The sequence below is a fragment of the Tachysurus fulvidraco genome, chromosome 13 (assembly GCF_022655615.1).
Source record: "Tachysurus fulvidraco isolate hzauxx_2018 chromosome 13, HZAU_PFXX_2.0, whole genome shotgun sequence".
In the NCBI taxonomy this organism is placed as follows: domain Eukaryota; kingdom Metazoa; phylum Chordata; class Actinopteri; order Siluriformes; family Bagridae; genus Tachysurus; species Tachysurus fulvidraco.
Window position 1 is genome coordinate 11,855,587 of NC_062530.1, and position 72,089 is coordinate 11,927,675.

Here is a 72,089-nt window from a genome sequence, read left to right on the forward strand (position 1 = left end):
GTTTTGATATGTCACATGTCCATGTTGTGCAAATTTTTGATTTCACTTGTTTTGGGGGCGGGGCTACAGGTGACGTCACGTGACGTGACCAGAATACCCGTGGGGCAGTTCCCCTCATTGTGCTGAGTGTTTTGATATGTCACATGTCCATGTTGTGCAAATTGTGGATTTCGCTTGTTTTGGGGGCGGGGCTACACGTGACGTGACGTGACGTGCCCAGAATACCCGTGGGGCAGTTCCCCTCAATGTGCTGAGTGTTTTGATATGTCACATGTCCATGTTGTGCAAATTTTTGATTTTGCTTGTTTGGGGGGCGGGGCTACACGTGACGTCACGTGACGTGACCAGAATACCCGTGGGGCAGTTCCCCTCATTGTGCTGAGTGTTTTGATATGTCACATGTCCATTTTGTGCAAATTTTTGATTTTGCTTGTTTTGGGAGCGTGGCTACACGTGACGTCACCTGATGTGACCAGAATACCCGTGGGGTAGTTCCCCTCATTGTGCTGAGTGTTTTGATATGTCACATGTCCATGTTGTGCAAATTGTCGATTTCGCTTGTTTTGGGGGCGGGGCTACACGTGACGTGACGTGATGTGCCCAGAATACCCGTGGGGCAGTTCCCCTCAATGTGCTGAGTGTTTTGATATGTCACATATCCATGTTGTGCAAATTTTTGATTTTGCTTGTTTTGGGGGTGGGGCTAAACGTGACGTCACGTGACGTGACCAGAATACCCGTGGGGCAGTTCCCCTCATTGTGCTGTGTTTTGATATGTCACATGTCCATGTTGTGCAAATTTTTAATTTTGCTTGTCTTTGGGGCGATGCTACATGTGACATCATGTGACGTCACGTGACAAGACCAGAAAAAAACGTGGGGCAGTTCCCCTCAATGTGCTGAGTGTTTTGATATGTCACATGTCCACTTTGTGCAAATTTTTGATTTTGCTTGTTTTGGGAGCGTGGCTACACGTGACGTCACCTGATGTGACCAGAATACCCGTGGGGTAGTTCCCCTCATTGTGCTGAGTGTTTTGATATGTCACATGTCCATGTTGTGCAAATTGTCGATTTCGCTTGTTTTGAGGGCGGGGCTACACGTGACGTGACGTGATGTGCCCAGAATACCCGTGGGGCAGTTCCCCTCAATGTGCTGAGTGTTTTGATATGTCACATATCCATGTTGTGCAAATTTTTGATTTTGCTTGTTTTGGGGGTGGGGCTACACGTGACGTCACGTGACGTGACCAGAATACCCGTGGGGCAGTTCCCCTTATTGTGCTGAGTGTTTTGATATGTCACATGTCCATGTTGTGCAAATTTTTGATTTCGCTTGTTTCGGGGGTGGGGCTACACGTGACGTCACGTGGTGTCGAGTGACGTCAACAGAATATCCAGTGGGGTGCCAATACTTTTAGCAAAAAGTGGCTACTGAGGGTTTGGACATTTCATGTCAATACTGCAGTCATTATGGGATTCTACTTATTATTATACTGCGTGGATCACAGAGAGAGAGGCCGTGCCTGAGCTCTGCGCACGCTGTGTATGTGAGAGCTTAGAGGAATTTTCAGAATTCCCCATTCAAGTCTATGGGATGTTTGATCGTCGAATACCGTAAAACCAAAAATTCCGTCCGAAGTCCGAAATAAAAACTTTGTCCGGAGTAAGGTCCTAAAGAACCTGTCCGAGTTCGGTGTAAATCGCTCGAAAACTTGCCGAGTTATAAACCTCAAAAGTTTATAATGGAAGTCTATGGAAAAAAGGCCACTTTGAGCTTCCGTACCGGGAATGCTGGAATTCCGATCTCTTAGAAAAATAGAAGCAACAAACTTCAGACCAGGGTCTACGACATATCCGAATTTGGTGCATGTGGCTCGAACGCCCTAGGCCACATTTTTTTTAATAAATTTTTGTCTAAGAAGAAGAATAATAACTGGATTTGTAAAGTTCGTCGCGACAAACTTTGATGTTGGCTTTGACGGTGCAAGTATTCGCAAAGGCCGGTGCATTTTGGAGGCGAGTGGACAGAAAGATTGTGAAAGCTACTGGACCGCTAGGGTGCCAATACTTTAGGGGGTGATCGGCCATGAGCATGTGACGTGATCCGAATACCCGTGGGGCAGTTCCCTTCATTGTGCTGAGTGTTTTGATATATCACATGTCCATGTTGTGCAAATGTTTTATTTCGCTTCTTTTGGGGGCGGGGCTACATGTGACATCACGTGACGTGACCAGAATACCCATGTGGCCGTTCCCCTCATTATGCTGAGTGTTTTGATACGTCACATGTCCATGTAGTGCAAATTTTTAATTTAGCTTGTTTTGGGGGTGGGGCTACACGTGGCGTCACGTGACGTGACCAGAATACCCGTGGGGCAGTTCCCCTCAATGTGCTGAGTGTTTTGATATGTCACATGTCCATGTTGTGCAAATTTTTGATTTTGCTTGTTTTGGGGGCGGGGCTACATGTGACATCACGTGACGTCTCGTGACGTGACCAGAATACCCGTGGGGTAGTTCCCCTCATTGTGCTGAGTGTTTTGATATGTCACATGTCCATGTTGTGCAAATTTTTAATTTTGCTTGTTTTTGGGGCGGGGCTACATATGACATCACGTGACATCACGTGACGTGACCATAATACCCGTGGGGCAGTTCCCCTCATTGTGCTGAGAGTTTTGATATGTCACATGTCCCTGTTGTGCAAATGTTTAATTTTCACGTGATGTCACGTGACCTCACGTGACGTGGCGTGACCAGAATACCCGTGGGGCAGTTGCTCTCATTGTGCTGAGTGTTTTGATATGTCACATGTCCATGTTGTGCAATTTTTTTTATTTTCCTTGTTTTGGGGGCGGGGCTACATGTGACGTCACGTGACGTGACCAGAATACCCATGGGGCAGTTCCCCTCATTGTGCTGAGTGTTTTGATATGTCACATGTCCATGTTGTGCAATTTTTTTTATTTTCCTTGTTTTGGGGGCGGGGCTACATGTGACGTCACGTGACGTGACCAGAATACCCATGGGGCAGTTCCCCTCATTGGGCTGAGTGTTTTGATATGTCACATGTCCATGTTGTGTAAACATGAGAAATCTCTTTCTCTAATAATAATAATAATAATAATAATAATAATAATAATAATAATAATAATAATCTTATAAAGTAAATCAGAATGTTGGCTTCTACAAAGCCAACATAATAATAATATTAATAATAATAATAAGCTTATAACGGAAATCAGAATGTTGGCTTCTACAAAGCCAACATAATAATAATAATAATAAGCTTATAACGGAAATCAGAATGTTGGCTCCTACAAAGCCAACATAATAAGCTTATAACAGAAATCAGAATGTTGGCTTCTACAAAGCCAACATAATAATAATAATAATAATAAAAATAATAATAATAATAATAATAATAATAATAAGCTTATAACGTAAATCAGAATGTAGAAGCCAACATAATAATAATAATAATAATAATAATAATAATAATAATAATAATAATAATAATAAGCTCATAACGGAAATCAGAATGTTGGCTTCTACAAATCCAACATAATAATAATATTAATAATAATAAGCTTATAACGGAAATCAGAATGTTGGCTTCTACAAAGCCAACATAATAATAATAATAATAATAATAATAATAATAATAATAATAATAATAATAATAATAATAATAAGCTTATAACGGAAATCAGAATGGTGGCTTCTACAAAGCCAACATAATAATAATAAGCTTATAACAGAAATCAGAATGTTGGCTTCTACAAAGCCAACATAATAATAATAATAAGCTTATAACGGAAATCAGAATGTTGGCTTCTACAAAGCCAACATAATAATAATAATAATAATAATAATAATAATAATAATAATAATAATAATAATAATAACAATAATAATAATAATAATATAACAGAAATCAGAATGTTGGCTTCTACAAAGCCAACATAATAATAAGCTTATAACGGAAATCAGAATGTTGGCTTCTACAAATCCAACATAATAATAATAATAATAATAATAATAATAATAATAATAATAATAATAATAATAATAATAATAATAATAAGCTTATAACGGAAATCAGAATCTTGGCTTCTACAAAGCCAACATAATAAGCTTATAACGGAAATCAGAATGTTGGTGTCACAACCGGAAGCGGAAGGAGACAGACCCGTATGCAGGATAGCTTCAAATGAAAGGGGTTTAATAAATGATAAAGACAACGACATAAAGACGATAACAAAAGCAATGCAAATGAAGACACTTAACAAAGACTAGACATGATGAGGGGTAAACGTAACTAATGATTCCGCGCTGCACTCGGCAACGTGGCTCACTTAAATATAAAAAGACACGATGACACAATAAGGATCAGGTGTGAAGACAGGGAGGGGCAGACGAAGGCAGGGCAGACACGTGATGAGGAAGATAAACAAAAAGGCACGTGGCCAAAAGTCCGGGTTGAGTCCTGACAGTTGGCTTCTACAAAGCCAAAATAATAATAATAATAATAATAATAATAATAATAATAATAATAATAATAATAATAATAATAAGCTTATAACGGAAATCAGAATGTTGGCTTCTACAAAGCCAACATAATAATAATAATAATAATAATAATAATAATAATAATAATAATAATAATAAAAATAAGCTTATAACGGAAATCAGAATGGTGGCTTCTACAAAGCCAACATAATAATAAGCTTATAACGGAAATCAGAATGTTGGCTTCTACAAAGCCAACATAATAATAAGCTTATAACGGAAATCAGAATGTTGGCTTCTACAAAGCCAACATAATAATAACTAGATTTGTAAAGTTCGTTGCGACAAACTTTGATGTTGGCTTTGACGGTGCAAGTATTCGCAAAGGCCGGTGCATTTTGGAGGTGAGTGGACAGAAAGATTGTGAAAGCTACTGGACCGCTACGGTGCCAATACTTTTGGAGGTGAGCGGACATGAGCATGTGACGTGATCCGAGTACCTGTGAGGTAGTTCCGTGAGGCAACTGCCCAATGGGTATTCTGGTCACGTCATGTGGTGGGGTGCCAATACTTTCTGACGTCATGTGAAAATTCAAAATTTGCACAACATGGACATGTGACATATCAAAACACTCAGCACAATGAGGGGAACTGCCCCACAGGTATTCTGGTCACGTCACGTAATGTCACTTGAAAATTAAAAATTTGCACAACATGGACATGTGACACTCATCACAATGAGGGGAACTGCCCCATGGGTATTTTGGTCACTTCACGTGATGTCACAATAAAAAAATTGCACAACATGGACATGTGACATATCAAAACACTCAGCACAATGAGGGGAACTGCCTCATGCGTATTTGGATCATGTCACGTGCTCATGTCCGCTTGCCTCCAAAAGTATTGGCACCCTAGCGGTCCAGTAGCTTTCACAATGTTTCTGTCCACTCGCCTCCAAAAAGCACCGGCCTTTGCGAATACTTGCACCGTCAAAGCCAACATCAAAGTTTACAAATCTAGTTTTAATTTGAACCTGTAGATAAAAGTAATGTAATTGCTTGTAAACAACAAATACAATCACTTTTCACTTACTTAACAAAATAAATCAACAAAATTAGTATTTCAACACCCTATGCCCTAATAGTTAGTATGAATGGCTGAGTACAAATTATTTTTCTCTTTCTTCTTTATGAAGATTACCTATGTAGGTAATTTTATCCATTTTAAATACAAATAAATGTGGGGGTGTCCTTACATGTTCCTCACAAAAAAACAACAACTTTTATTTGGTTTTACTTGTTTAGTTATGTTACTTGAACCTTCCAATATTGTTAAAATGAAGATAAAATGCCCATATGTTTAACTATTTATAAAAACCAAACACAGGCTTTCATGGGGTGTCCTAATTTTTTTTTAAATCATTGTATATAGTATACCACATTTCCTATTTCCCCAGCCATTTCTAGTGTGTCACTGCTTAACCCGTTCACATGAATTATTTAAAAAAATGTTTTATACATTTCTTAAACCATCTTCTTTCTTAAATCCATACCATTAGTGAATAGGTTAAATGTACATATTCATCTTTTTTAGAGAACAAGAATGATTTCAGTAAAAAATTACATTAATTAATGGCATTAATTATATTATTCTCTCATACAATACTATGTAACTATGTCAAATGAATGTTTTATTAATTATGAACTTAAAGGATATAATTCACCATCCAGCCTTTCAAAAAGTCTGACTGTGCTTAATGGTTACTTTGTACTTACTAAACTATCTCTGTTCTGTAGCACCTGCACAAAGTCTCTAAAGGTTTCTTTTGATTGATCTGTAACTATTTCCCACATCCAAGCTCTATGCAAAATTCTAAACATTAATCTCTTAATTTTGTTACATGTAGTGATGCTTACCCAAATGAAAGTCATTAACGGCTTTCTAAAATGTTGTTAATGACTTCAAAGCTTTCTAAATAGCTGCCAAGTGTGAGAATACAAGGATATGCATATCTAAAGGTGCAACTGTCTGATTAAATTACAGGAGGTACCAGTAACAAACTCATCAACTGACTAAACATCAAGTACATTTTTTTCTTTATATAATCAAAGATGGCACTGTGCCGAATGGGTACTTAAGCTTAATAGGTATGTTTACCCTAGACTTCTTGCATTCCACTGTAAAAACTATAAGAAAATAAGTTTGTATTTTACATCCTGAATTTTTGCTTCACACTTATTCCTTCCACTTCCAGCTGTTTTTCCACTGCAGTAATCATGTTGGCTTTGTAAAGCCAACATTCTGTTTTCCTACTGGAGTTATTTTTCTTAGCCATCTTTTTCTAAAATTTAATGCAGCCTATGGCTTTCGAGCCACATGCACCTAATTCTGATATGTCGTAGACCCTGGTCTGAAGTTTGTTGCAGTTAATTTTCTAAGCAATCGGAATTCCGGAATTCCCGGTACGGAAGATCAAAATGGCCATTTTTCTTTGGAGGCTAATAACTCTGCAAGTTTTTGAGCGATTTACACCGAACTCGGCCAGGTTCTTTAGGACCTTACTCCGGACAAAGTTTTATCCGACGAAACCGACGGAACTTTCGGTTTTCCCGTAGTTGACGATCGAATATCCCAGAAACTCCCATAGACTTAAATGGGGAATTCCTAAAATTCCCTTAAGCTCTCACACACGCAGCATGCGCAGAGAGCAGGCACGGCTTCTCTTCTGTGTCCCTATGTAGATGTAAAGGAGTATTCAACAGTAAAAATTACATGTACAATTCTATGCAGTATAATAATAGTAAAAAAAAAAGTAGAATCCCATAATGACTGTGCTATTGACATTAAATGTGCAAACCCTCAGTAGTCACTTTTGTTCAAAAGTATTGGCACCCCACCGGGTATACTGGTGATGTCATGTGTAGCCCTGCCCCCAAAATAAGCAAAATCACAAATTTCGCACAACATGGACATGTCATATATCAAAACATTCAGCCCAATGACTCCTTAAAAATATCTTGGTTTGCAGTAACAGTAAAAAAAAAAAAGAAAAAAAAAAGGTCGGTAGGTAGGTCTATATATTTTTTTTTCGAGTTTAAAAAAAAATACTATTTTGATGATGGTGATTACGTAGGTATGACTTTAAACAAATTAGCATATCGTACCGTCACTGACTGGGTCTTCAACGCATGCCTTCGGAAGCATCATTGCTAACCTTATTTTTATGCTGGGCACAGTTTTTCCCAAAACTTCGTGCCAAGTTAAAGCAGTGTCCAGCTGTTTTAATGAATTTTTTAGATGTATTATGGTGCCCAAACCTGTATGACTTTGAACAGTGATCGTGAACATTTTGTTTACTGCAGCCGCAGCAATCATTACAAAGTGCGAACCGTTGACTCTGACAGTGAATGAGAGTATGAGACGAAGCGAATGCACAGGCCATAGTGTGACATCCGTTAACCAATAGTGTAAACATAAATGACGTCACAGGTTTTTATTTAAAAGAAAGAAAGTAGTCTTCCTTTGTATGTAGGCCTAGACAATTTATATATTTACAGTACTTACTAAAATATAGTCAATATTATTTTATTGCTTTTGTATTAGTTCTTTGAAGAGTAAAAAAAAGGTCGGTCTTAACACAAATTTAAAATCGGCAAGTCGGTCGGAGTCGGTCCTAAATTGACAGGTTCGGTCGGGGTACGGCAAACAAGAATATTTTTAAGGATGGCCTGAGGGGAACTGCCTAACGTGTATTCTGGTCATGTGATGTCATGTGAAGCCCCGCCCCCAAAATAAGCAAAATCAACATTGACATGTCATATATCAAAACACTCAGGATAATGAGGGTAATTGCATCACGAGTATTTGGATCATGTCACATGCTCATGTCCGCTCGCCTCCAAAAGTATTGGCACCCTAGCGGTCCAGTAGCTTTCACAAGCTTTCTGTCCACCTGCCTCAAAAAGTCACACATACCCATATGTCCAGTCGCTTTCAAAAAGCACTGGCCTTTGCGAATACTTGCACCGTCAAAGCCAACATCAAAGTTTGTCGCGACAAACTTTACAAATCTAGTTATCCATTATCATCTTAATCTTTTAAATTTTCCCTTTATTTTGTAAGGAGCAATTTGCTACTTCCACCATAAAAACAATGTATGACATTTTGTCAGATATCATTGAATTTTCATTCACCTTATTGTAATTATGTCACTCTTTTATTTTGAGTAAGATATTTCTCGTACTTTTTTATTATTGCTTCTTTATCCCTTCAGAAATATAATACTATATTTTAAAATTTCACCCCATAATATGGCTTAAATCATAACCAGCATTTTGTACTGCTCCACAGTTTCATATATCCCAGAACTTTTGACATTTATAGCACCTAAATAGAGGAGGAAATGTGGCCAGACAACAAACTCCCTTTAAAAAGTTAAAGAAAGAGGACAAGTTAGTTGATAAAAATTAGTTGATATAAATACAGCTGTTTGTGGTTTATTCATGTTAGTTCACAGTACATTAACTACTGTTAACAAGATTTGAATAATGTATTAATAAATGTTCAAATTAACATTAACAAAGATAAATAAATGCTTTATAAGTGCAGTTCATTATTAGTTCATGTTAACTAATGTAGTAAACTATTGTTAACTAATGAACCTTATTGTAAAGTGTTACCCAATTATTTGTTAATTATTTATATTAAAATATGTAGATCACTTTTACTATTTATATAAGCTGATGATGAAATGAACATTGTTGAAGTCAGTATGTCTTTTACAATCATTTACCCCAGCATGAGCAATGCTGAAGTCACCGTTACAAACTTTACAGCGTGCAACATTGTCATTATGTTTAACGCTTACAAGACAGGGGGACACTTTCGAGTAGTCTGGCATAAAATGTGTCTTACACTGTGATTTTTTGGGAGGCTCTCTCCCTCTGCCATGGGCCATGAAGGTGTAAAATGTGTCTTATGCTGTGGTTTTTTGGGGCACTCTCCCTCTGCCATGATGGTGTAAAATGTGCTTTATACTTTGTTTTTTTGGAGCTCCCTCCCTCTGCCATTGGGCATGATGGTGTGAAATGTGTCTTGTACTTTGTTTCTTTTTGGGGCTCTCTCCCTCTGCTGTGGGCCATGATGGCGCTCCTGTTTCTAGATACAGTGATGCCTCGAGATACGAGTGCTTTGACATACGTTTTTTTTGAGATATGAGCTGTGATTCGACCATATTTTTGGCTTGAGATACAAGCAAATTTTTGAGATATGAGCATCCGAGCCACCGTCGCCGAAACAAAAATCCCCAACAACCACATGTGCTCTGTTTCCCCCGCACTCAGCTTCCCGCGTCTCACTCGGTTAAAGCCGCCTTTCCACTGCACAGGACAAACGACGGTCATTCCCGAAGTCATTCATTTCCTATGGAGAGCCGCAAAGACGCTCCGTGAGGTGCCAACCATATGCGGATCCGTAATTTACGGATCCGTTTTGAGCGTTGGGTTTGAGCGTTTGTGCGACTACACCGCATCAGATATGCCGACTGGACAGGTTTTTATTAAAACGACCGGCAGATATTTGTGAGGAAAAAGTGACAAAAAAGGCAAAAACAAGTGAAGAGAAAAGCGATGAAGAAAATTAAGCAAAATGAATGTAAAGAAAACAGAAATTGTAGCAATTAAGTTCAGTTAAGAGAAATCAAGCATCACGTTAGTTCTGGCAGGCCACGTCGTCAAGCGTGCATCAGATGTTAATCAGCTGTCCACGACGCGCATCAATCCGGTTATGACATCCATATTACCCGAACATTTAAATTCCCATTCATTTAGCCACTTTCTAGCGCTTTGTTGCTGCTGCGATTTAAACTCCCTCCTCCAACCCCGACTCCACCATGCCGGAACCTGTGTTCGTTATACCAGTCGTTATATCCAATTTACGTCATAAATCTCCACATATTTTTCTCTCTCTCTCCCACTCTCTCCAATTATTTAAATATTTATTTATCCATTTATTCATTTATTATTTTCCTTTCCTATTTTTAACTCTATGCATGATTAATGGTTCTGTTATACGGGGGTCTATTCTATTTTCTAGTTGCTGCTCTCCCCACTCTAAATGAAGTTTAGTTAAGTTCCATTTAAGTGTAAAGTAGCATTAAGAGTGCGAGTAAGTGAACAAAAGTGAAAGTGTAACTCCTCCACCTGTTTACTCCTCCCTCAACCTCCATGCGCATCTTCTGTTAAGTAAACATTTTTTTTAACATTCTCTTTTATTACTGAATGTTTTTATACAAAATTTGTCATTCATAAATACGGGGTACTGTACATTTTTCATATTCAAAACACAAACAACTGGAGTGGAATTTTGTGAGCTGGAACGGCTTTATGGGATTTCAATTCATTTAAATGGGGAAAATTGTTTTGAGATACGAGCAATTTGAGATACGAGCAAGGTCACGGAACGAATTAAACTCGTATCTCGAGGCATCACTGTACTGATAAAATCCCGCCCACACTGACAATTGATTGGTTGACTTACCGAAACAGGCCAATCAGGATGCTCTCTGTCGTACATGCGCTTAATGAGGCACACACGCACACTAGCCCACACACACTAGGTCTCTCCACCCACGCCCCCTCCCGTGCTACAAGGTTTGGAGCGCAGTCTCTAGATTCCGGGAGATTTTAACTAATTTGCGGCATCAGGGAGCCGCTATCAATATGCGGGAGACTCCCGGATCTTCCGGGAAACTTGGGATGTCTGTTAACAAAAATGTTCCATTACAGTTAGCCTATCTAACATTTATTTATTTATGACATACTTCTATCCATTTCTATCTCCAAACACATTCTGTGCCAATCATTACTTTAGTTCTACCGCATCTTTTTGGAGTCTTTCATAAAAAAAAAAAAAAAAAAAAAAAAAACATATCGTTCGTAACAAATTTAGAATTATTTATAAATCAATAAATTGTACATAATTCTTCCTTATGTTCTGCTGTTTCTCCTGTTCTCTAATGGGTCTAGAAAGATGACTCTACAAATTCTTTCCATTTTACCGCAATTACTATTTCAATTAATATATTTAAAATCTACATTTTCATTCAACCCAACATTCATATACCAAATTTCCGGCTCGCTTCCTGATACTGCGTAATTTCCTTCCATCGCTACTCCAGTCACTTAATGGCCCGCCTCTTCCTACCGTTTTCAAGCAAATAACACAATAGTAGTGGGCTAACGTTTACTTCCGTTCGGCGCTAAAGCGGCCTTCACACTGCACACGACAAACGGACACGACTTGGCCCCCTAGTGACAGTCGCACGTAATGTGCAATATGATCGTGCAGACGTCAACATGGGAGAGAAGCGTGATTCTCGCGGTCTCCGAACACCCGTTACATTATGATCCAACTCTTGAATCATACAGAGATGCTTACAGGAAAAATGAAGCATGGAAGCGTGTTACTGAAATGGGCTAAATGTTTGCAAACTTAATTAGCATTTATCATGGTGAATGAAGTTAAGAGTACAAACAATCAATGCAATCCAGAAAGACCGTGAATAATTTTTGAGGAAACATGGGGACAACATTAAAAATAATACATATCACAACACATATCATAACACAATATAAATATTAATAATTTATTACTTTTTTTTAATCAATAACAATGTATTTAAAACAAAAAGATTGTTTTGTAAAGTTTAAAAATTACTAAAGTTTATGTTAATACTTTTTAATAATTCTTATCACCTCGCGCACACGAACCTGATTGGACAACACTGGAATACATCACATCCGGTCGGCATATCGGATGCGGTGTAGTCGCAAAAGATCAAATTTTTTAACGGATCCAACGCTCAAAACGGATCCGAAAATTACGGATCCGCAGATGGTCGGCACCTCACGCAGCGACCTTGCTACTCTCCATAGGAAATGAATGACTTCCGGTTTACCGGCGGTCGTTTGTCGTGTGCAGTGTGAAGGCGGCTTAAGGTTTGTTTTCTGCATCGGCGGCTTTTATTTTGACGTAGGTTAGAAACGGCTGCTTGTCTGAACGTCAACGCGAGAGGTGAGGTGCTATGTTAAGCGTGACTGCATCAAGTCTAAACAAAACCTGCTGTATCAGGAGATACAACTGAGTACTGTAGAGTATTGCTTTATCAATACGGGCTTGTCTAAGCTCACTTTAGTGCAAGGCGTCGTGCACTCGTGGTTTAGTTGCTCCTTGGGGAGGTGATTCACATATGCAGATTTTAGAGCTCACTAGCCTTGAAACGACCACCGAACTTCTTTGGAATTTCTAAAGCAATTGTTTGTCTGTGTGCGAAAACGAATCATCAGACATCAAATCTAATGTGTGTTGACGCAGTACGAATCAAATAATAAATAGTGATTAGCAGTAAAGTGATTTACGACTTGTAAACAAAGAAAAAAAAACGAAACCAATGTAGATGAATGTCAATTCTGTCATGTTACAAATGAAACCAGTGTCAGTATGAATACATCGTAGTTATCAATATTACGAGAAATAAATCAATTATTCAATTATTCATTGTTGACACTGTTGTGAATTTTACGTTAGCGTTCTAGCAGATAGCGATGTCTGAGAGTGGAAGTAGAATCAGGGACTGGGACTGGAGTAGTTCACAGTGTCGTGCCAGCATGGATGAGATATTTTTTCGCCAGCATGACTACATTCAAGCGAAAAGTAGTGAACACAAGGAGTTCTGGACTTTCTTTGAGCGCTTCCAACGGTTTAAAGGCAAAAGGGAGATGGTGGGCTCAAAACCTAGTATGGCAGAGTTACGGATGAACCGTGCAAGTGACACAGTGGATCTTGGGCTCCCAAATGAATACGATGCCCGATACAGGATCAACATATTTGTAAACACCAAAGACTTGGAGGATCGTCTCGGACACAGGGACTACCCGACCAATCCAACCAGGCAGGCGGTCACAGAATGTCGCATTGGCCTGCTTCATTTTCTAGATTTCACTCAGAAGCAGAGCTTCTGTAAACTTCTCAAGCTCCAACGTGACCAGAAGAGCCTGCCCATCTTCCATTACCGTGACCGAATTGTGGAACTGGTTCAAACACATCCGGTGGTAGTGGTGGCAGGAGACACCGGCTGTGGGAAATCCACCCAGGTGCCCCAGTACCTGATGGCGTCTGGTTTTAAATATATAGCCTGTACTCAGCCTCGCAGAATTGCGTGCATTTCCCTTGCTAAGCGCGTGAGCTTTGAAAGTCTCAACCAGTATGGTTCCAAGGTGAGAAACAGTTTTTTATATATTGTGATATCAGAACTCTGTAGTAACATTTTAGAAGAATGTTAAATGTATCATGCAGGGGAGGCGCCAGAGAATTTTGAACGCAGGTGCTGAGGGCATGCCAGTTTATTTACAAGGGGAGTTGAGCCTTTACATATAATATTTTAAAAATATTTCTTGGGCTTATGTTTGTAATCATTTTTAATTTCATTTCATAAAATTAAAATGCTCTCAGATTACAAAATGAAATGATTCTGCATAGATATTAATTGAACACTTCAGAATATCAGTCAATGCCAATACAACATGCCAATGCCAATGTTTACCAGACAATACTTAATAATAGTTACTAGTAACTATTTTGACTCTCAAACCACCAAGACAGTGCAACTTGCATTTTTTTTAAATAATTTCATGAAGTTTAAGAAGAATCCAAATAACAAAATAAACAATCTCCGAACCATTTTACATATACATAAAAACCCCCTATAGCACCAGGTATTTACCAAATAACACCACTTACATTTTGAAGTCTCAAATCAGGACAATGCAGTGGTTGATGGAAAATTTATCAATGATATGCCTCACATGGGTATTTATGGAAAGGTTGATTTGGTCCCTCATCTGGTTTTGGCTTTATTTCATTTGTTCTTTTAAATTATTAACTAAATTATTAATTAGGACATATTGCTTTAAGAAATGTTTGGGGATACTATGGGGGAGCTTTGTTCTTTCTTGGGGATGCTGAAACACCTGCTAGTCCCTCTCTGGCATTGTCTGCTCTCCTTTGTGGTAGAGATTTTGCATTCAGACAGCAGTAAAATTACTGAAGGTAATTGTCTTAGTGATTGCACTGTGGTTCTATGTACCTTCCTGTAAAAGACAAAGAACACTTAAGTAAGTTGCTGCTGCCTATTGCCTATAAAGTAACTTGCTTTCATTATTGTTGACATGCTATTAAAATCTTAAGAACCAACAGCGACAAACAAGCAACTCTTCATGGTTTCCAGTACTAAAACCTTTGCAAATACACTACAAATTGGCATCAAGGATCATACTAATATGGAAAAGTATTTTTTTCCTATAGAAATTAGCTTGGTTTCTTCATTGCCTGTGTACACAAGGTCACCAGAGGTTATTCTATAACTTGCAATACCATGAGACAATCAAGGTTGTTAATGAGGCTATTGAAAACACACTTCATCCTTCAACAGAATGTTGTTGCTGAATACTATGCTTTTAGTAATGTAGTTTAAGCATCTGGGGACACAATATTTTAACAATAACAATAAACCATAGTTATGATGAAATATTTTATGGCCAATTAATGGAAAATAGGCAGGCAACAACTACTCAAATAATTCTCAAAAGATGGGACTTTCAGATTTTTCCTTCTTTTCCTTCTAATCACCATCTTAAATTAGGCATCATTGAGAGGGTGGATGCATATTGCTGACTGAACTACCAACAGACAGTAATTCCCTGGTAAACACTCATGCATTATATTCTGTGCTTTGTGGAGCAACTGTTTCTACAATTTGGATAATGCTTACCTCTACCTTTTTTTTTTCAACAAAGAATGCTTGAGCCAACTGCATTTATTTCCCACAAAGGACAGTTTAGGTGTTGTGTATGGCCTAGCTTCAGCAGCTGCTCCATTTCAGAAAATCCTAGCAACAGTATTACCAAATGTAGTCAATTACCTGGATGATCTCATTATTTTGGCTTACATACAGTGTGAAGATAATTGCACAATGTTATTCAGTACATATAGATTGTGTCCTTTCTGGTCATACAGTGTCTGTGCAAGCTGCATTTCCAGGTAATAAATAGTTCAGTGCAATTCTCATACCTCAGTTCCTAAAAAGAGACACCATCTTTGTTCACTTCTTCAACTGGTATCATGGTTTAACTAACTCATTCAAAATGTTTCCACAATAGTACAGCCATTTAGAGCTTGCATCAGACAAGGTACTGCGTTCATCTTGTCAGATAAAGCTTGGAAAAGCTTTGATATGGTTAAACATTTCTTATTCAAAATTTAGACTTTGCCTTTTTTGAGTCCAACGTACTTGCTATTATTATGCAACTGATGCATCTGAATTAGTGCTGCACTGTAGTTAATCAAATACATGAATACAGTAATTAACACTTTGGCTTCAAAAGCACCATCACCATTCATGCACTGCAGAACATACATTTTTGACAAATGAAAAGGAAGCCTTTGCTGCTGGAAAATGGATAGCTTTTTCTCCTGCATACTGATCATTTGTACTTGATAGTGTTTTTTTCTGTAAAGGCACAGACCATGCTGAAATGGGAATAGCACATTGGGCTGCATGATTACTAGGCTTCAAATATGATGTGACTTACTGCTGTGGTTCACAAAGTTGTATTGCAGGTTGTTTCTTGCCAACTTTTCCAAGTTTTTCTGGCAAGTATCTTTCTGATACTGAAGTTGAGTCCATTGCATTCTTGTTTTTGTAATGTCCTCTTTCTATAACTAAGATTGCTTATGCCTGTGCATCGTGTTCAGAGTTGAGTGCATTATTGTTTATGGGTGGCCTCCTTTTACAGCAGCTGTGAATACCAGTCTGCACCTGTGTTTTACATGCACCAATTGTCTATCATAGTAAGTAGCTATTTACTATTACAACTCAGAATGTCATCTTTCCTGACATCTGCCTTCAGTTGATTTGGAAATCCTTTTAATATTTTATCTGATAATTGATGTCATTTGTTTCTGAAAGACAGACATTTAACACACATATTTCAGTGTACCAATTTCTCTCTAATCTCTGCTATTTACATGCAAACTGTGCTCATTTACTTACCAACTGTTCTCCATGTTGTGGATGTTACTAAAAGTCATCATAGAGCTTTGCCCATTTAGTTTGTTCTTTCATCTGCTTTTGAAGTGATTCTTGAAAATGAACCTGTAAATATTTTTTTCAATTTAGTCTTTCCCTCTGTCAGTTCTTGAATTATTGGATTGGTATTCAGCACGTGAAACACTCTCCATTTTGGTTGCAGGACTATGTTACTTCGTAATAAAGTTAAGTGAAAAAACTCAAACTATTATATATAGACAGGTGCAATCAGAAATATTCAACCCTCTCACCTCAAAAGACATTATAGTGATGTTGATTAACTATAATGACAATACATGTTTATCATAAAATAATAAACAACAAAAAAAAATTGTTGACACCTATTATTTTTTATTTATTTTGACAACAGTAGTTGACTTAACTTTGAAAACTCTTTTAACACACATGCAGTATTTTTCAACCTCCAGCTTCAGTATGAGCATCCTTTAGCTTTTATAACTTCTACCAAATGTTTCTGGTAAGATTCTTGCAGATCTCGGTCGGAATCTTTGCCCATTCTTCAAGTGCAAAAGACTCTAGCTTAGTGATGTTTAATGGCTTCCATGCTGCAGCAACCTTTTTTTTTTTAAATCAAACCAAAGATTCTTAATTGGATTTAAATCTGGTGACTGAGACAGCCACTCCAGGACGTTCCAGGATTTTTTTCAACCAAGCTTTGGTTGACTTGGAGGTGTGCTTGGGATTATTGTCTTGCTGGTAAGTCCAATGATCACTAAGGTTTAATTTTTTTCAACCGATGACATCAAGTTCCACTTTAAAAATGCCTTGAATTTCTGAGATGCCAGGTACCCAATCAAGCATAAAAACAGTCCAACATAATCAATGACCCACCTCCATGCTTGACCGTGGAGATGGTATTCTGGTCATTAGTGCGGCCTTTCGTACGTGATGTATCGCTGGCCTATATGTCCAAACAGTCAATAGAACTGTCTCCTGAAACTCTGTAGTCTTATCCACATTCCTCCTGGCATATTCTAATCGACTTTTGATGTTCCTTGTGGTCAAGAGTCCATGAAGTCCTTGTTTATATATTGCACATCTTATATTTGCCACTGAAGCACGTGTACATCATCAGGTCATCCTATTTCTTTCTTGTTCTGTCTAAGTTGGTACAGGGCCTTGATAAAAAAATTTCATCACCAACGGTGTCTGTTTATACTTTTATGTATGTGTTTGGAAAAAATAAACATTTTTGTAATTCTAAATTGTTATTTAGATCATTTATCTGTAGAAAATGACTGCTCATATTAAAACAATAGTGTTGCAATTTTTTTTTTACTTCAAGTAATGTAAAGAAAACAAGCTCACATTTATTTTTAAATTGCACAATACTATTGGAATTCTGTTATACTATATTTTAAACTAGGATAAAGATTTTAAAAAAGCAATATATGGGTGAATAATGCACAGAAATTCAAGCAGCTCCATTTTGCTTGATGGCTTCTGACCTTCCATCTTCTTATTGATTTCAATCCAGTAGTTTTTAGTTGTTTTCAGGTCTGGAGATTAGGCTTGGAATTTTTTTCTTGATGTGGTGGTCTTCCATCCACACTTTAATTGACCTGGCTGTGTGGCACGGAGCAATGTCATGGTTAAAAAAAAAATCCTTAGATTTGGGGAACAGAGCAGAATTAAGCAACTTTTTTCCAGACAACCTTGCACATTGTAATCACATAATTATTTATTTATTTTGTTATTGACTGGCGCATGAATCAAAGACCAATTTGCCTGATTTCAGTCTTAATGAAGCACCCCAAGATCATCACCAGTTCTCCGCCAAATTCCACAGTGACATTAGACAACTAGCTGTTGGACAAAGGTGACTTATCTGAGAAAAATGGAATTTATGGTCAAATCATTATGATATTTTGCTAACATTAGCCTGGCTCTTCTTTGCTTTTCATTTATGAAGTTTTTTCAAGCTTTGCCTGACTTGGTTTCTGCCTCCATGAGCCTGTTTCGAAACATCCTTGCCATGCACTTCACCCCAGCTGCCTTTTGCCATTCTTTTTGTAAGTCATTTGATGTAATCCTGTGGATGTTGAGGGTCATTCAAATGACTTATTGATCATCCCGGTTAGTTAAAAGTCTTTTTCACCCTCTGCACCTTGTCCTTGATCTTATGAACCGCTGTCTTTGAATTTTTAAGGATAGAAACAACCTTACTCTCACTGTATCCCTCTGCCAGTGAAGCCAGAATTGTACTCACACAGAACTTTTCTTTTAAACTATTTTGGCCTTCTCAATAGGTATTATTTGACTCCACTTATGTTTGAGGTACTACTAGCTCTGTTTTTGCCATCCAGCTGGAGTTTACTTTTAATCATGGCTGAAAAGGCTTCTTTTTCCCCATGTAGCATGTTAAACATGCTGTGGGGGGAAATACAATTATTGAAACTTATTAAATTTATTCATCAGTAGGAATGATATACTGTCCACTTGCAAAGTGGGGGTAAAAACCATAGGTGCCTAGGTGTCCGTCATTCACTCACAATAAAATAACCAACTATCTGTGACAAGTTATGATTATTTACTTCCTTAAACAGCAATGTAAGCAGTGTTAGATTTAAATCAAATACGTAGCATATATAATACAACTCATTTAATCATACTGATGTTTTGTTTATTTCTAATGCTGTGACATAATGTCACTCTGTTAACAGGGTGAAATTTACTTGTGTAGCACTTTTAACAATGGCTTTTGTGTCAAAGCAGGTTTACAGAACATAAACATACAAAAAAATACAAAAAGTTCATTATACAAAGATTAATATAATACAAAATTTTAAGATAACTATTCGACATATTTAAATGTGATTGTATTTACATTTACGGCATTTTGCAGACTCCTTTATACAGAGCGACATACAAAAGTGCTTTTAAGTCTCTATCATTGATTACATTAACTCTGGTTTACTAGGTTACAGACTTAAGATACCATGAGCCTAAAACACTGTAACTTTTTTAATATACACACATACAACCAACAGGGGAACAAGTGCTAGTTCAAGTATTTCATGAAGAAGTAGATCTTCAACCATTGTTTGAACCAACTCGGTGCCAGAACAGAAAAGAGTTTTGTTGTATACCTACCTCTTACCTTGAGAGATGGTGGGACCAGTCGAGCAGTGCTGGTAGCTCTGAGGGAGTGGGTTCATTTTCGGCTTTGTAGGCAAGCATCAGGGTTTTGAATCTGATGTGTGCAGCTACCGGAAGCCAGCAGAGGGAGCGCAGCAGCAGGTTGGTATGCGCAAACTTGGGCAGGTTTAAAACAAGTTGTGCAGCTGCATTTTGGATCATTTGCAGAGGACGAATTGCATTTATAGTTAGACCTGCCAGTGGCAAGTTGCATTAGTCCTGTATTGAGATGACAAGAGACTGAACAAGTACCTGAGCAGCGTGTGTGTGTGAATTTCAGGTCTAGATCTTGTTCTTATTTGTACAGGAGGCACTTTAAGGGAAAGGAGGGTTTTCATACTTGAAGTTTAGTCCAAAGCAGAGCATAGTTCACAAGAAATGGTAATATAAAAGCTCTTATGCAGACCAGTAGAGACTACCTGAGCCTAAAACATTGTCCCTGGACTGAGTTTAGTTGCATTGTAACTGTGCCACGTGAATTTCTGTGAATTTCAACACAACTCGTACTCAGGTCCACACTTGTAAAATAACCTGTGTGTGCTCAAAACGGTGACATCATTAATGTCAAAAACACATGTACCATGAGCAGCAGTGAAACATTGTGGGACAGAGAAGAGGTGAGGTAAGGTAAATGAAATTTTTAAAAAACCTGACCAACACTGTGGGTTCTCTGGGAATAGTTTGAACTGCAGCAGACATTAGAGGTTGGGCCATGTATCTTTTGTTCTGGGGTAGAGTCAGCTGAGCACTTATTTTTATGTTGTGATGAGATTCAAATTTAGATGTCTGGATAAAATATATACTTCTTTACTGTGACTTATGTAAAGTGTCTTTAAGGCAATGTGAATTGTTAAGTGCTCTACAAATTATTTGAATTGAAAATTTTATTTGTCTGATTGGGTACAAAACATATCAGATGTCATTTGTTGCCAGCCTTGTAATACTGAAGGGTAAATAGTATATTTACAGAAAATGAATCTAAAAATGATGAATTTAAGAAACATGAATGATTGTCTTTATTTCTTTACCAAATATTTCTCTAAGATTTTATTTGCAGTATTTCTTGCCTAATTTATTAAATGTAATCTATAGGCTAAAACAATATACCAGTATATGTCTTGTCAGTCAATAGACATTTATAGCATAAAACTGACAGATCACAGAGTGTCAAATCCAGTGTCTCATGTTACTATCTGCTAAATACTGATATACAGTGTTAGAAAATATGTTACTAATTTTCTTTAACAACAGGAATAACATTCCTACCAGTATTTTATATTTAAAAAAACTTCTAGTCAGATTATTAATACATTGAAGTACCAGGGACTTAAAAAAAAAATCAGCAAGCTATGTATTTCTATATGCCTATTTTTCCTTAGGTTGGCTACCAGATCCGCTTTGAAAGCAGGCGCACATCAACCACTAAACTCCTGTTCCTGACTGAAGGTCTGCTGCTCAGGCAGATACAGCATGATCCTGTGTTATCCCAGTACAATGTAGTGATTGTGGATGAGGTTCATGAAAGACACCTGCACTGTGACTTTCTGTTGGGTGTGCTGCACTCCTTGCTTAACCAGCGACCAGATCTGCGCTTAATTCTTATGTCTGCCACCATCAACATCAAACTCTTTTCCAGCTACTTCAACAATGCACCTGTGCTGCAGGTGCCAGGTAGACTATTCCCCATTCAGGTAAGCAAAAATAAAATCTGCAATGTCTGTGTTATTTTTGTAAAACAGCTTAGCTTTACAGCTGATGATGAATGACAGGTGAATTAATGTGCATGTTTTAATATATTGTTGCTTTTATATTAACAGCTTATACACAGCTCATTATGGTGGATTAGCCACGTAATCTTCAATACAGAAGAGTTGTCTCAGGGCTTGAAAACATGACCATTAAGAGTATCTCATAAAAAGATTTTGACAAAAGTAATATTTCATTTTAAAATATGCGTAAAATATTTTTCTCCCCTAGTGCCGGGCATCAGATGCATTAAAATACAGCTAATTATGCTAATACTTAAGAAATTCAGTTATTTTCTGAGGCTTAATCAAAAATTACATTTTAGTGTGTATAAATAAATAAAAATTCATCTCAAACAGTAAATTGTAAGATACAACTGTGTTGTTACTTCAACAGGAAAAGCACTTTTGAAAAGGATGTGAAACTTTGGCATTGACAATAATCCTACTGAAGATCAAAATGTGATCCAGCTTAGGACATTCAGATAATATTGTGACTGTTGCATTTGACCAAATAATGACCATTTTTTTTATTAATGTGGCTTAGTTTGCTTGGTACAACTAAATTCAAAACTGGTATTTGGAGATGGCATGATTTGTGGAATATGCAAACAAACGCAGGATCACAGCTTTTCAAGGAGTTAAGTCAAGAAGCTTATTGTCATTTCAACCATATATAGCTATATAGTTACAGTACATAGTGAAATGAGACAATGTTTCTCCAGGATCAAGGTGCTACATAAAACAAAGACAGGGCTAAGGACATGTAAGTAGTCTTAGCCTCATAAAGTGCAACTGTGCAACCTGGTGCAAACAGTGCAAGACAAGACAGTGCAGACACAAAGTTACAAGACAATACAAAAAGTTCAAAAAATGCAATACACAAAAGACAAACAGTAACAGAAACAGTGCCGATCGACCAGTGTATATACTGTATGTGAATACTGAATGTTCAAACAATATTTCGTGCAGTAAGATTAGAATAAACACAGTTTCATAGCAGCAGGTCCTTGGGATAACTTATAGAATTGTGCGAAAAACAGCAAATGACTGAAATATTATATAGTATGTGCGAAATGGCTGAGATATTGTACAATATGTGCAAAAATGGCTGAAATGTTGGACAGTATGTGCAAAAACAGCAGAAAGGTGTTCAAAACAGCATGTAAACAGTTTCATGGATTGTAAGCAGCATGTAAACAGTATTATGTGTGAGTGTGTGTGTTTTTGTGAGGGTCTATGCAGTCCATACAGATGATATGTGTGTATGTTGTGCTCAGTACAGTACAGTTCAGTTATTGAGAAGTCTAATGGCTTGTGGGAAGAAACTATTACACAGTCTGGTCGTGAGGGCCCAAATGCTTCGGTACCTTTTTCCAGATGGCAGGAGGGTGTAGAGTGTGTGTGAGGGGTGTGTGGGGTCATCCACAATGCTGTTGGCTTTGCGGATGCAGCATGTGGTGTAAGTGTCCATGATAGAGGGAAGAGAGACCCCAATGATCTTCTCCGCTGTCCTCACTATCCGCTGCAGGGTTTTGCGATCCGAGATCGTACAGTTCCCAAACCAGACAGTGATGCAGCTGCTCAGGATGCTTTCAGTGGTCTCTCTGTAGAACATGGTCAGGATGGGGGAGGGGGATGTGCCTTTCTCAGCCTTCGTAGGAAGTAGAGACGCTGCTGGGCTTTCTTGGTGCTGGTGCTGGTGTTGAGTGACCAGGTGAGGTTCTCCGCTAGATGAACACCAAGAAATTTGGTGCTCTTGACGATCTCTACAGATGATCCGTCGATGCTCAGCGGAGAGTGGTCGCTCTGTGCTCTCCTGAAGTCCACAACCATCTCTTTAGTTTTATCCACATTCAGAGAAAGGTTGTTGGCTCTACACCAGGCAGTTAGTTGTTGCACCTCCTCCCTGTATGCAAACTCGTCGTTCTTGTTGATGAGACCCACCACGGTCGTGTTATCGGCGAACTTTATACTATGATTCAATCTGTGCATTGCTACACAGTCGTGAGTCAGCAGAGTGAACAGCAGTGGACTGAGCACACAGCCTTGAGGAGCGCCAGTGTTCAGTGTGGTGGTGCATGAGATGCTGTTCCCTATCCGGACTGACTGAGGTCTCCCAGTCAGGAAGTCCAGGATCCAGTTGCAGAGGGAGGTGTTCATTCCCAGCAGGCTCAGCTTCCCAATCAGGTGCTAAGGGATGATTTGTATTGAATGCTGAACTAAAGTCTGTGAACAGCATTCATACATAAGTGTCTTTATTGTCCAGGTGTGTGAGGGCTAAGTGGAGGGCTGTGGCAATGGCATCGTCTGTGGAGCGGTTTGGACTATACGCAAACTGTAGGGGGTCCAGTGAGTCGCTCAACTCACTGGGGGTTCAGGGGGTTGCAACCAAGTGTACCGTTTGCAAGTTTTTCTTGGCAAGTAATATGAAATGTCAGAGGCTGTGCTGTATAACAGTTTGTGTCCTGTGGCCGTGTGAACGTTATGTACTGTTTCGGAAATATAGCAAATGCAATTAAATAGGTTCAATGTATGGTATTGAAAATAGGATGTGTTCAGGCAAATAGAAACCTAGCTTTCCTTCCCAATGCAGATTTATTATTTGATGCCTATACAAAGGATATTCCTGTGTCTTTGTTTAGGTGATATACCAACCCATAACTCAAAAAGAACAGGTGTCCCACCTGGAGAAGTTGGACCCAAGACCATACCTACGTGTGCTGCAGGGCATTGACCAACGATATCCCACTGAGGAACGAGGTGATCTTCTGATTTTCCTTAGTGGCATAGCTGAAATCTCCACTATTGTGGAGGCATGCCAAACCTATGCTGCACACACCAGTCGCTGGATCGTACTGCCTCTGCACAGCACCTTGTCACTGGCACAGCAGGATAAGGTAAATCACAGGGAAGAAGGTTGAAGAAGTTACAGTTATTAAAGTCACAATATTAGGTATCACAATAACGTAAGGCCCTTATCTGTAATGAAACGGTTCCAATCCCCCAGCAGATGCCTGAAACATTTGGTTGTATAGCTGTGGTCAAAAATTAAGATGGCAGAGATATTTTCATGGCAAAGATGGACTTCAGAAAATTATGGAGTATATCCAAATATGCATCATTCTCAAAACTTTTGGCCACGGCTGTAGTATAAAAAATATTCTGTACGTTCATACCTATGATAGTGTTTAATTTAGAAATTGGGCACAATAATAACTAATAATAAAATTGAATGATTACAATAATAAAAGTTATGTGAATTTCCTCCCTAAAATATCCATTAGTACTATTTTTAGACTTCTTTTTCTTTATTAAGTAATTTGCAACTTCTCTTTAGAATATCCAATATGCCACTGTCACTATATCTGCACTTTGCAGCCATTGTTGAGCAAAATAAGGGTTACTTGAAAGCAAGCACCATGATACCTGAGATTTGATCTGATAAACAACACCCCGCTACTAAGTAAATAACAGCTCAGTAGCATCTCCAGCATACTGTATACCATTTCTCTCAGAAGTAAGTACACCCCTCATATATTTTATTATATCTGTTCATGTGACAACACTGAAGAAATGACACTTTTCCTACAATGCAAGGTGGTAAGTGTGCAGCACAAGAAAGCCTGCAAACAGTTTACTAAAGACAAGCAGACTAAGGACATGGATTACTGGAACCATGTCCTGTGGTCTGATGAGACCAAGATAAATTTTTTTGGTTGTCAAGTGTGTCTTGTCAAGTGTGTCTTGCCTACGGTCATGCATGGTGGTGGTAGTGTCATGGTCTGGGGCAGATTGACTGCTGCCAGCACTGGGCAGCTACAGTTCATTGAGGGAATCATGAATGCCAACATGTATTGTGAGCTACTGAAGCAGAGCATGATCCCTTTGGAGACTGGGCCGAAGGGCAGTATTCCAACATGATAATGACCAAAAACACGCCTCCAAGAGGACCACTGCATTGTTAAAGAAGCTGAGAGTAAAGATGATTGACTGGCCGGCACTTTACTTGTGACACTTTACATTCTATTCCAGCACTGCTAGAAAAAAAATTAAGGCCACACAAAATATTGAAACTTTGGGCCCAATTTGGAAATTTTCACTTAGGGGTGTACTCACTTTTGTGGCCAGTAGATTAGACATTAATGGCTGTGTTGAGTTATTTTGAGGGGACAGCAAATTTACACTGTTATACAAGCGGTACACTCACTACTTTTACATTGTAGCAAAGTGTCATTTCTTCAGTGTCGTTACATGAAAAGATGTAATAAAATATTTACAAAATTGTGCTGGGTGTACTTCTGTGAGATACTGTATACTAAAAAATGCTGGACAAAGGTATGATTAATGTCCCAGATGAAGACCTCTCAAGGTTTAATCACATTATTCAGAAAGTATTTTTAGCAGAATAGCAGTCTATTTTCCAGTGAAAGCTTTACAGTTTTTATTTCCTTTTAACAAGTTATGTAATACTATAATGTTATATTTTACATAACATGGGATTCTGTGCCAATAGATCCATGTAATACTCATAACAGCCAACCATAAAGTATTTGGATTGTTAATGCAGTATATATTCAAGCTTGGATTGGCTAATAGTATGCAGGCATGTTTACCTGTGATGAACTGCCATACTATTTAAAGCTGTATTCTCATTTCGTGCAATGTTTTTGGAATAAGCTGTGGATTTATTGTAATTATGACTATAAAAAGTGATAGTGAAGATAAATTAATTAATGAACCTTTGTTTCCAAGGTCTTTGATATTGCTCCCCCTGGGTTGAGGAAATGCGTCATTGCCACCAACATAGCTGAAACCTCAGTGACCATTGATGGGGTGCGCTTTGTAGTTGACTCAGGTACAGTAACCACTAAAGAAAAGGACACACTTTAGTTTTACTGTTGTTAGTTTTCATCCAACATTCCGTAAATATATATTTAGTCTGATTTTGACTTTCTTGACCATGTGATCTCTAGGCAAAGTAAAAGAAATGACCTTTGACCCAAAGGCCAAAATGCAGAGACTTCAGGAGTACTGGATTAGCCGTGCCAGTTCTGAGCAGAGGAAAGGTCGTGCAGGACGAACAGGGCCAGGAGTTTGCTACCGGCTCTATGCTGAGTCAGACTATGAGGCCTTTGCCCAATACCCTATTCCTGAGATCCATCGAGTGGCACTAGACTTGTTAGTGCTACAGGTACTCAAGTTCTCTCATGCCTCTTCTTTCAATTCAAACCAGTTAACATTAATTGATTGATTATAGATTGATCATTACAAAAACCATAGTACTACAGAATACTGCAACAGTGACTGAATTGTTAACCCTATTATCAAAACCTAAACAAATAAACATTAGCCAAATATGGCTGGTGTAAGACAACAAATCAAAGCATATATGACCACTTACAGGCCACCACAAACACAGCATAAGTCTATTTCTGAGCATAACATCTGAAATTATTTGTAGGATGTTCTTTCAAGGTATGCATTATTTAAGACAAACTATTCTTTTCACTGTGTCTTATAGAATGTTCTCATGTTTAATATCTCGACTTCAGTTAAACTCAAATATGCGTTTGAAATATTTGTTACCAGAGAGTTATGTGATATTTAAAGTTTAATTCTCTATAAAACATTTTTAGTTTTACCACAAGATAGCAGGTAATATATTATCATACCTTCATGGTCCTTGGGTTACTTATTGTGTGAAGTGCTTGATGCTTCATGGTCCTTGGGTTACTTATGTGTGTAGTAAACTAAAGGGTAATCGGTACCCTTAAAAATGCTTTTTTTGTGCAGATGAAGAGCATGGGTCTGGGAGATCCTTGTTCTTTTAACTTCATAGACCCTCCTGCAAGATTTAGCATTCAGACATCTGTGAGGTATCTAAAGGAACAAAGCGCACTAGATGCTCAAGGAGAGCTTACCCCCATTGGCAGTCTGCTGGCCAAGCTACCTGTGGATGTGGTTATTGGTATGAGACACTTAAATTTTATTTGATTTTGATCTTGGTTCTGAGATTTGTTTTCTAATATAGCTTACATTTTGGTGTGAACTATTAATCTCATTTTCTTTTGCTTCCAATATTACAATGCAATTCAACGCTTTCCCACAGAATGCTTTATCAGTTTGTTCCTGTTCCTGCAGTTATTTTTGACTACCTTTCCCATGATTTTTTTTTTTTGTAATAAACATAGTTCCAAAATTCCAAAAATAGAAACAAATAAGTAATTTAAAATAACTATGAGTACTTTAGGTAAAGGCATTTTAATGAATGCTGCAAATGTTATGATCAAATGGACAAAAAGCAAAATTAAGTGTGCTTTCATGTATATTTTTAGGTAAAATGCTAGTTCTGGGTTCACTATTTAACTTGGTGGAGCCAGTGTTGACTGTAGCTGCAGCATTGAGTGTTCAGTCACCATTTCTACGCAGTGCTCAGCACAACCCAGATTGCGCCACTGCACGCCAAACCTTGCAAAGTGACTTGGGAGACCCCTTCACCTTGCTCAGCACCTTCAATGCATGGGTACAGGTGAGCCAGCTATATGCATTTTTGTTTGTCATTTTTGTGGTATTTTGTGGTACAAAAATGGGGATAGGCATTGCACCAATCTCATTGAAACTCTGTAGGCGAAAGGTGACAATGGAGGAGGCTCCAGGAAGTGGTGCAAAAGAAGAGGACTAGAGGAACAGAGACTGTATGACATAGCCAATCTGAGAAAACAATTCAAGGTAAACATCTGTAATATACATTAATTTTAAAATAGTGGTCTTATTGGTGGTGCTTTGTGTGTAAATTGAATATTACCTTATTTTCTATGATGGAAGCCCGTGCCAATATATTATCTGTAATTGCTAAATCTGCTTGATACATTATGCACCATGGTTGCAGGACCTTTTGAGGAGCTATGGGCTGGTGGAGTCAAACTATGTGTCTGAGAACCAGGCCCAGCGCAGGAAGAGGTTGACTGAACATCAAAGACTGCGTCAGCTGAAGAGGGAGCATGAGTTAACAGAGAACAGTCGCAGGAAAGTATTGCATCTACAGGAAGGCCTGGAGAATTCTTTGTCCTCTGACTCAGATGAAGATGCAGGGTCAAGCAAGAAGAACAAAGACTCTGCAGTACAAGACATAGACATACAGGTGCTTAATATTTTTGTTGTTCAGGAATTGGGTAGCAAGGATGTTCACACTCAACAAATAACAGGATTATTAAAGCTGGGTTAAGCTTTAGAAATGTTAAGTTGTTTGAAATCCAATGGCTATGCTTGTACATCTCCACAGGGCAGAATAATCTTACAATTCAATTCGGAATTCAATACTGCATACACACCTACGTTAAACACACAAAGAAGTATAACTAAATAGTAAGTGTATCACTGGCATACTGGCAAACTATGTAGTATGCAGTGTGCAATATGGGTCCTTAGACACAAACTACTCACTAAGTTCCCACTAACTCTCAACCAGTTAACTAAAAGTACAGAACTGTCTCCATTGGACAATACAGTATGTTAGGATACAGGTTATTACAAATCCTGCCTTCTCTTTGTTTTAATCTCTGCTATTTTGTATTCAGCCTGCCAGACATGTTAGGCACAAGCCTAAAGGTGTTAGCATGCTAAACAAACAAAGCTGTAAATATAGACTGCACACTGAGGACAAGCTAATAAAGAAAAGCAAATACCTTGTGTTTGTCACAAGCCAGCATTTATTTATTTATTTATTTTTCAATCATGTTTAATTAAAACACAAAACCTGCCATTTTTACAGAGGCATGAAGACTTTTTATATACCCTGTAGGTGATGGGGCGTATGAATAATGTCATGTGAATTTTCTGCCAATTCTGACCAAATACCGCTGATGCAGTGCTGACTGAATTTCTCTTACTGGATTGTCAAGGCTTAAGATCATAATATTGTACGAGTATTTTTTCAATTTCATGTGTGTGTTTAAAACAATGATATGGTTTACAAAGTTCTACTGAAATTTTTGTCACAGGAATTAAAGTTCAAACTGCAGCATGATGTATGCAAGCTTCAAGGAGATGTATATGCCAGTGCAACGCTGTCCTCTCAGGAACGGGCTCTTTTCAGACTGGTGCTTTGCCGTGGACTGTACCCACAGCTGGCCCTGCCTGATGAACATAATTCTTCTCGCAAAGATTCAGAGCAGGCACACACACACACACACACACACACACACACACAAACTACACATACCCACACAGAAAAATTATGGTTGGTTTTGGAAACTTTGATTTTGTTTTCAAATTCACACATTTCTGCTTAGAAATGATGTAACTTTATCATATATAATATATAATAGGAATGTCTTTTGTTCAGGTATTCCACACTCGTAACAAGCAAGGTGTTGTGATTCATCCCACTAGTGTTTTTGCCAGTAATTCGGATTTGTTGCACATACCTCAACATGAAATCCGTAAGTTATGTATACCTCTCTCATGCAATCAGTAATCAAATGAAATGTCTCAATATATGTTCTCATGCTCATATTCTCTTTCACAATTTTTTTTATGTTTCTAGGTGCTGATGGACAGAGTAATGGGCATCAGTTACTGGCTTTTGTAACTCTGCTTGAAACTAACAAGCCATATTTGTCAAACTGTGCACGGGTCCCTGCCTTGCAGGTTAGAGAAATGATGACTGAACACTAGCAGGCTATATGACTTACAGACTACAGTGTAAAACAATGATTTCTTAAAAGAAGTATCAGTTTATGCACAGTTTATGCCAGTCCTGGAAACCTTTATGACTTTAGAGGTTTTTATCTTACCCTAAAGCACATCTACATATGTTTCATGTATGATTAAAAACTTGAAAGCTTACAAGTAATTGTGCCTTTATAACTGGAACTGAGATTGAAGACAAAATGCTTATTTGACAGTCATACATCCTATTTCATTTCTGTGCTATAATTTTAACAACAAATAACCTCGGATGACACAAAAAAATACAAAAACACGTTAGAATTAAGTTTTTCTTAAAACATTTAAACAATTTTCCATTCTAGCATGAGAGAGATTATTTACAAATGGAGACAGTTGTCATTGGAGTGGGTGTCCCAACAAATTCAGTTCAGGATTTTACCAATTATGTTCCGAGATACAAAGGAAAAGAGCTACATCATGTCACCTGCAGGCTCTGTAAGCACAATAAATGTTTATGATCGCACAAAAGACTGAACATGTATGGCTTTAATGAAAGGACGGCTAGGAAAAAGAATGCGACAGCATGACTGGTGATTTTGGCTTATTTTTCAGCCACACGGAAACTTTCAGATATTGAGACAATGATAATCCCTACTTTATATCAGATTTTTTTTATATTTATTTATATTCCTGAGAGAAATGTAAAGCCATCTGTCCATCAACTTGAACTGGGCAGAAATTGGGTCATGTTACAGAACAGTGATCCAACCACACCAGCAAATAGACATTGAAATAGCTAAAGCAGTAAAAAAAATCAAGGCGTTGTCCAGTCACAGTCCAGACCTCAACCAGATTGAGATATCATGGCAAGATCACAAAAGAACTGTGCATAAGTGACAACAATGAACTGAGGCAATACTTTAAGAGCAGGCAAGAATTTCTCTAAAACAATCTGAAAGACTGAAAAACTGCAAACTCTGTTTCAGAAACAGAGTTTACCTCAATTTATTGTTGCTTTGGATATTGGTTTTGGTTTTCATTTGTTAGTGAATTACAGGGTCTACATATTTTGTCCCACAGGTTTCTGAATGATAAAGAAAATATTTAAATCAGCTTTGTTTTTGTTGTCATCTAAGGTTATTTGTTTGTTTTCGGAAGCTGATGAGGACCACACAATTGTTATTTAGGCCCTAATAAATATAATACCATTCCTGTGACTGAATTGTCTATTGCCATTATCATTTACTTTTTTCCCCTCAACTCTTCATCTTTCTCCAGGTTTTGCTGCTATTGGCAAACTCTATAGACAGCAATGCAGACTGCTCACGGCTGGTTGTAGATGGCTGGCTAGAGCTGGTTATATGTGATAAGGTGGCAGCTCTCAAAGTGCTGTCTTCTGCCCTCAAGATGAGGGACAAATGGGACAATCTGCTGCAGGCCAAGTTGAGCCAGTCAGGTTTGAGATCTAATGCCGTTCTGGGGCTTGCTGGCCCAAAACCAGCCTATCGTGAGACCGAGAAGGTCGCAGATGGACTAGTACGTTTTCTACTGTATACTGAGGTAATGGGTCTTCTGGTGCTGGATACATGTGGTTTATATTATTTTTAGCTTGCTTGACAGTTTTCTTAATTGTTTACTAGTTTGGATGTTTTGGTATTGAGTAAGCTGGGTTAGGAGTGTCAGTTTATGTAATGAAATAAATTATTAATAAATTATTAAATCATTATTTTATTAACACAATTATTTGCTAACAAGCTTTTGCCTGCTCACTCTTATTCCAATGAAATTAAGAAGAATATTTAACATAAGTCTCTTGCCAGGTGAGTTACAGTCTGAGAAGGCTTACCCCACTGCAGACTCAGAACCTGTATGTCGGACCTCAGCTGAACATGGATGTTTCCCTCCCTCCACTCTTCCCTGAGATGAAAGCTGAACCAGATTTAATAAAAGGCGGTCTATGCATCACCAGTTACTTCACCTATAATTGCCTCTGTGTAAGTTATCTCTACTAGCATTCTAAGTTTTTAAGTACATCTGTGCAGAAATTTCATGTACATTCAGAATGTAGTACAGTATGTGTTCTGGTAGGACTGGATATGTCCAGACTGAAAATAAAATTCAAATGATATTAACAAACAATAACAAATTATATTTCACAAAAAAAAAACAAAAAAAACTTTTCAATCTGTCATTTTAAAGAATGCCTACTTTGAATGTGGAACGTTTCACATTCAAGATACCAAGTATTCTTAAGAGCATTCATTTTTTTTGCGAATTTTAATTAACATATCTAAATAGCAAACAAACAGGAATTTCCAAATATTCTTTTAAGAACGATCTTTATATATATATATTGTAGCGTCTTGTACCAGTCATTTTTGATTTCATGTCCCAGGCACCCTAAATTTCAACATCTCCTCAATTAACCGATGAGCAACCCAGTTTTACACACACACCTGGCTCCAGAATGACTGGAGCCTACACAAAGACCAGATAACCCCATGCGGCTTCTCTGATTAGGAGATCTCACACACACACACACACACAACACAATGAGACATTCCTTTTACTAATAAAACCCGAAGATAAGGTACTCTAAGGTTCTCGTTCTTATAACCCTTTTTGTAATGTGTTCTTCTTTTAAGGCTTGCCTGACTTAAAATTATTTGCTCCTTAATTTCCTGACAAGGGTGTATTTTATTCATGTGTCAGAAAACAACATTGTATTTTAAAATAAGTTATACTTTGATTAATGATCTATGTATGTAATGTACCGCTGCCTTCATACCGTCATTACCCTTCATGTTTAGTATCCAAATGACCACAAAATTATCGGTTACTCATTTTTCAAGCACTGGTGTATTTGATTTGAGCACGAAAGGCGCCATACCGTCTTAATACACCCTGTATCAAACTTTAAAGTCATGTAAAAGTTTGATAGCTAAACCACGCCCACAGACACCTGAAACAAAGGGAGTTTTTTCCCTCCAAAACCTTGACCGAAGTATTGGTCATCTCCCCAAAGATGGGTGGAGTTCGCGACCTTTAAATTGTCACAAACACCACTAATCCGTGGTCAGACTTTCGGAACAGCTTCAAGACGACTCCATCTTCCTTCAAAGAAGTTCCAGCAAGCTTCACTTCCAAGAACGACAACTGCTCTGATCTTCAGGAGAACTTGGAAGAACATCTGACCCCACCCTAACTGACTTTTCAGAGATTTCTCTGTTGCATCCGGACTCTTGTTCAGTAAGCCAATGCAAGTAACCGTTTCCTTTACCAACCAATTTAGATGCGTAATTTTAAGTAGGAATCTTTCATTGAATCTTAAGGTGAATTTAAGTTTCTGTGACGATTTCCCAGTTAGGGTGTGATTAATTTTTGAGTCTAAGCTTGCCATTCCTTTCCTTCCTTTCTCTAGTTTTTCTTTCCAGTCTCTTCCTCCCTTTCCCCAATTTTAATTTCTTTTGTTTTATTTTATTTTCATCTTCATTTTCCCTATTTCTTTTGTTTGTTTGTGTAGTTAGTTTTATGTTGTGTTTGTCTCATTCATTAAATGTCATAATTTTGAGCCACAGGTGATTTGTCTGAGTGTCGCTCACAAATTAAGGTACCAGCAACATCGGGTCTGAACTACATGCTCTATTGAGTTAATTTAATTTAAATTACGGTATTCAGTAAAAGGAAAGCGAGTCTTTCTTGGCCGGGAACATACCGCCTTCATAGAATTAATAAAGGTACACGGCCTGTTCGCCGGACGAACAGACCAAATAAGCGTAACCTTAATTCCAGTACCGTTAATTTCAACTTAGGTTAAAATATTTAGAAGTCACTATAACGCGTTATATATATATATATATATATGTGTGTGTATATATGTGTATATATATATATATATATATATATATATATACATATATACGTATATATATATATATATATATATATATATATATATATATATATATATATATATATATATATATATACACACGTATGTATATATATATATACATACGTGTGTATATATATATATATATATATATATATATATATATATATATATATATATATATATATATATATATATACTATTTTCACAAAAGGCCAATTTCTCTCATATTTTTTCACAAATGTGTCTTAATTTAGATTATCCATCCACCTTACAGATGTGGCATATCAAGATGCTGATTAGACAGCATGATTATTGCACAGGTGTGCCTTAGGCTGGCCACAATAGTAGGCCACTCTAAAATGTAAAGTTTTTATCACACAGTACAATGCCACAGATGTCACAGGTTTTGATGGAACATTCAATTGCCATGCTGAATGCAGGAATGTCCACCAGAGTTGTTGCCTGTGAATTGAATGTTCTTCATTCACAGATAAATCCTGGTTTTCACTGTACAGATGGTGTGTGTGGTATCATGTGGCTGAACGGTTTGCTGATGTCAACGTTGTGGATTGAGTGGCCCATTGTGGCGGTAGGGTTATGGTATGGGCAGGCATGTTGTGGACAACGAACACAGGTGCATTTTATTGATGCCATTTTGAATGCACAGAGATACTGTGATAAGTTCTTGAGGCCCATTGTTGTGCCATTCATCCATGAACATCACCTAATGTACGATAACGCATGGGCCCATGTTGCAAGGATCTGTACACAGTTCCTGGAAGCTGAAAACATTCTGGTTCTTGCATGGCCAGCATGTCACCGGACATGTCACCTACTGAGGTGTTTGGGATGTTCTGGATCGGCGTATATATGACGGCGTGTTCCAGTTCCTGCCAATATTAAGAAACTTCGCACTGCCAGTGGACCAACATTACACAGGCCACCATCAACAACCTGATCAACTCTATGCTAAGGAGATGTGTTGCACTGCATGAGGCAAATGGTGGTTACACCAGATACTGACGAGTTTTCGGACCCCCCAGGCCTCAATACAGTATAAAACTGCACATTTTAGAGTGGTCTTTTATTGTGGCCAGCCTAAGGCACACCTGTGCAATAATCCTGCTAATAATCCTGCTGCCTAATCAGCATCTTGATATGCAACACCTGTGAGGTGGTTGGATTATCTTGGCAAGGAGAAGTGCTCACTAACTGATTTAGACAGATTTGTGAACAATATTTGAGAGAGATAGGCCTTTTGTGTACATAGAAAAAGTCTTAGATCTTTGAGTTCAACTCATGAAAAATGGGGGCTAAAACAAGTGTTGCAGTTATAATTTTATTTAGTATATTTAAATTTGAATTCCCCCACATTCTGGCCCTAATGTGAGAAACACACTGTGTCTAAAATCTTACCTACTCAAAAATAATTATGCAAGCACAGTTCTAAATATAAATATCATTTACCAAATGCTGAGTTTCCTCCCTTGACTTGCTTTGCCAGGCTTGTATGGCAGCTACCTTGCTGCTTGTTTGTTATTCTTTCTAGCTTTAGAAAAGAGTTAGTTAGTTAAAGCAGTTACTGAAAAGCATGCTCAGTTGGGTTGAGGTCAGATGACTGGCTTTTTCACTCTGGTTGCTTTCATACTGCAGAATTCTTGTCTTTGGTGAAAAGAAACCAATCATTCACATACAAATTTAGTAGTTGTCTTCTGTGGTTTTCCAGGCCTTTTGGTGTTGCTGATCTCAGTAGTGCATTCCTTTTTGGAGAATGTAGCAGATTGTTAAAATATTTTTGTTAAACCACCGAATTAAAGCTGAAAGTCTACACTACAATCATATTGTGCTTAATTTATTTCACATCCACTGTGGTGTTGTACAGAAGCAAAAATGTTAGTCAAATTAATGGATTTAATTAACTCTTATGGACTCGTCTTCATTACTCAAACTGTTGTATACAGAAAATCAATGTTTAGCAAGTATTTGAATTCAGTCAAGTGTCTCTAGTGAGTGCTCTGGAAAGATATCATGATCTGCCTGTTAATAAATAGAATAAACTTAACCAACAGTGTAAACTTTCCATAAAGTAACAAAAATGTGTTAGTAATAAATACACTACTAACAGTTGTGGTTAATTTAAGTTGTGTGTATAATCAGTGTTTAGTTTACATTATAGATGAGTTAGCAACTCTTATGACTTTGCTACATACAGTGGTGTGGGAAAAAGTGTTGGCCCCTCCGTATTTTTTTTTTTGTATGTTTGTCATACATTAATGTTTCAGACTATCAAACCAATTTAAATATTAGTCAAATATAACAAGTAAACACATGTAGTCTTTGAATTAAGGTTTTATTATTAAGGAAAAACAAAATCCAAACCTACATGGCCCTGTGTGGAAAAAGTGCTTGCCTTAAACCTAATAACTGGTTGGGCCCCCCTTAGCAGCAAGAACTGCAAACAAGCGTTTGCAATAACTTGCAATGAGTCTGTTACAGCGCTGTGGAGGAATTCTGGTTCACTCATCTGTGCAGAATTTTTGTTCAGGCACATTGGAGGGTTTTCAAGCATGAAGCACCTTTTTAAGGTCAAGCCACAGCATCTCAATAGGATTGAGGTCAGGACTTTGACTAAGCCACTCGAAAGTCTTCATTTTGTTTTTATTCAGCCATTCAGAGGTGGACTTGATGGTGTGCTTTGGATCAATTTCTTGCTGCAGAACCCAAGTTTGCTTCAGCTTGACGTCATGCACAGATGACTGCACATTGTCCTTCAGGATTTTATGTTGGACAGCAAAATTCATGGTTCCATTTATCACAGCAAGTCCTCCAGGTCCTGAAGCAGCAAAACAGCCCCAGACCATCACACTACCACCACCATATTTTACTGTTGGTATGATGTTCTTTGTTCTTTTTTTTTTTAAATGCTGTGTTACTTTTACGGGACACAATGGGCCACAAACCTTCCAGAAAGTCAGTCCACAGAGTATTTTCACAAATGTTTTGGGGGATCATCAAGATGTGTTTTGCCAAAACTGAGACGAGCCATTGTTCTTTTTAAATCAGCAGCGGAATTCATCTTGGAACTCTGCCATGCAGGCCATTTTTGCCCAGTCTTTCTTATTTTTGAGTCATGATCACTGACCTTAACTGAGGCAAGTGAGACCAGCATTCTTTGGATGTTGTGGGGTCTTTTGCGACATCTAGGATAAGTCATCACTGCACTCTTGGGGTAATTTTGGTCGGCCGGCCACTGCTGGGAAGGATCACCACTGTTCCATGTTTTCTCCATTTAGAAAATGGCTCTCCTTGGGTTTTGATGGAGTCCCAAAGCTTTAGAAATGGCTTTATGACATTTTCAAGACTGTTAGATCTCAATTACTTTCTTGCTCATTTGTTCCTGAATTTCTTTGGATCTTGGCATTATGTATAGATTTTGAGGATCTTTTGGTATACTTCACTTTGTCAGTCAGGTCTTATTTAAGTGATTTCTTGATTGGGAACAGGTGTGGCAGTAATCAGGACTGGGTGTGGCTAGTGAAATTGAACTCAGGTGTGATAAACTACAGCAAAAATGTTTTCACACAGGGCCTTTTGGGTTTGGATTTTGTTTTCTCGTAATAATAAAAACCTTCATTTAAAAACTGCATGTTGTGTTTACTTGTGTTATCTTTGATTTGTCAGTTGATTTTTTAAAATAAAAAATCTTGAAGGGGCCAACACTTTCACAACACTGTACACGGAAGCTAGTGTACACTGTATTGGCTGTTCACTGGATTTACAATATACCATAGGTACTGGTAACATGTCTAATGACCTAGACAATTTCGAAACACCACTTGTGACTTACCTGTAAATTAAAAATGACTAATGCATCATTACTGTCTCCCTTGCATGTCTGCATACAATAAAGGACTCCAAAGACTTGTACAGTGAGTGTGTGCGGACATTTTGGACTTGTCCCCACTGTGACCTGCACATGCCCTTCACACCACTGGAGCAAATACAGCATGAGGCCACCTGTAGACCACTAGAGGAACTGCCAATTAAGGAGGGTAAGACATGGCTGTTACTTGATTGAGGCACTAAATTACATTGAGTTATTTGTTATTTTTTCGGGTTAATATATAAAGTTCTGCAGTTTTATGGAAAACTTTAATCTGAGTTCTTTTTATTTATTTTTTTTGTCCACAGAGCCTGATACAGTAAAATCTGGATCCTTGTCTAATTTGACTAGACTCTACCATTGTAATATCTGTAAGAAAGACTTCACCTTATCCTCCACTGAAATACTTAAACACAAACACCAACACTTGTCCTGAGTTCTTCCTGTCCCTGCGCACATTAACATATTTTTTGAAGAAGAAATTTGTATAAGATTCTTGTAAAAAAAAAAAAAAAAGTTTTGGATATTTCTGAAAAATATAGCTGTGTGTGTAAAACTGGATGTGCAATTGTAAATCATAGTTCTATGAGAATCATAATCTTGCCTATTTCTGAACTATAAATTCAATTGTCCAGAAATGTATTACACGTGCTTTTTTTTATCAACATAATTGAATAATGTTCATTTAACAATTTTCACTATATGAAAGTACACTTGAAAGAAGTTTCTTGTTTATAAACACACTTTTCCCTGAAAGATCCAGTGTATTTAATACTTTCAAAACTTTCTGACCAGTTACTGCAAGCCTGTAGTCCTTTTTGCCTATAAAATTATCATCACCTATATGAAGATACAAGACATAGATCGTATGATTCAAATATTCTGTGCATCATTAAAATATAGAATGAGGGTTTAATTAAGGATACAAACCCACAATATGTAACACATCAAAGCAGCACATTGGCACAGAGTCAGAGAAGTCAGATAGCACAGGAATAAAAACCTGTCTCCAAAAATAATTAGAATAAATATCTCAATAAATAAATAAACATTTTTCCTCAGTAATCATTTTTTAACCTAGTCAATACATATTAAAATATGCACATTGGCAGAAATAAATGATCCCAAAGTAAGTACTTGTGTACATAGTTACTTTAAAACTATGTTATTGATTAATCAAATCAAAAGGCACATTTATTAAGATGAAATAGTGGGGCAAAATTAAAGGGCAAAACCAGGTAGGAAAGCTCAAGGACTAGAAAAAGTGTTAGTAGGTGGGCATGTGATTTATGTCATTGTTTTCATGTAATCTATTACAATATAAGCATTTTACTTGACTAAATACTTCCGATCAAAAGTTGATGCATAATTGTAGTGATTCAATAAGTATGGGGTACTATTATAGCATTGTCTCCAGTATTGTATCAAAATGCCTACACAGCATACATTGCATCACACTGATTTTGTATCTCTGATACAGTACCTCAAATTCTGTAATGGGGTTTGTGTGATCTTCAGCAGAAGAAAAAAAAATTGGGGTTTGGTTTTAAAAATAGCAGCTGCTTGTTATGAGGCTATGAGGTTCGGTCTGTGGTCAGGCAGTGTTTAACATGATTTGTCTTTGATTATATTTGTCCAAGTTCTTTACTCTGAAGAGCATTTTTGTACATTGTATTCAGTTGCAAAAAGTTCAACGTTTATATTAATAGATTTATATTTTCAACGATAAATTTTGCCAGACATATTTGAATGTAATTTAAGATCATGTTGGAACAATCCCTGTGTAAGTCATTTGGTTTAATATGACTGATAATCAGTTAAATTATATAGAGGATTCAAAAATTCAGAAATTATAAATTTATACCCCTCTCACTTTTTTATTTATTTATGTTGCACCCTGATAGTACAATCGTTAAAATATATTTTTCCTTATTATTCTTCACTTAATACTTCATAACTTCAAATACTTTAAAACTTCAAACAAATGTATGAAAAAGAAAAAAGTGAAAAATAACGTACATAAGTATTCAAACCCTTTGCATCTACACTTGAAGTTTAATTATTGATATTCCACAAGTGTATATTTGTTTATAACTCTCTTTGTTCAGAATCCTGTAATGCACACTGGTTGGCTCTATTTTGTGTATTTGACATGCAGTGTTTTGTATCATCCCTCTGTACTGCCTTTTGTCTCACACTGTTTGTACTAGGTTGCACATATTGCACTATACTGTATGTGGCTAGGACAACTTACTTTAAGTCCTTAGCTCTGTGGAATGAGGAAGCCCTCATGTATGCCACTTTCTAGCTCTTCCTTTTACTTATGCTGTCATAGCTAGTCTTGCCAGAGTCCCTGTCTGCACTTTGTACATAATGTACATCGTTCATTACCTGATTACAATCTCTGTCTCTCTCCCTCCTCTCTCTTTCTGTTGAGCTATACATGCCACTTCCGAGCTCTCAGTGTTCTGAGTTCCTGGTCTGATTGTCTCTTCTTATGTACCTAATTCGTTAATCTTTACGTTCTACCCCTGGTTGGAGTCTTGTTACCCGGTGACCACCCTGCCTTGATTGATCACCCTGCCAGTGACTAATGGGATAGCTGCGGATAGGGACTGTCATGCCTTTTTTGAACCATTTTTGCTTCAGTCAGCTGTATGGTCTGAAATTTATCAGCTGTCATTTGAATACTTTGGCAGGAATTAATTAGTGTTGTTCCCATGGGGAACTCAGAGTTTGCTCTGACCTACTAGTTCCTCAGAAGCTCTTGGTTGCACTAATAAACTTTTGTAGAAATTATATTATTTGCACTTGTGTTATTTACTGTACATTGTCACCCAAAGGAGGATGGGTTCCCTTTTAAGCCTGGTTCCTCTCAAGGTTTCTTCCTCATATCAGACTGTGAGAAAGATTCTATGGTCTGATTGAACCATCATTATCTGTTAAAAAAAAAGGATTGCTATGTTTGGCCTTGATTCTAAATGTTATATTTGGAGAATTCCGGTCATTGCTTATCATCCTCCAATACCATCTTAACAGTAAAGTATGGTGGTCGCAGCATCATGCTGTGATGGGTTTTTTTGCAGCAGAAACTGGGAGGCTGGTCATGGTTGAGGGAAAGCTGAATGGAGCACAGCGAAGTACAGAGATATCCTCAATAAAAACCTGTTCCACAGTGCTCAGGACTGGGCCAAAGGTTCACCTTTCAACATGACAACAAGGTCCAGCCAGAGCCCTGACCCAAACCCTGTTTAACATCTCTGGAGAGAACTGAAAATGTTACCATCAGAGCTTGAGAGGATTTGCAAAGAGGAATGGGAGAAAATCCTCCCCAGTCCAGGGGTGCAAAGCTTGTTGCAGCATACCCAAAAAGACTTTAATTAAGAGAGGCTGTAATTGCTGTCAAAGGAGTATCAACTAAGTAATGTGTAAAGGTTCTTTTTTTTAAACAAATTTACAGACATTTCTAGAAGTCTGTTTTTACTGTCATTATGGGGCACTGAGTATATTAGGGGAAAAATGAAGATTGTAGTATCAGGCTGCAATATAAACTATGAAAAAAAAAAGTGAAGGGGGTCTGAATACTTTCTGAATTTACAGTATATTACTACTAAAATGTTCACTTTGCAATTGATTATAGTGAAAAATTAGTATGATTGTACAGAATGGCACTAAATGTGGCCAAACATTTCCTGGGATGGCTTTCTGTATACAACATGACTGTATGTAAGTGAGTGATTGTATCTTTATATGCAGATAAATACTTGATGCAATTGACCACTTTCACCTTTTTTTTAACAATATTTTCTGTAACAGGCCTTAATTTCCCCAGGCCCAAGTTGTTCTTATCAACAAGGTCTTAATAAAAATATAAATTGCAATTTTATTACTAATTAAATTATTTGTATGAATTTTCACATTAAAGCCAATGTTGAAAAGGTATGTTGGTATGTTTTGAAGTTTAAAAATAGGTTTGGTTTAAAATACAATACTACTTTAATTTTCTGAAGTGTGTTTGTGCATTGCAATTTTAGTGATCATATAAGTACCCTTCCACTCACTGTTATGTCAAAATCTTCCTGAACAGTGTTCTCATACTTACATAAGAAATGCTCAAAAGACACAAAGTCAGTGTGCCTCTGTATGCCAATGCATTTCTGCATATTTTTTCTTTTTGTCTAACCTGTCTGGAACATTGAGGCAAAACTGTGTAAAGAGGTAAAAGGGAGCATGTTAATAAATGTTATATAAACAATTATCCATCATTGTTAAGGAAAGAAAGATATACATTTTTGTAATGTTGTCTTGTATCGTCTTTCTGACTAAAAAAACAAACAAAAAACAACCTAGCTTTACACATTGGTGTTTTCAGCATTCACCTTCTATAAGCCTCAACAAGAGTCAGTGCCAGTGCATTGTGTGTTGGCACCACCATTAAGGGTCCTGGTAGAGTATAAATGGAATGCAGCAGAGAATTGTGGGGAGAGAGATCTTGCACTATGGCAATTCTTTAGATGAAAACATTTGGTGTCTTCCCTTCCCTCTACCTCCAATCTCTATAAGTGGCCTTATAACCTCTCACAGCCTGGTCTCATCGCACAGCCTTGTGCTTTCCACCACAGCAACCACATCTTTCCCCACAACGCAGACATGCTCGCAGGGGCAAGTAGCAGCACATGCAGGGCACAAAGAGTGACAATGCCAGCAGTGCCATCCAGCCAGCACAGCAGAGTGGGTGTGGCCTACGTCCAAGCGAGTCTTCACATGAACATGGCTCCCAGAACTCTCCTTCAGAATCTGACATGCAGTGGTAAAGCAGACTCTCAGCACACCACACACACGTCCACTGACGTAGGCAGTGTAGAGCTGGATCTGGTGCATCCCGGCAGCGGCCACGTCCATTCTCTGAGGCACTAAACACCGAGCGACAGTACACACAGCGTGATGAACATGATGACGAGCCTTGTGGACATGGGCTGTCATCATCAGGTGAGATGACATCCCCCCCCCCACTGGTCCCACTGCCCCCTCTTTTGCGAGTCCGAGAGCGAGGTGTGGCAAGTGAAGTATGGATGCAGCATGGTGAGGGTGAACTTTTGCCTGTCTCCTGTGGGGAGCCACTTACAGGAGATGCTCCGGACATAGCATTAGGCATACAGGTTGGTGAGGAGGAGTGGCGCCGAGACCCTTTGGTGTCCATTATAACAGTGACCTCACAGCCTGAAGTACCTACACTAGGTAGTTCTTTCTCAAAGTGCACCACACACAGTTCTGACTTATCTGGACCACTTCCTACCATGACACCTCCTGTCAGGCCCCCAACTTTTGTCCGTGTGGCCTCAGCACGTCGGTAGTCCTCATATCCCCGTGAGCCCCATAAATCCTTGCATGGATCTATATTGTGTAGGTCACCTTCCTCCAGTAAGGACACGGTAGGGGAAAGTGAGGACAGGGGTGAGGAGGCTGGGGGTGCTAAAGGAGAGGTTGGGGGAGCAGGAGGAGGAGGAGGAGGGGCTGGAGGGTTCAACATAACTGATGCTTGGGAAAGCTGGTGCTGGCAGGACCGCCTATTCACCTGGCGAAAAGCAAGTGATGGCAAGAGGAAATTGAGAACCATAGGTGACATTTGAGACATTATCACAATTTTTGCTACCAATAAAACTGTGGACAATGGAAATATTTTTAACACAGAATGTCAGTGCTTACATGATGTTACATGATGCTTTGGCTAATTGTAGTAAATATAAATGTTGAAGTATATCTCCAATATTAACTGTATCTGTCCTTTGTCATCCATATTTAATCTAAATATTGTAATAGACAGGTAAAATAATTGAAATACCTGTCCAGGGGTCTGAATGGTGATGGCATGCCCTTCCCCATATCCAAATTCCTCTGCGGAGCGGACAAAGCAAGTAGACGACTCGCTAGTGACTATGGTTATGGGCTTGGGTAACATCTCCTTTCTGCTGTTGGAGGATGATTCACTGCCTGTGTGAGACTGATACAAACTGCAAGTTATCAAGCCTGCTGGACCTAGTGTAGGATGTCCAACACCTGACTCACAAAGATATGTTAATTGTGCTGCAGAATCACTCTTGTCTGATAGGTGGCCCACTGGCCAACACATTGAAAATTTTCCTTTCACCTGACAGTGGCAGCAGACTGCTAAATTGCAGGATTTTTTTTTTCCCGGACTACAAATGTAGAATTTACTTGAATGATATTTACGTACATACATACATACATATACACAGTACTGTGCAAAAGTTTTAGGCAGGCATGAAAAATGCTGTAAAATAAGAATGCTTAGAAAAAGGTTTTAATAGTTTGTGATATAAATTAACAAAATGGAAAGTAAATAAACAGAACAGAAATCTTAACGAAGAAATCAATATTTGGTGTGACTACCGCTTGCCTGCAAAACACCATCTATTCTTCTAGGTACACTTCGACACAGTTTTTGAAGGATCTAGAAATGTAGCTTGTTTGAAACATATTAGAGAACTAACAACAAATGTTCTGTGGATGTAGTCTGCCTCATATCCTTCTGTCTCTTCGTGTGATCCCAGACAGACTTGATGATGTTTAGTTCATGGCACTGTCCGGGCCAAAACATCACTTCCAGGACTTCCTGGTTTTTTACTAAACTGAAGATGTTCTTAATGACATTGGCTGAATATTTTTAGGTCACCACATTGTGGACACCATTAGTCCTGACTAAATACAGCCCCAGTCTCAAACAAACCTCTACTATGCCTCATTGTCACACTCATTATTGTACCATTCTCCAGCCCTTTGGCAAACAACCTGCCTCCTGCTATAGCCAAAAATCTTTTCCAAACATCCAGATTTTTTTTATCCTGATGTTCAGCCTTTCATCATACTATATCTATTTGTATTAAAGAAATTTAAGAACATTAAGGGTTTTTTGTTGTTTGATTGTTTAAAAAAAAACAAATACATATTTGGTGTGTTTGACATATCCCATGCTGAAAACAACAGCTACAATATATATATATATATATATATATATATATATATGTGTGTGTGTGTGTGTGTGTGTGTGTGTGTGTGTGTGTGTGTGTGTGTGTGTGTGTGCTCAAAAGTTTGCATACCTTGATAGAATTTGCAAGATTTTTAATGAAGTTGGTGTAGTTGCTCATTTCTATTGACTTCAGTTCTTGTCAATTTTTTGGTTGACTTGCTCAAACTGCATGTTTGAGAACTCCCCAAATTGCACAATGATGTTTAAGATCAACACATACATTTAAATATTAGTTAAAGATAACACAAGTAAACACAACATGTAGTATTAAATGAAGGTTTTTATTATTAAGGGAAAACAAAATCCAAACACACATGGCCCTGTGTGAAAAGGTATTTAAAACATAACTGTGGGTTATCACACCTGAGTTCAATTTCTCTAGCCACACCCAGGCCTGATTACTGCCACACCTGTTCCCAATCAAGAAATCACTTAAAAAAGAAGTGAAGTAGACCAAAAGCTACTTAGATCTTCAAAAGCTACACATTATGCATAGATCCAAAGAAATTCAGGAACAAAAATGAGAAAGAATGTAATTGAGATCTATCAGTCTTGAAAAGGTTATAAAGCCATTTCTAAAGCTTTGGGACTGAAGCATAACCGCAGTTAGAGCCATTTTCCACAAATGGTGAAAACATGGAACAGTGGTGAAACTTCCCAGGATTGGCCAGCTGTCCAAAATTACCGCAAGAGCACAGTGACAACTCATCCAAGATGTCAAAAAAGACCCCACAATAACATCCAATGAGCCTTGAATGGCTGAAGAAAAACAAAATAAAGACTTTGGAGTGGCCTAATCAAAGTCCTGACCTGAATTCTATTGAGGCTGTGGCATGACCTTAAAGAGGTGGTTCATGCTGAGAAACCCTCCAATGTGACTGAATTACAATTCTGCATAGATGAGTGCACCACATTTCCTCCACAGTGCTTTAACATACTCATTGCAAGTTATTGCAAACACTTGATTGCAGCTGTTGCTGCTAAGGGTGCCCAACCAGTTATTAGGTTTAGGGGCAAGCACTTTTTCACACAGGGCCATGTACGATTTAGTTTTTTAATTAAAAAAAACCTTCATTTAAAAACTGCATGATGTGTTTTCTTGTTATCTTTGACTAATATTTAAATTTGTTTGATTATCTAAAACAATAAAGTGTGACAAACATGCAAAAAAAAATAGAAAATCAGGAAGGGGCCAACACTTTTTCACACCACTGTATATTAACATGTGTGTCTGTGTGTGTAAATGTACAGAACAGAAATTGTTTAAGAACACAAAAATCAATAATTGGTATGACCAACCTTTGCCTGCAAAACAGCATCAACTCTTCTCAGTACACTTGCACACAGCTTTTGAAGAAACTCTGCAAGTATCTTTTTTCCAGACATTTTGGAAGAACTAATCACAGATAATCCCACACAGACACAATGATGTTGAGATCAGGGCTCTGTGGGGTCCAAACCATTACTTTCAGGACTCCTTGATCTTCTCTATACTGAAGATACTTTGTAATGACATTGGTTGTATGTTTGTGGTAATTGGCCTGCTGCAGAATAAATGTCTGCCCAATCAGATGCCAGAAGTATCTGACTCATCAGACCGGACCAGACCATTTTTCTGTTTCCCAGATCCCATGATTTCCTGCATAGTTGAGTCTCTTATCCTTGCTTCCACGTTGGTGATGTGGCTTAATGGCCACAATTCTTCCATAAAGACCACTTCCAGTGACAGTTTTATGGACTGTAGATGGATATATCTGGGTCCCATTGGTTTCCTCCAGTTCTTTGCAGATGACAGTGCTGTACAAGGGAAATAAGCATGAACTGCTTTTCATCTGCTTTATTCATCTGTTTCCTTAGTCAACCACTGCATCTACGGTCCGTTTCTTTGTGTTTCTTGTTGAAACACCAGCCTGCTTTGAAATCTTTGCCTAAGAGAGACCTTGCTGATGTAGTATAACTACCTTGTGTCTTGTGCTCAGTCTTGCCATGTTGTATGACCATGACCTGTGACATGAAACTGTCCATACCTTAGTAGCAGAGTTTTGCACAGTACTGTATATAGTGTATATATACAATTAATGAACAATTATGTTTTTATAAATTAATAGTTTGATGAACAATGTATATAAAAAAAAATACACATCCTTGATATATATGAAATAGTTTACACCACTTAAGTTAATATCTTCATTTAGCAATTTTATTCCACTCTTCTTTCAAAAATTCTCCAGATCTTTGAAAAACAGGGATTTGCATAGCCCTCAAGTAATTTCGCAGATTTTCAGATCTTCTTCTACTAAAACCATTCCTTTGTGGACTTTGTGATTTTTTCAGGCATGGATTTATCCCACATACACATGGACCCTCTCCCCGTGAGAAATAGCTTTCATTTTTCTACCCTACCTCATAGCCCTGACGTGAAAATTACAAGAGCTGGTTGTCACATTCTGTGTACTTGTCAGATATTCTTGCAGCTCCTTTAATTTGCCATAGTTCCTCCCTAATATGTTTTCACTGTGTACTTATAGAGGGACATCCTGTTCTTTATAATATCACTGTAGTATACATGCACTGAAATCTTACAGTAACAGCTGTATTTGGGGTTCATCAGAATCATTGATGACAGATGTCTGATAATTGCTTTTTTAGCAAGTTAATGACTGGTTATTCTGAAACATACTCACATGCCTAATTATAAACGCATGTGCAGTTTTTTCCTCTATAAAATCCCCATAAAAAAAGTTTTTTCTGCTTTTGGATTGGTGAAATAAGCAAAATGCAAGGGCTTCTTTTGTTTATGGACTGTGTTATAAGCATGGATTTCTTGATAGCAGTAAAAGTCATGATGTGACTCACTGTTTGGCCATCATCTTCTGTGTCTCCTTCCTCAGTTGTGGAGGAAGAAGGAGAGTCAAAGCCTTAAATGAGAGTTATTAAAAAATAAGATTTAGATTGTCTCCCTCAAAAAATACTGTGGACAATATAGTCATTATACAATAGTAACAGTTCTTAAAGAATGCAGTATTTTGCACAATCTTTTATAATTTTCCACAAGACATATTGTCAGCATAAGCAAAATGGATTTTTGAAATGCTACCAGTATCATTGTTTTATGGCTCCAGGTTCTTAGAATACCTTTGTCCAGCCTGTCAAGGACAATTTGAAGTCCCTTTTCAAAAGAAATGGCATCAGCTGGACTCTGGAAGGTCAGGCCAAACTTCCTCTCCTCCACACGCCAGTGATGGAATATGGGGTTCACCTTGTTGTAGATCAGACCCTTTTGAATGGCACATTCAAGCACGGGCTACATAAAAAGAGAAGGGTCAGTGTAGGTCTGTGAATAAATTGGCACACTGATGTCACATATATTCTCTAAACTGAAGACCCAAAGAAGGGTAAGCCCGGGTCCTGTGAAAAAATGGTGAGTCAGTTGGATACAGGCATAAACACACACGCACACACTCACTGCTCGATCGCGCAGCCGCTCTCCACGTATGAGATAGTCCTTCTGGGCTTGGCTTTCAGAACTCCTTCCTTTACAGATGACAACATTGCTGAGGCCTCCACCTCCAAGGGGCACCCAGCCACCACTAGAATCGTCACGTGTCATCACTACTGCTCGCACACGCACACTGTAAGGGAGGTGTGAGGTGTGAGGACACAGGCTAATAGAGCATCAGACATAAAACTACACATGCAAACACACACACATACAAAAACATCAAACAAACACAGTTCTAATGAAGGACCTGCAAAACAGCAGAAAACTATACAGTACATAGTTTCGGTGAAAAAGAATAGTAAATTTAGAAGTAGTCTTGACATTTTTGATTAAGTAGAACAAGTAATCTAGTGGAAATTATAATCTTATATAAATATCTTTTATTCATCTACAGGCACTATAATAAATACATACATTCACAGAGCACTTTATTAGGAACATCTGCACACCTTCAGATTTATGTAATTATCTAATTAACTAATCATTTAAAAGCAGTACACTACATATAATCATGTGAAGTATCATAATTGGGAAAAAATGCCAGCACAGTGACTTTGACAATGGCATGACTGTTGGTGCCAGATGGGTTGGTTTGATTATTTCCATAAATGCTGATCTCCTGGTAATTTCATGCAAACAGTTTTTTTGTTGTTGTTTTTTTAATTCAGCTGTTACAAATACAGACACTTTGTTGATGAGAGTTTGAGTTTGAGCTGACAGAAAGGCTACAGTGACTCACATAGCGACTATGTATTGTTATGAGAAGAAAAGCATCTCAGAATGTACATCAGATCAAACCTTCAGGCTGATGAGCTACAAGTCCATGTCAGCTTCCACTTGTCTCAGCCAAAAACAAAAAGTTGAAACTGCAGTGGCCAAAGGCTCACAAAACCTTGACTGGAAAAAAAATATAGCCTGGTCTAATGAATCTCAATTTCTGCTGAGGCATACAGAATTTGGCACCAACAGCATAATTGCATGCCCAACCTGCAAACTGGTTTTATGAACATGACAATGACTTCAATGTTCTACAGTGGCCTTCCTATCCACTAAGAGGCATCAACAGAACACCTTAGGGATGTGGTAGAATGGGAGATTTACTGCATAAAAGTGGACATGAAAAATATGAAGGAACTGTATTATGCAATGATATGAACATAAACAAAAATCTGAAATTATATTTTCCAATGGTAAATTAAAAATACTTTGGGATCAAGGAGAGGTTCTACAAAATATTAACAGTGCTCTGCAAAAATGCTCATTGAAAGTTTAAGATAAATTATGATTTGTCTAATCTTGGTTTTAACATGTTTATATCCATTTTAGTGTCAGCTTTAGGCTGATAGACTTAAAAATGTGCAGTGAGACAGTATTATATCAATGGCAGCAAGGCAGGGCAAGTTTTAGTGAATGATCATGTAAGAGAGGGTAACGAATTTTCCCTTACAATATAAGAAACTTCACTTATTCACAAGACGTACTTGTTTTATTATTGTTTATACTTACTGTAAATCAAGATTCGACATAATTGTTGAATGTGTTAATATGAAAGAGCTTTGTACAAAGAGAAAAAATAATGGCAACATAGAAACTAGAGTTAATTACAACAAAATAATTTCGAGACAAACTAAGGTGTAGTAGCCCTGTAGTAGTAACCTGTAGGGAGAAAGAGAAATCCACTGAGCATTTCTTTAGGAGATACTGTATATCAATGAACGCGCCCATTAGCCATACGAGGCCCGTGGTATTTGAACACAGCCGCGATATTATCATCATTATGCCCATGTTAATACATGCTAAAATAAACGCAGAGGAACACACACACAATTTGCTTTAGAGATTGGTCGATATTTTGTGCTGCTAATTATTTTCAGACATTACGTTCTTCTCACTCCCACTTCCAGCTCACATCCGCACTCAGTCAAGCACTGGCAGTTTTATGAATGAAATACAATAAAAGTGGCGGATTGTGTGATATGAGATATGCTATATAAGTGTATAAGACGCAATTGTTAGTAAAAAAAAAAAAAAAAAAAAAAGATGAGTGGGTGCGAGAGGGAATGGAGGAAGCAAGCGCCGGGTTGGGGGAGGGGGCGACATAAGGAAATGAAGAAGAGGAGGGGGTTGAGGAAGGGGGGAGAGAGAAAATCGGATTTCATTCATAAAGTTTGGCTTTAAAACCATAATGAAACTCGAGGTGCGTTGATAAAAATCATAAGGAAGTTCCACTCATCCATTCTAGCTGGATACATAGTTGAATGCGATCAGAAATGTGATATAGGTCGGGAAAGCGCCATATTTTGGAATTATTTTCCCGGTACGTCTACACATTCCGCGACATATTTCATTGCTAGGTGAACTGTGCAATATCTGAAGAAAAACGTGCTGTTTTGTATTTTCAAGGAAAATATTTACTGACATATATTTGTCATTGGTACGGCGTTTCCAGTATAATATTTTAATACTGTGGTTCAAGCAAATTGATATAAATTATCTGCGTATATTATTTTCGTAGATGTATGTATAAATAATGTACACTGTCCATAGCTAAAACTACATGGTTTAAGTATATCTATATCAGCTATAATCGGATTTAATGGTCGGGCTCTTAGAGGTGGTAAAAAACATCGGTTCCACTGCCCATAGGTTTAGTCTTCTCTAATGTTTGGTCAAATAAAATGTAAGGACTTACTCGCCCTCCATGGCTTGGTGCTGCTTGGAGCTTCGAGCTGGCTGCCCCCGGTCTCCTGTCTTTTTTATTTCCCTTCTCAACAGAACACACACGCACGCTTACGCTCGCTCTCTCTTGCTCTTTCGCTCTCTCTCATACACATACACACGCACTCCCCCTCCCCAAAAATATATGTAAACGTATCTATCTTAAACGCATCTATCTTAAACGCGCTCGATGTTATAATTTTTTTTTGTGTCCACCTTTATATTATTTGGTGTATTAGGATAGGGCTGGATATTGCAGCAGCCATGTTCCGTTGATTATACGACAGCATCCCCTCTCTCTCTCTCTCTCTCTCTCTCTCTCTCTCTCTCTCTCTCTCTCTCTCTCTCTCTCTCTCTCTCTCTCTCTCTCTCTAACTCCCTCCCTGTTTCTTTCCGTTGTTTTCCTTGTACGTTACCTGCCGTGTTTCCTTCTGAACATCGAGGCACCAGAACAATAGCTCACTCACCAGTCTCAGCGGGTGACATCTAGTGCAAATGGCAATTAAACAAATCAGTTGGCGATACATTTGCTTTGTACATTTGCTTTGCTTTATAACTCGTTTGCTTCCAAGTCCTTTGCTCCAAGGTCTCTTGTCACACTAATGTGGAGCGTTTTGACGTGAGACAACAGCCAATTCAAAAATAGATGATATACGTAACATTGCCATTGCCGAGATTAACCAAATATTTTCTGAGCATGGATAACTCAGCAAATAAATATTCGAATATTTAATACTGTTGACGGCAAATGCACTATTCTAGACATTATTTGTTCAGTACCTTGGAAAGCTCCTTTGAGGCTGCCATTGTATTCGACGCAGCACTAGTGGAGCCACGGCTGAATTCTTACGTGTTTTCATTGAGTTTTCCTCCCATTCATGTACAACTTTCATTCATTTTTACTGAGAGTCAAATCACATACAGTAGCCTGCCACTGATAAATATCTATTAATATTATGGCTTTCATGTAAAGATATAATGTAGTAATATTAGTATATATATATATATATATATATATATATATATATATATATATATATATATATATATATACGTAGTATTTATGGTGTTCATTTAAATGTGTACATGAACAAGTGTTGTAAATATTTGTACAAGCAATATATGTGCAATCTACAAGTTACAAGTGTTTATTTTCATATAAATTCCACATGGGTGCAACTGCAGGTAGAGAAGACAATAATAAACACAGGGGGACAAAGTCAAAACTGGAAAATGGTTGGAGCTCTGAATTGGAGGCCTCTGGGCGAGTTCTTGAGCTTTGGAGGCCTCTGTGTCAGCCTTTGGAGGAAGCTTGGTATTGGAGGCTGCCCTGGGCATTAGCATGAAACAGGGCTTGGAACTTGGATTGGGATGCAGTCACATCTGCCTTGGTGTAGAAAAGAGCTTGAAAGATGGCCTGAAACTGGGCTTGGAAACTGGCTTGTTATGTTGGCCATTATGTTGGCTTCGGCATGAAACAAGGTTTGGAACTCTGAGATGGGGCCACCCTGTCAGCCTCTGGAGAGAGGTCTGTGCTGGAGGCCATTCGGAGCACATAGCCTTTATTGTCATTTCAACCATATACAGATGTTGCAGTACACATTGAAAGGAGACAACATTTCTCCAGGACCATGGCACTACATAAAACAAAGATAGAGCTAAGGACTTAAGTAAGTAGCCACATAAAGTACATCTGTGCAACCTGGTGCAAAAAATTCAAAACATTACACAAAAGACAATACACAAATGCATAACAGAATAACGTAAATAATTTATGTTCAATCAATATTGTGTGTGCAGAAATACTGGAATGAACACATTATGAAATTATGAAAAGGATACAGGAAATAAGGCTTGGTACAGCGAGATCACAAACATACCTGAACATCAAATAAGAACTGAAAACAGGTTAATTAAATCAGGAAATAAGGATTCAGGATGTAACATGATACAGGAGTGAAGACAGGACAAGAATCAAGACAAAGATATGATGCAACATAACAGAGAGCAAGGTTGAACAATTCACATGCAGAACCAAAGATGGATATTTGTTTCACAACGTCTATGGATATCTAGCTTAGGAAAGCAGAAGGAAAGATGAATAACAGAAATAACTGGTAAAGAAACAAAATAAAATTAACACATCTGTGGATTAGGTTCTTCTTAAGGTGGGTGCTAATATTTCCTGACAGGTTAACTATGTTATCATAATGTTACCAAAATATGGTAAAATCAAAATTAGGAGTAGTTTATTTAACTGATCTTTGATATTCTGATTTTCCAGGATAACATAAAAATAATTCTGCAGTCAGCCTATTTGTTAACATTCACTGACAAAATACTTTTTTAGGAAAATCTACAGACCTGACCATTCATGCAGTTACCTAATCAACCATAATGCAGCAGTGCAATGCATTGTTTGTGCATCATGCTATTTACACAGTGTTTTTAATAAAGTGGACAATAAATTTATAATTAATGGGTTTACAGTACATATAGTATATGAGATTTCTTGATTTCTTAACCTATTACTATGACCTTTTACAGAACTTTAAACAACACCAATTTACCTTGTCAGTCATGATGAAACCTTGAATCTAGCTGGTAATTTATTTCGGCACAGATGTTTTGGCCATATATCCATTTAATTTTGATTGTCATCCAATAAATTACATGCTTTACAAATATTTCCTTGATCATTGTGTCTCAATGTGAAATTTAATCTCTTGAAATTAAGATGTGGAACACGAAATGTCTCCACAAAATATGTTTGGTGTTGCGCTGCAAAAAGTTGAAAATAGTCATATTGTGCATATAGTTTGGAGTCCAGGCAGGAACCTCATTTACCAAGAAATGAGTGGAGGGCCCAATATAATGAGCCATCAAAAAGATGGTGGAGAGCCCAGACCAAGATGAGCCATCACTGTATAGTATGCTAAACACTATGATCAGCAGTTCAGTGGTCATTTGAGCATTCTGGAAGCATTAATAATGCTACATCAAGAACTCCAATATCCTCAGTGTCTGTGCTGACTTTTGTTTTAACCTCCTACGACCTGGTGTCCACATACGTGGACATCACTGCATCTAAAATGCAAGGCCAAACCAAAGCTCGGGTCTTAGGAGATTGTCAGTGTCTGTGCTGACTTTTGTTTTAACCTCCTACGACCTGGTGTCCACATACGTGGACATCACTGCATCTAAAATGCAAGGCAAAACCAAAGCTCGGGTCTTAGAAGGTTAAGCTTCACTCCTAGAAGCACCTCATAGCAAAGATACATGGTTCAGTTTGGCTTTCCTTGGCCTAAACCATACTAAAAAAAAGCTTATCAATGAACTCTGCTCCCAAGAACAGTTCAACCCTTGGAAAAGGTAGACCATTACATAAAAGAGAAGAAGAAGACTGTGAGAAATGATTCTACCATCCATGCGCCACATACAATTACTTTAATATCACAGACTGAAACCATGTATGAAGTTCCAATGTTGTATCTGAAAAACTTGAGAGCACATAAGCTCAAATGATAAAATCAAACATTGTAGAGAAATTACATCTAGGTTTGTAAAACATATACATTGTAGGCATATATCCATATTTTCTTTAAGAAATCAGTCTCATAAAATGTCTTGGATTCATATTTAGGGCTTGTGATGTACACAGTTATCTGAAGGTTTGGAGATATTCAACATTAGCTTGTAGCAATGTATAATAGAACTTTTAGTGAACCTGCATGGGGAGATATTGTGTGTGTTGTATTGGTATTTGAATGCACATGAACAGAGGGGTACACTCACACTTGGTTTGAGAACACGGGGAGCACACTCATGCCTACTCATTCATGCACATAGTAGAATTAAACTAAATGTTTGGTAATTTAAACAAGGCAGGGCAAGGCAAGGCAAGTTTATTTGTATAGCACATTTCATACACAGAGGTCATTCAAAGTGCTTTACATAGAAATTAGGATACAGTTTATAAAAGAGAATATATATATACTCTTAGGAGTAAAAGTGATTTGGATAAAAAGTGCAGTCAGTGTGAAGCAGCACAGTGCTCATTCAGTAAATGCAGAGTTAAACAGATGTGTTTTTAATCTTGATTTAAAAGTGTCTACTGTTGAAGTACATCTGATCTCTTCTGGAAACTGATTCCAGCTATATGTGGCGTAATAACTAAATGCTGACGCACCTTGTTTTGAGTGAACCCTTGGTATCTCTAACTGACCTGATCCTAATGATCTGAGTCGTCTGCTTGGTTTATATTCAGTTAGCATATCTGTAATGTATTTCGGTCCTAAGCCATGAAGTGATTTATAAATGAGTAACAATACTTTAAAATCTATTCTAAATGTAACTGGAAGCCAGTGTAAGGGCCTGAGGACTGGAGTGATGTGCTCAGATTTTTTGGTTCTGGTCAGAATTCTGGCAGCAGCGTTCTGTATGAGCTGCAGCTGTCTAATGGTCTTTTTGGGGATCCCAGTAAGGAGTCCATTACAAGTTTCTCTAAGTCCTGTCTTGAGACAAAACATCTAATTCTGGCTATATTTCTGAGATGGTAGTAAGCTGATTTGTTTATCGCTTTCACATGACTACTGAAATTAAGGTCAGACTCTAAAATTACACCAAGATTTCTGACTTTATTTTGTGTCTTTAGACCCCTAGAGTCAAGGTGTGTGTTAACCTTGAGAATTTCATCTTTATTTCCGAATACAATGACTTCGGTTTTGTCTTTGTTTAACTGGAGGAAGTTTTGACGCATCCAACTGTTAATTTCATCAGTGCACTTACATAGAGAGTCAATGGGGCTGTAGTCATTAGGGGACAGGGCTAAGTATATCTGGGTGTCATCTGCATAGCTGTGGTAAGCAATTTGGTTCTTTTTCATTATTTGACCAATTTGGAGCATATACAAATTAAAGAGAAGCGGTGCAAGAATTGAGCCCTGTGGGACTCCACATGTCATGGATGTCCACTCAGATTTATGGTTACCTATGTTCACATAGTAACCTCTCCCTTTTAGGTATGATTTAAACCATTTGAGGACCATCCCAGAAAGCCCTACCCAGTTTTCCAGTCTATGTAAGAGTATGGTGTGATCTACCGTGTCAAAGGCAGCATTAAGATCTAGTAGCACCAGCATTGATATTTTACCCGAATCAGAGTTTAAGCGAATATCATTTATTATCTTTATGAGCACTGTCTCTGTGCTATGATGCTGGCGGAAACCAGATTGAAAATCGTCCAGGTAGCCATTTGTGTTTAAGAATTTGTTCAGCTGATTGAAAACAACCTTTTCAATGATCTTGCCCATAAAAGGAAGATTAGAGATTGGTCTGTAGTTGCTAAGTATGGTTTTGTCTAGGTTACTCTTTTTTAGGAGAGGCTTATCAACTGCCATTTTTAGGGATTCTGGAAAAGTGCCTGTGAGCAGAGAGGTATTTACTATTTTTAAGAGGTCAGTTTCTAAGCAGTTAAGTACCTTTTTGAGAAAGGATGTGGGGAGAGTGTCAAGGCTGCAAGTTGATGCTTTAAGATGTTGTACTGTTTCTTCCAGGGTTTTTATATCAATTATGTCAAATTTTGAGAAAATGACAAATTTTTGAGGTTGTTGTAGTGAGGTCTGACTGACCACATTACAATATGAGGCCGTATTGATTGCCATTCGGATATTACTGATTTTCTCAGAGAAAAAGGTTGCAAACTCATTGCATTTGTTGTCAGAGAGCATTTCACTAGGAACTTGATTTGGGGGGTTTGTTAGTCTCTCTACAGTAGCAAAAAGAGTGTTATTTATGTTGTTGTTTATAATATTAGAGAAGAAGATCTGTCTAGCTGTGCCTAGTTCTACATTGAAAGCACGAAGACTGTCCTTATAGATGCTATAATGTACTTCAAGTTTTGTTTTCCGCCACATACGTTCAGCTTTTCTGCATGTTCTTTTCATGCTCTGTACCGCTGTTGTGTTTCTCCAAGGTGCTTTACGTCTGCCAGTGATTATCCTGACCTTTACTGGAGCTATACCATCAATAACATCTTTAACTATTAAGTTACAATTTTCAAGGAGAACATCAACAGAGTCTGCCGATATGTTTGGCAACATTGATATAGCCTTCATAAATACCTCACTGGTGTCTTCATTTATGAACCTTTTTTTGACATAGACAGATCTAGCATCAGTGGCAGGACAGATCAATAAATCAAAGTAAACACAGAAATGGTCAGATAGCGCTTCATCCTTGATAACAGTGGATGGAATGTTTAGACCTTTGCTAATGAGCAGATCAAGAGTGTGTCCCCTATTGTGTGTAGGAACTTGCACGTGCTGGGTCAGATCAAAAGTGTTTAAAACATTTAACAGTTCAATTGCAGTATTGTTTTCTGCATTGTCTATATGAATGTTGAAATCTCCAGCAATAAAAAATTATTACAATTCAGAGGAGATTGTTGATAAAAGTTCTGTGAATTCATCAACAAAAGTTGGGGTGTATTTGGGAGGCCTATAAATAATTGTAAACAGAATGCGTGGTGTACCTTTTAGAGTGATACACAAATATTCAAAAGACTGGTGATCACCAAGTAACACTTGCTTGCATTGAAAGGCATCTTTAAATAAAGCAGCTATTCCTCCACCTCTTCTAACAGCTCTACAGACTCTTATAAAAGTAAAGTTGGGTGGGGCTGATTCATTGAGGACTGTAGCGCTGCAGCTGTCATCTAACCAGGTTTCATTTAGAAACATGAAGTCCAGGTTGTTAGTGGTGATAAGATCATTAACTAAAAATGGTTTGTTCTTTAATGAACGGATGTTCAGAAGTGCTAATTTAACAGTAACTGGTTTTGGCCCTGTCTCCATCTCAGAATGACGTCTTAAAGGCAGTAGATTAGATAGAGTTGCCGTGCGGCTGGAGAGGGCCTTCGTCTTTCTATCACATATCAGGACAGAGATAGGGAAAGCTAAAGGGACATTGGGCTCCCGCTTGTTCTGAAAACATTTCTGATTTTTACTGCTGTCATAGCGGGGACCCAACACATATCAGTTACCAGTGCTGTTTGCAGATGAGGGCTGGTGTGATCCCTGACGTTGAGGCAGAGGTCGGAGTGCCCTCTCAGATGGAGGGGGAGGGCGGGCTGGGCCCGAAGGCTTTGGTGGTTGTGGAGCCCGCCGTTTCTTGGTTGGTATTTGGGGACTCGCAGCAATAGAGTGGGAAAGCTTAGTTCCAGCAGATACCAGTTTCTCCATTGTCTCTGAAAAGCACAGAAGTGGTGATGTTGAAGAGAGGGAGAGAGAGTGTGACGACATCAGCTGTGATTCTGGTGTTCCTGGAGGCTCGGGTGTGCTATCTTGTTTTTCCTGGTTGTTAGCTGTGTCTGTGAACAGTAGTTGTTGTGGCTGCGGAGTTTTATCCTTGTCAACTGAATGTCCATCCAGGTGTTGGTGTGAAATCCTGTGGTCATTTAGGCCATTCAGGAGTGGACTGACACACTCAGCTGATGAAAGATGAAGGAAGAAAAAGATATTGTCTTTAAGCAACTTAGCACCTAGTTTGTTTGGGTGGATACCATCTCTGTTAAAAAGTTGCCTTTGACTCCAGAAGATATTAAAATTGTCAATGTAATTCAGTCCTCTCATGGTGCAGGTTTTTTGCAGCCATGAATTTAAACTTAGTAGCCGAGAAAACATATTTGTTCCTCTGGCTGGAAGAGGTCCACTGATGAATGATTGAATTTTCAGTCTTGCAAGTGTTTCAAAAAGTTCAATGAAATCCCTCTTGAGGAGCTCAGACTGCTCTTTCCAAATATCATTCTTTCCCACATGTATGACAATCAGACTGAGAGACTTATGTTTCATCAGAATGTTGCAAAGTTCCTTGTTAATATCAGAAACCGTTGCCCAAGGAAAACAGTATGTACGGGTAGCCTTGCTTCCAATGTTTCTGTTAATAGAGTCACCCACTATCAGTGTGCTTGGCTTGGCTGCTGTCTGAGTGGCGTGCCGCTGCCTGTATGATATTGAGCGTCTGTTAGCTCCGTTAGCTACTGGCTGATGTGATCTGTGTCCATTTGCATTTGGGGATTCTTCAACCAAACTCACTAGTGCTTCAAATCTATTTTCAAGCTGCACAGGGGGTGGTGGAATACCAATATTAGCTACTCGAGTTGGACCCATATCGGGGGTAGATGATGCTAATGCAGCACCTTTAAATTTCTCTGAGCTCACTATGACCTGTTTAGAAGCATTAGGTTCACAGGACTCACCAGCTTTATGTTGAGAGGGACCACAATGAAGCTCTGCTGTATGTTCTGGCAGGGTCGGCAGCACCACAAGTAACTTTGTTTCGAGAACTGCAATCTTTTATAGAAGTCTGTGGCAGTTTGAGCAGCAGGTGGATTGAGATCCAAAAGAAGGCATTTTCTCTTCTGTTTGAGTGTGGGCAGCTGTGTTGTCCTGATTTAGGATTGTAAACTGCCAGCAATAGCAGACTGGTAGACCGCTATGACAAATTCCCCAAGTTGTTGAATATTCCAAATGTCAATATAGTTCCAGGAATTTGTAGTTTTAGTGTGAGTGCCCAATTGTTTAGTTAGAGCACTGTGCTGAACTGCTGGTAGTTAAATCAAAAGATAAAAGTGAAAAAGCAAAAGCGCAAAGCACAGAGCGCAAGTAAAAGCGTCCGAACAGTAGCGAAGCAGGAAGTAGAAAAAAGTTTCAGAAAGTTTCCACTGTGCATAGATATCTGTTACTGACTTTGGTGTAATACTTTTGGTTTATTTTAGAGATCAAACAGGAAAATTGCAGCATGAGTATGAGATCAGATACATCATGCGAAACATTATGCAATCAAATCAAATTCAGGTTAAAAAAAATAATAAATCACTCTTACTAGAAATAGAATCTTACAGATACAAAAGTCAACTTTGTTAAAATGAAAGGGTTTCCTATGTCTCTCTAGTTTCACTCCATGCTTATCTCTCTTTCAATCTCTTTCACCTCTCACCAGGTATGTTGGTGCTGTGCGAAAGCCAGGCATTTCCATGATAAGCGTCCATGCACTGTAAAAAAAATTCTGTAAATTAACAGCAGAATTTTACAGTTCTGAACTGTTTTCCAAAATTATCTGTGGGGGCGGAGTTGCGATGCACTTGGCAGTTGACAAGAGTGACTGACTGACTTTCTCGGTGTAAGTTATCTGCACAGTTTTCATATTAAGTATGAAATTGAAGCTCATTTACAGATAGCAGACCACAGATAAATCTAAAATAAGCGTGTACATTTTTAATCGTATTAATTTTATTTATTTTTGCGCTTGAAGACAGTGGATGCTAAATTTATTATTCCTCAGTTAAGTGTTTGTGTTTGTGTGTGTGTGTGTGTGTGTGTGTGTGTGTGTGTGTGTGTGTGTGTGTGTGTGTGTGTGTGTGTGTGTGTGCAACTGGTTGCATATTTTGTTCTTTCGTTGTAGAAAAGTTACCTTAATATAGAGGGAAATGTAAAATAAATGTGTTTGCTGGATTATTTTATTTAGTAGGTTTTTGAATTTCCCGCCTTTTAGCAGTTTGGATTTGTTAGGCGGTGGGGGATGGGAACATCTTAGGTTCGTTAACTCGAGCACACGTCTGTCTCAGTGGAATCTGCTCTAATTAACTGAAGCCACTCAGGTTATCGAATTTGTATTATTTATTTCTTTGCTTTGTACAGTATTTGAGCACAGCATACTTTTGCACTCGATAAATTTGCTCCAACGACGGACATTAAGTCGTCGAGACAGATTAATTCATACGCGTGTGTGTTTGATAGCTTGATTGTGCCATTCCATAGTTCAAAATATTCGCCTGCAAACTTTGTGCATACACATGCAGTACTTTACCTGCATTTGTGAGACACATGCACATTCACATTCATGTCGCGAATGTCAGGTTTAATTGCGCATTGCCTGATTGTAAAAGGAGTTTCAAAAAGTTTTCAGCTTTCAAAATTCACTGTTATCGACACAAAGATGGGAAATCTAAGGTTAAACCTGTCATTGACATCATTTGAATTTACATGTAATGTTGACTTGTGTTAAACTCAGTAAATTGTATCAGCATCTTAAAACTCATATTAGAGAGGGGAGAAGGGTTTCATGTCCATTTCAGCAATGTGATAAGTCTTTTTCAATTGTGTCCACATTTACAGCACATGTTTCTAGAAAACACAGTGATTGTTCAGAGGTTAACCTGATTGATTCAGGTGCACTTCCTCATGGCATGCCTGAGTGCTCTGAACAGCATCATGAAATGCCACAGGACTTTCTTTGCAGTGATACTGATACCGATGGTGTGGAACAAGACACCTTTGGTGAAATTGTGGATGAAGATCAGTTTTTGAAACATCTTGCTCTATTTTATCTCAAACTGCAATCCAGATGTCTGATTTCATCCTTCATTGTTCAAATAATTGTTGATCACCTTCAGGAAATTCATCAAATGAGTCACTCGCACCTACTTTTTAAATTGAGAGAAAAATTTACTGCATTAGAAGTTGCAGCAGCAGACATAAATGCTATTTTGGAAATTTTGCAAAGTGAAAATCTCTTTCAGACTTGTAATTCACAAAAACTTAAAACTGATCAAAAAAGACATTTTTCAAGAATACCTCCAAATATGTAGCACCAGTTCCACTTTGTCTTGAGGCACACTCTTTGTTTTGCTCAATATGTTGTGATTAAAGAAACTTTCTGTTCTCTATTACAGATTGAATCATTTAAAAAACATCGTAAACAAGTGTTTTCTGGTGTCCGTCCTTGTGATGTTCTTTGCGATGTATGGGATGGTAGCAACTTAAAACGTAATGAGCTGCTCAATACAGTCGCCTCATCCTTTAGTTTAATCCTTTATCATGATGCTTTGGAAGTCGCCAACCCACTGGGATCTGGCAGGAAAAAACATAAATTACTCTGTGTATATGCAACTCTTGCAGATATTCCTCCACATCATAGATCACGCATTGACCAGATGTAGCTTGTTTTACTTTGCAGGGAGCAGGACTTCAAGTATTTTGGCCAGGACAAAGTGTTTAGCCTTCTCATCAAAGACGCCCCCTATTGCAGGTTTTTCACCTACATGACCTACCCAACACAAAGTGGTACAGCTCCCACATACTTTAACACACAGGGGTGAGCCTCATTGGAAAGAAGAGATTCTCTAGTTTCAGTTACAAGTGTCAGATTGATTCTAGGCCTTACTGGCACAAAGTTACAGAGGCTAGAATGGAAGGTTTTGATTTCCGCAAGAGTTGTTTACCTGATAAACTGATTAATCTTATTTCTCTGGAACATGTTAGGGACCAAATAACAACTGAGGGTCATAGCCACATGTCTTGGCTTTCACCAAAAAAAAATCATTCAAGTCAAAAGACCCAAAAATGGCTTCAATAAAAATATTTTTCTACGGACATGTCCGTCTGGTCATGTGTTTCTTGTGTACTTGTTTACTGTATAACTTTGAATTAAAAGACTGCATGCTCAGTTTAAAAGGCCTAAAACAAACAGAGCCTCTCTGTCTACAAGTCTGCTGTGAAAAAAGGCCTGTAACCTGACACCCTGAGCTGTGAGAGTGTGAAAAAGTCGAGTATTGCGCAATAAATCCTTTGTGCAACTTTCTTGCGCAGCATGAGGCCTTGGAGACGTGGCATGTTGCATACCGTTGGAATCGTCTCCTTATTGGCTAAAGAGCTGTAGAGGTCCCGGACCATTTCATTGCTATTGGAAGGAGCAATTGTCAGTCAAATAGGGTTCCCAAAAATGATGTCATGACATCATTGGCTTCTCAGCCGTCTATCTCTGCAATACAAGCACCGGCTCAAGTGAGGGCTTGTTTGATTCGTTAGGCCCTGGGCTATAAATATGACGCATCAGTGTAATTTTTGAAACCCCCAATGAGAAGTTAGAGCCAAAAAACAAGATGGTGGTGCATTACTGTTTCCAGTTTTCGGAACACAAACGGAATATTTGCGAGGCGACCAAAGCGTTTTGGATTAAAAGGCTTACAGATTCCAGTTCCTTGGACCTTTGGGGATTTTTGTGGGATATTTGTTTTGCAAAATATTACCTCAGTGAAGAAAGGGAAGCGTCTAAATGTAAGGGAAAAACTGGTCTAGCACCACCTAGGTCAGGTTACTCCAAAATTTTTTCAAACAGTATGACGGCTATGAATCATATTATGCTTTGTCTGTGGGCTTAAGAAAATCTTGAGAGTATAAACTTTACTAGAAACATAAGTTTTTTTCGTGTTTTTAGAGGATTTAATGCTTTAAAGCTGCAATGACGCTTGTTTCTGGCTCATCCCCTAGTGGTCATTTTTACTTCCGTGCCGTGGACGGCACGGCGATCCCTAAGAGACATCGAGGTAAGTGGCATTCATTTGCCTGATGGAACAGTGTACAGGGGAACGCTATCTGCAATTTGTGGGGATAATCTGGGCTCCCATGGCATTGGTGGATTTGTGGAAAATTTCACAAGTGTGAATTTTTGCAGATACTGCAGTATAGCTAGGGAAACATTTAAAAAAGACCCTTTGTTCAAAGTAACCAACCACACTGTACAATTGTATAGGGATCTTGTTCAAGCTCAGACAAGTAATGCTACATGCAGTGCCATTGAAGGTGTCAAATTTGACTCTGTTTTTAATGGACTCCGTTACTTTCACGTATGTCAGCCTTTGCTACCCCCTGTCTGGGACATGATACTTTTGAAGGTGTTGCATCATATGATTTAGCACTGTATATTAATCATCTTGTCACAGCGGAGAAGCTTTTCACTTACCAGGAGTTAAACCGACGTATAAATAATTTAACATACTTCGGTAATGATGCAAACAACAAACCCAGTGATGTTGTTCCAGGGAGTGACAAACTTTCTGGCCATGCAGTTCAAAACTGGTATTTTCTTAGGATGTTGCCAGGATGGATTGGAGACAAGATTGTAAACCCATCTGAAAATGAGACATGGCAGCTGGTTTTGCAACTACGAGAAATAGTAGAACTTATTTGTGCCCCAGCTGTGTCTACTGGTCAGATAGCTTACTTGCAGGTTCTAATTGATGAGTATTTGTATACTCGATGGCAGTCTTTTCCCAATCATCCACTCAAGCCAAAACACCATTACATCAGTCACTATCCTGATCTGATTTTTCACTTTGGCCCTCTAATTTGTTTGTGGACACTGCGATTTGAGAGCAAACACTCCTATTTCAAACAGTGTGCTTGCAAATCACATAACTTTAAGAATCTGTGTCAAACACTTGCTGAGAAACATCAGCTTCTTCAGGCATATCTGTATGCTGGCAACTACTTCCCACAAGACATTGAAGTAGAGAAAAGCACAGAGTTTTACGCTTGTGATTACAGTAAAGACACTCGGTTTCAAATATGAACTTTGAGCCAATAAACACTGAGGTAGCCAGTGATGTTACAGTGAGAGGCACAAAATACAAAAAGAACATGTTTGTATTGATCAGTGACACCGATGAGGGGCTTGTAGTTGGAAAGATCAAGCTAATTCTCATTCATCATGTAGGAGAAGACCGTCACCACCCTACACTGGCCCAGGCTAGCTCCGGCAATCTGACTTTAAGTTTAAACAACAACTCACAAGAAGAAAGAAATAAGAAAAGAAGAAGAGAATGATCAGCCAAACTCACGAAGACTGGATTCAGTTGAGGTAGGTTTATTGACAGTCGTACAGACAGCAATCAACCAGCTGGTACCAGGGGTACAAGTCTGCCCAGTAGACGAAACCTGCACCAGGGATACAAGTTCGCCCAGTAGACGAGACTTGCACCAGGGATACAAGTTCGCCTAGTAGATGGGATTTGCACCGAAGCACTGCTGATTTCAGCACGCTTATATACAGTTCTGACATGCCCCCCTCTTCGCCATAACCCCCTGCTATCCAATCATAAATTGCTTATGCACGCACTTTCCGCATGCTCGGGAATTTAACATTGTCTTGAAAAAATGACCCTTTTGACCCAGACGTTGGGTAAACATTTGCCTTTGCATTAGGCCCCATAAATTCCCCTTATCTTTCCCCTGGGGGAATTCCATTTCCACAGGACTTGGGCTACGTCGTCCGGCCATAAAACTTGTAAGTGTGTTTAGAGACTTCATTCCCTTTCCTGAGGTTCTTCTTTAACAGAGTCAACTTAACGCGACTTCACATGGGTATGTATTGCATCTTCTCAGGTTTTTGTTTATCAAAATTGTTTCTTCTGTATGACTTAAAACCAGTTCTTTACTATTCTGTCTCTTTGGATACAGTGTGCAGTAGTCATTGGTTGATTTATTACCCTGGTGGCCGGAGTGAGCATGTGTTTACAGAAGTTCTCGTGTTTCATAGCTTTGATCTCTACTTGGGTTGCAAATCTTCTGGACAAGACTGAACTTTCGACACCGTCTTCTACTGCTGATACCTCCGGAACATGGAGAGTCGTGGTCGACCTAGTGACACATCCGCTTTTAGGAGAATAAATGTTTCAACCTAGACGGCTACAGTCGCCAATTAATCAACCCATACTCCTTCAGCCTACAAGCACACAAGCATACAAGCTACTCAAACTATGTGGCGTGTTAAAAAAAGACTCAATATCCTCCCCGTTTTGCTGTCAAACCATTTTACATTAAGAAGTAACTCTTTCCTTTTGATGTTGTATTTCATTATTAAAGCATTTATATTCAACTTTTTCCCCACATCTTGTACATGTACATGTCTTGTTCTGCCTCACTGTGTGTGTGTGGGGGGGGGAGGGGGGTTTGCTGAGTGTTTTATTTATGACCTCTAATGGTCTCGGATTCCTTTGCTTCCTATGGCCCTAATGGCCTGTGTGCGTGTTTACATTGGACACTCAATGTATGGTTTCCTCTCCCCTTCTCATGTGCATGTGTTTCCCTAGTTGGGGTATAAGTTGAACCTTCTATGTATTAAAATTTCCCACAATTAGTGTGTGTCTTTACATTTTGTTACTCAGGAATATCAGGCTGTTCACCTTCCAAACATGGGTGTTTACAGAATTACACCCGCAGAACATGAACATGAACAAAGAACATGCTGAACATGCAAAGAACATGCTGTGTAGATATAAGGAATATGTTGGATTACTACCCATTGCATGAGTACTCTGTCTGTGGCATGCCTGTACTAATTCTGCACCACTCTTTTCTCTTTTCTGTAGACCAATGTCTACCTGGTCTGCGGAGGTTAAACATATAATTCTTCAGGCATTGCCCAGCCTGCCTTCTGACATTCTGCAACAGATAATTTCCAGTCTTCAAAGCTCAGGACTACAATGCAAAGAAGACCTCAAATATGTTCAGCAAGAAGACCTTAAGGATATTTTACCTGTAATTCAAATCAGAAAGCTTCTTCAAATGTTTAAATCAGGTCTGATGATATTTTACCTTAATCTAATCTAAATATGTATCTTTTTTAGTGTACAACATTTCTTTCAACAAAATAAATCAAAATTATTGTCCATACTTCGATCCCATGAAATCTTTTTATGGAATTTGTCGTGTTCATTTCTTGTTGTACTTTCAGCATATTTTGAAGCTAATCGGAAATATAATTTAATTATTTTAATCTTTACTGCTTTTTCTCTATGTGTTGATATTTTATATCCTTTCAGAAACAGATATTGTTTCTCTGAATTTAGAGGAACTACCAGCTCCATCAGTGTATTCATCATCTTTGTCAACCGCATCACACTCAGAGACTTCCAGGCCAAGCCTTACCTCTACACAAATGCCCAGCATTTCCAAGATGTGGGCTGAAACTTTTCAAGTCCCTAGGGACAACATGCCTCCTGAAATCTGTACTGCAATTTCTACAGGAAAAAGACCAAAACCTGCAGAAAGGCGCCAGATGGTTAGAGTTCTGGTTGATGAGATGCGCAAGTTTGACCTTTCCCCAACACGTGCCCAGTGTCTTACAATCAAAGAATTATAAGGGAGTACCCTAACACTTTTGGAGACAAAATTCCAAATGGCTCATTAATAGGAGGGGGATATACATCTCTCCTAATTCAAGTGAAGACACGAGTTGAAAATTTGAACCGTGAGAGCAGCTTTGTTTGTCATAGAGCAAAGCCAAACTCAGGATGCAAAAGAGGACCAACAGACACCTATGGCTGTGTGAGAAGTGAACCGCAGCTTCCACCTGAAGAGACAGCAGAGACAATAGAGTTCAAACGTCAAAGACTACAGGACATTTACAGCCATGAGGGAACTAGTGGTGTAGAGAGAGCAGGAGTTAAAACTCTTATGGAGACTACATTCTGTCTTTTGCGTCAGCAATTAAATTCCATACCAGCACCTTCAGTTCAAGACATTAGGAGCCAGTGACCATACCTCTTCCATCAGAAGTCTATCTGTGCCCACTTCAAGTTGCTCACTGACATTGATGTTCTTAATGCTTTCGAGATGTCCATGAAAGAATGTGGAAAGGCAATCATTGAGTACTTCAAGAACAAATCAAAAAATCAAAAAGTAAAGGATGTTCTACCCCAGCCTGAAAACACAGAGATGGCACACCTGCATATCAAGCTTCTAATGTCACATTTTCAGGAACATGAAGATGAACTGGTGTTGCATGCAAATGTGAGTATTTGGTTTTCTTTCTGCTTTACTAAGTAATATTATGTATACTGACTTGTGTATTGCGTCTCCTCTACAGGTTGCTGCACCTGCAGCTGATGTTGAGAAGAACCTTGATCTACCTGCAAGTCCTCGTCTCATTTTGCTTGGTTAGTGTCTTATTAGGATTTTAAGAGGAAGCATTGACAAATGGGGGAGATACAATAAAAAAAAATTCTGTTGTATACAGTTGTTAACGAATAGTTTTCCCAAAAAGTTTTCCATGTTTACTCGCCCTTTTTTCCAAACCTGTATAAATTTCTTTGCTCTGCTGAATGCTCTAAATGGCTCTAAATTGTTTTCAAAGTCTTCTCAAAGGCAAATTTTGAAATTTGAATTATATATTTTTGGTTTATTATTCATTTATTATTTTTGCTGTTTTAATTTTAGGTATGGCAGAGCAGACAGATGCTGTTCGATGGATGATAAGCCTAGAGGGCTGTGTTATTTGTGAGTGTGCCAGTCATCATTTTTGACTGCACTTGCAACACTGTTTGCTGTGTACTATGTCTTCAACTTGCAGTATCAAGAGGGCGCTTGTTGCACATTGGAGTTTCTTCAAAGGTGTGACACTTAAGTTTTCCATATTGCCATTTTTTTTTAACCTTTCAGAATCATCTTCACAAGAATTTTCATACATGATTCCAGCATACAGTGGTAATTTGTTATATTTGTCTTTAGACGCTTCGTTGGAATAAACCCAGAAAGAGGCTCAAAGACTTGCAGAGGCAAGGTGGTCTCCAAGAAGATGGGCAAGGTGGTGAATAAAAAGTCTGCAACAGTTAATCCGAAGGTTGCCTCTCTACTGAAAAATCTTGTGGATTTTGAATGGGATTTCATCTAGGTAAGTAAATTTGCATACATTTGCTTATGTAGCTTTTTTGTCTTGTTTCCAGTCAAAATATACAGCATCCTGGGTTATTTTGATTCATGTTTTGCATTGCTCATAATTGACTCTGGGATTATTTGCATATTTGCAGTGTCATTGCCATTGATTATGAATGCTGCTCCTGATTTATAAGTCTATGATTTTGCTAGTGTAGCATTATGTTGTGTTTTTTTTTTTCATGTTTTTTGACATGCTATTTACAAAAGGTGCCCCCCCCCATCTTTCAGAAAACACCTGCACCAGTTTCAATGACCTGACCTGTTCCTGTTCCAAATATTTGCCAGGTTTTGACTTTGATTGTATTTGTTTCTTTTAACTAAAAAGAAATGCAAACGTTTTCATTTCTTATAGTCTGTTTTCAAGAAATGTACACCCCAAGCAGCTTCAAAGGTTTTCACATTGTTTACTTTTTCTTTTCTGTTTTTTTTTAAGGTTTTAGAGATCAGTAATTATTTGGCACTAAACTGTCAATAAATTCTGTGCTAAAAGAAATATCCTCTTGAGCTTTTTTTATTTTATTTGCACAAGCGTATTAAAGTTAATACAGAGAATAAAGTAATGAAACTGCAGGATTACAGTACAGTCCAAACAGGAAACCCTGCTGCCAATATTTTACCGTTTTATTTACAGAAATATTGTAATTTAGATTACGGTAAGAAAATGTAAGATTATAGTACACAGCTGGAAACCCTGCTGCCAGTATTTTACCATTAATTTACAGAAACATTGTAATTTAGATTACGGTAAGAAAATGTAAGATCACAGTACAGAGCTGGAAACCCTGCTGCCAGTATTTTACCGTTAATTTAAAGGGAAATTTTTTACAGTGTGCATAAAGATGGCTGATGCAATTTAGGCCCTCTCTGATTGATCAGGAGCATACTGCATATCAGTGAATTTAGAAAGAAATACGCATCAGACCTTGGTGTATTCTGGGTGCAACCAGGTCATGACTCACAAAAGAATTATGCTATGCAATGCATTAGAAAATGCACAGATGGTGAACCTGATGTATGTGCACGGAGATGTTCAGAAGTAACAATTAAATTCTGAGGCAGTGGTTAGTCCTCGCCTTTCACATCCGCTAAATTCTTGGGAAGTATTGTCCAAGGTTAAAGGCATTAGTGAGGAAAATGTTTGTGGATGGGTCCTGCAGTAGGTAAGCATGGTCTGGAATGTGCATAGAGTTGGCTTGGGTTGGCAATGCTAGGGCTGTTAACATCAGCTCAGTGTCAGGGGAACATGGGGGTGGGGAAGGCTCCACCTATACTTAAACCATATTAAGCTTTTTTTTCCATGCAGCTCATCATAATCCCATGGTAGGTGATTTTATGGCAGGATAATATTTATATTATAATATAATATATTATATAATATTATATTATTATATATATAGTGGGATCGACCCCTGTTTTCATGATTTTCGTTTGATTCGTTAGGCCCTGGACTACAAATCTGACGGCTCAGTGTATTTTTTTAAGCCTCCTAGGACAAGTGAGAGCCGAAAACAAAGGGCGGAAGTGCTGTGTGTTTCGGTCAGAAACGCATTTTGGATTAAAGCGTTTTGGATTAAAAGGCTTACATATTCCAGTTCCTTAGACCTTGGGGATTTTTTACAAGCATTTGTTTTGGAAAATAAAGTGAGAGCCGAAAACAAAGGACGGAAGTGGATTGTTGTTTACACATTTCGGTCAGAAACGCGTTTTGGATTAAAAGGCTTACATCTTCCAGTTCCTTAGACCCTTGGGGATTTTTTTTACATGCATTTGTTTTGGGAAATATTACCCCAGTGAAGAAAGGTAAGCGCCGCCTATTTCCGGTGACTATCAACTTGGATTAAATTAGTATGATGGCTATAAATCATATTATGCTTTGTGTGTGGGCTTAATAAAATCCCGAGAGTCTAGGCTTTCAAACACTATAACATTTAACCGTGTATTTAATGCTTAAAACTAGTTGGTGGCGTGCCTTGGACAGCACGGCGGTCACATATGTTGTTGTTTCTGCCATTTGTATAACTTTTTGTTGTTTTCAACTATCAGTGTAGTTTTTATAATTTTTTTTATTTCACTTTAAACTGTCCTTTTAAGAGCAGCAACGGCTCTTTTAAGAGCCACCCATTAATTAAAATTAAGCGCATTTTTTCTTTGTCTCCTCACATTACATAATTATTTTTTAAACATATGACACGTATATCACAAAGAATGATAAGAATGACTTTAATATAATAAAGCTTGGGTATTGTTAGACGCGCCATTCTTCACATTAGTGAATTAATACATAAAACCGGAAAGGCTTTTTCGTCTTCTTGGATGGTCTAGTGGATAGCGAATCCGTTTAGCATGCAGACATTCGGGGTTCGAATCCACCCTTGGACGGTTTTTTTTTTTTTTTTTCTAAATCTTTGTAATAAAGGTTCATTAGTTGACATTAGTTACCACATTACTTAACATGAACTAATAATGAAATGCACTTCTACAGCATTTATTCATTTTGTTCATGTTAATTTCAACATTTACTAATACATTATTAACACAGTGTTAACATTACTTAATATACTGTGAACTAACATGAACAAAGAATAAACTTTATTTTAACAAAGATTACTACATACAATAATTTATTGCTCATGGTTAGTAAATGTTAGTTTAATACATTACATTTGAACTAATGATCCTTATTGTAATGTGATTACATTTTTTCCCAGTAAAATCTCTGATTGATGCTTAAGTTCAAGATCTTCATGGTGCTTGTTTCAGGAAAAGATAAATGGATTTTCAGGTGTGCTCTTTTGTTGCAGGTGAGAAACTAGTCTGCAAATATAACCATAGTAACACTGCAGCCATACCCTAGCAACCATGTAGTGCACCTTACGAACCATATTGCAATATAAAGAAGCCATATCTCAGTTACACAACATAAAACACTCAGCACGATGAGTGGAACTGACGTCACGTGTAGCCCCGCCCCCAAAATAAGTGAAATCAAAAATTTAGCACAACATGGACATGTGACATATCAAAACACTCAGCACGATGAGGGGAACTTGAGGGGAACTTCTTTAGGAAATGTACTGTTCTAGTTTATTGTTTATTCTCTTGCTCCTGCCATGAATACAGCACTTGATGCTGAACATGGAGTTAAAAATTAAACTCATAACAAAACTTAAACTCTTTTATTCAAACTGATTCAAATGTAAACACATGGTTCATTGTGATATTGTAACCTGCCACTGTAGTGCAGACAAGA

The 72,089-nt window shown here is 38.1% G+C and overlaps 2 protein-coding genes across 5 annotated transcripts; one reads left to right on the plus strand and one right to left on the minus strand.

Annotated features, from left to right (window-relative positions):
* Nucleotides 1-12,384: 12,384 nt before the first annotated feature.
* dhx34 (DEAH (Asp-Glu-Ala-His) box polypeptide 34) lies at nt 12,385-38,659 on the plus strand. 3 transcript variants are annotated; one of them, XM_027174729.2, is made up of 17 exons: nt 12,385-12,590; nt 13,104-13,792; nt 21,201-21,512; nt 24,212-24,466; nt 26,322-26,424; nt 26,543-26,760; nt 27,363-27,537; nt 27,905-28,098; nt 28,197-28,298; nt 28,459-28,710; nt 29,570-29,743; nt 29,914-30,010; nt 30,115-30,218; nt 31,518-31,799; nt 32,060-32,233; nt 38,045-38,186; nt 38,326-38,659. In XM_027174729.2, the coding sequence occupies exons 2-17, from the start codon at nt 13,121-13,123 to the stop codon at nt 38,451-38,453; spliced, it is 3,384 nt and encodes a 1,127-aa protein (XP_027030530.1). In that variant the 5' UTR covers nt 12,385-12,590; nt 13,104-13,120; the 3' UTR covers nt 38,454-38,659. The 3 variants fall into 3 exon arrangements, with proteins under 3 accessions (XP_027030530.1, XP_027030529.1, XP_027030532.1); XM_027174728.2 differs by having other exon boundaries at nt 12,385-13,792; XM_027174731.2 differs by lacking the exons at nt 38,045-38,186; nt 38,326-38,659 and having other exon boundaries at nt 12,385-13,792; nt 32,049-32,223.
* Nucleotides 38,520-51,574, minus strand: spred3 (sprouty related EVH1 domain containing 3). 2 transcript variants are annotated; one of them, XM_027174732.2, is made up of 6 exons: nt 51,260-51,574; nt 48,532-48,697; nt 48,201-48,369; nt 47,922-47,983; nt 43,860-44,018; nt 38,520-43,592 (listed from the first exon to the last, which is right to left on the minus strand). In XM_027174732.2, the coding sequence occupies exons 1-6, from the start codon at nt 51,268-51,270 to the stop codon at nt 42,609-42,611; spliced, it is 1,551 nt and encodes a 516-aa protein (XP_027030533.1). In that variant the 5' UTR covers nt 51,271-51,574; the 3' UTR covers nt 38,520-42,608. The 2 variants fall into 2 exon arrangements, with proteins under 2 accessions (XP_027030533.1, XP_027030534.2); XM_027174733.2 differs by lacking the exons at nt 47,922-47,983; nt 48,201-48,369; nt 48,532-48,697; nt 51,260-51,574 and adding an exon at nt 46,365-46,799.
* Between the last annotated feature and the right edge of the window lie 20,515 nt (nt 51,575-72,089).

Bases quoted from the DNA above. Each gene is read 5' to 3' on its own strand.
- dhx34 (XM_027174728.2), top strand. From the start codon at position 13,121: ATGTCTGAGAGTGGAAGTAGAATCAGGGACTGGGACTGGAGTAGTTCA. The intron at 24,467-26,321 runs GTAAATCACAGG...TTTGTTTCCAAG, and splicing joins CACTGGCACAGCAGGATAAG to GTCTTTGATATTGCTCCCCC. The intron at 27,538-27,904 runs GTATGAGACACT...GTATATTTTTAG, and splicing joins ACCTGTGGATGTGGTTATTG to GTAAAATGCTAGTTCTGGGT.
- spred3 (XM_027174732.2), bottom strand. The intron at 48,370-48,531 runs GTGAGTGTGTGC...CTTTTTATGTAG, and splicing joins AGCGGCTGCGCGATCGAGCA to CCCGTGCTTGAATGTGCCAT. The intron at 43,593-43,859 runs GTATTTCAATTA...GCTTTTCGCCAG, and splicing joins CCATTCAGACCCCTGGACAG to GTGAATAGGCGGTCCTGCCA.